This window comes from Numenius arquata, chromosome 4 (genome assembly GCF_964106895.1).
Source record: "Numenius arquata chromosome 4, bNumArq3.hap1.1, whole genome shotgun sequence".
NCBI classification, from domain to species: Eukaryota; Metazoa; Chordata; class Aves; order Charadriiformes; family Scolopacidae; genus Numenius; species Numenius arquata.
The window spans coordinates 10212569-10284657 of NC_133579.1; the positions used below are offsets into that span (position 1 = coordinate 10212569).

The 72089-nt window shown below is 42.7% G+C and overlaps 2 protein-coding genes across 2 annotated transcripts in view; one reads left to right on the top strand and one right to left on the bottom strand.

Moving 5' to 3' along the window:
• Nucleotides 1–36780: 36780 nt before the first annotated feature.
• LOC141463636 (epidermal retinol dehydrogenase 2-like) lies at nt 36781–48987 on the top strand. Its single transcript, XM_074146145.1, has 6 exons — nt 36781–37107; nt 43344–43475; nt 44498–44597; nt 45798–45942; nt 47263–47388; nt 48126–48987. Exons 1-6 carry the CDS (start codon nt 36787–36789, stop codon nt 48217–48219), a joined length of 918 nt encoding a protein of 305 aa, XP_074002246.1. The 5' UTR covers nt 36781–36786; the 3' UTR covers nt 48220–48987.
• A 22583-nt stretch (nt 48988–71570) lies between these two features.
• CHCHD7 (coiled-coil-helix-coiled-coil-helix domain containing 7) overlaps nt 71571–72089 on the bottom strand; it is a 5377-nt gene continuing 4858 nt past the window's right edge. The window contains exon 4 of the mRNA XM_074146146.1: nt 71571–72089. This exon is cut by the window's right edge and continues 189 nt beyond it. The gene's annotated coding sequence lies outside the window, so the exon portion shown is untranslated.

Consider the following 72089-nt stretch of genomic DNA (forward strand, 5'->3'; position numbering starts at 1 on the left):
CATTACAACTTTGAAACCAATTTAGAGGTGAGTAATCAGGCAGGTTGCTGAATACTTTAATTAATGGCAAGCCTGGCAATAAGAAAAGACTAGGCACAAAAGTGGAACTGGGAGGGCAAACTGTTACAAAAGTCCCAAAGTGCAGCCAGATATTTAAAAAGAGATGCCCAGAAGACCGCTAGATCCACAAGATTAGACATGGGACAAAGCCAGATCTGGAAGCCCTTGGTAATGTGAAATAATGGGAGCCGATGAAGTTGCCCAGTGTCTAAAGAGTGAAGAGAAGGATGAACATAGGAAAATGCAGAAGAGCTGGGGATGGAGAGCCACAGCTCCTCAGCATTGGCTGTGCTCCAGGTGATGAAGACACAATTATGAACATATAACAGAAATAGTGTCCTGCAGGGCACGATCAAGAGGCAATCACTGGTCTAAGTTACACTGAAAATTCATGTTCATGTATTTAGGGTCTACTGCAGGAGAGAGTTCCTATCGTTCTCATGCCAGTGCAGGTTTCCTTTAGCTTTACATAGCTGAGATGTCCTGAATGGAGGTTTTCACCTGCTGTAAACATGAGGACATCCAGGATGTACAGCAGTATCAAAAAATAGCAATGTCCCTGTGGTCCAGGTCTAGTGCCCAGGAAGGCTTAGTTCTTCCTTCCCACGAAGCAGATAAAGCTCCCTGTGGAGAATGGCTACTCAGCAAAATATCCTTAGAATCAAATGGAAAAAAAAAAAAAGGTAAAAAAAAGGTATCCTTGTGCAGACATGCAGTGTGAAAATCACAGGTGCTTCTGTGCACCTCCTGAGGGGGTCAGACACTGTGAGACAGCTGCAGTCACCCATGGGTCACTCCCTGGCTCAGCAAAGCCCTCACAGCGTGTGGATATAGTTTACTGGCACATCCAAACCAGACCGGCCGTACAGACAGCCTGGAACTAAGGTGTCTCTGGGGCAGAGACACCCACTGTGCGGCTACATACGTTTGTAATACAATCTTTGCACACTCCCTATGTGCTTCAGTCTTGAAGCATAAGTATTTTCTCCCCATCAAATTTAGATTCAGTTTGAACACCCCGTCAAGTGGCGTTGCAGTTCTTCATGCTTTTACTTCAGTTTCCATTGGAAGGCACAAGCATTTCACAGCGCGCTACAGCTCCTGATGTATAACCTAGCACAAGAATGAAAAGGGTCTTTCCCAGGAACTCTGGCATCCTTTTCAGTTATGGAGGCAGATGATACTCCAGGTAATGTTGATTGGTCCAGATGTCACCGGGCTGTCCCAGCGGTGCTGCTCATCAGCCACGAGTTTCAGCTTTTAACATACTGTATGTAATGAATACACTCAGAACTCTCCATCGTTACTGCAGAATCACAGAATCTTCATGGCTGGAAGGGACCTTTGAGATCATCGAGTCCAACCACAAAAAAAACCAAACAAACAAACAAACAAAAAAAGACACAAACAGACACAAACCAACAATCTCAGGCACTAGACCGTGCCCTGAAGTGCCATGTCTACACACTTCTTAAATACCTCCAGGGATGGCGACTCCACCACCTCCCTGGGCAGGCTGTTCCAGTGCCTGACCACTCTCTCAGTAAAGTCATTCTTCCTAATACCTAATCTAAACCTCCCCTGCCGCAGCTTCAGACCATTTCCTCTGGTCCTGTCATTATTCCCTTGGGAGAAGAGGCCAACACCCACCTCTCTACACCCTCCTTTCAGGTAGTTGTAGAGGGCAATGAGGTCTCCCCTCAGCCTCCTCTTCTCCAAAGGAGAAGGCTTAGTTCTTACATGCAGGCATGTATTCCCCATGCAGCCAGCAGAAAGACCAAAGAAAAGGAGACAGAAGGAAGGTAACTAGTCTGAGATTTTGAGCCCTCTTTGTGCGTGAATTAAGTCTGCCTTCTCCAAAAATTGTCCGTATCACTGTAAAAAACTGAACACGGAGTCGCCTTCAGCTGGCCCAGATTAGGCATGCATTTAGGGAAGTAGAAGCCTGAATATTTATACATAGCACAAGTTAGTAAATATTTGAACAAGTCAGTTACTGTGGGAAAAAGTCCTATAAATTTCATCAGGCTCTGGAAGGAGGGCTGCAGAAGTGTTATTTATTCATTGTTAAAATCTCACAGTGTCTGCAGCTGTTCTTATAGATTATATTGTCAGGGAACAATGTGAGGCTGGAGAATCCATACCAAAATAACGTGTATTAAAGTACGGAAACTTGAATGTGAAACTTTACACTTTTTTTTGAAATCCACATTTCTTATTTTATCAGGTGCACATTTTCATTTGCTACTTCAGAGTACGCCATCAGAAAGATCACGCTTGAAGTTCAAGTGGAAAAACGCAGGCATATTTTTACTTAAGCACTTAAGAATGTGTCTTTTCTCTTCACAGTCTCTTTTTTTTCTGCCAAATATCGATTAGCAAATATTGATTACCACAAACCTGGTAAAAATGTGCAATAAGATAGACTGTCAAGCTCACGGTCATTTTCAATCTGGTTCACAAAGAAAAAGTGTTTTCAAATCTTGTTATGTTTTAAGTGAATAGGATTCCTATAGAAACACATGCTTCATATATATTTTTCCAGTCCCATGCATGCATATATTTAGTCCAAGAATTTCCACGAGTCTCGAGCAGAATTCTCTGGCAAAACGCCCTCGGAGGGAGGGAATCAACAATTCCGAGTTTCTGAAGCCTCTGTTACTGACTGTTCTCTCAACTACAGGGCTCGACTGAGTGAGGGTCCTGCTTCATCTGCGGCCAGAGAAGGTGGGATACATCATGAAGAACGGTGTCGGAAATGTAAACGCAAGATCGTTAAATGTATTACTAAAGAAGATAGTATAATAGTAATCTCTAAATGGCATATTGCAGTAACTGTATATTAATGTAGGTATTGTGAATTTAAAAAGGGGGTTTAGATACAATTAGGGAGTTTTTAGATACCATTAGTGAGGGGAACATCCAATATTTTTAGGGCTAACTAATAACTTCTCCTCAGTTTAGCACCTTCAAAAGCGATGCTAAACTCTTTCACTTACCTTGCAATCATTCACTGAGTGAAATTACTCCGTTTGTTGAAGACTCAGTCAATGAAAGAGAAAAGACTGAAAGCAAACGGCTCTGAAGATCTTAAATACCAGCAATTTAGCAATTTCTATAATTGCATCTAGCCTGTATTCTTGGTCACGCGGATTCATCTACTTCTGTTGCCTCCTGTGCAACATCGCGAACATAAAATGAAATCGAAACTGAGACATAAAGAAATACTGTGAAGTATAACTTAACCATTTCAATGTTAGATTGAATTACTGAGGATGAGGAAGGAGACGGTGACCTCTACAGTTTTATGGGCTAACAGAAATTCTGGATTTATTTGCCACCTCAGTTTTGCACCAAGGGAAACAATAATGCTTGTTTTTAATTACTTTGGGATTTTCAACCACCTGGAAAACATCATTGTTCAGAAAAGGAAGGACTGAAACTAGACAGCTTTAAAACATTAGTAGTAATAATTTAAACTTCTTCTCTAGTCATCAGGAGAATTAATGAGTTATTTAGATTCGGTCCTTGTTTAGGTAATATTTTCTGTATGATACTGAAGATTTTTCAGAATGTTATTCTTAATGTCTGTTAAACAAAATGATGTGAAAATTGCTCTTTATTCTTTCACAAATACAGTTCTATTCATTATTTTTTTAAAAAGCACATAACACATTGAGTCTCACACTAAATCTAGCTGGACTCTTAGCTCTTTCTTCTTAAACAATAAAAGTAATTAAGTTATTTTAGTACATATTTACCCACTGCATGTAAAACAGTAAAAGAAATACTTTCACACAAGGTTATTTTTAACTAATCTCTGTGTAAACTCTGTAAAGTGTGTACTCGATTTGTCAGGAAATAGTTGACAATTTCTGCTGCTTGTAATGTCTTGCCTTCTCTTTGATAATGCATGGGGCTGTGGAGGTTGTTAGATAACTGCCTTCAAACAAATACTTGAATGCAAATAAACATATAATTAAATAAAGAATCCAATAAGAAAGACAAAATATGCTATCATGGAGCGGGCGTAATTTCTTTCCTGTCTAGAAATAGTTTGCTCACCTGATTTAAGTATTAAACAAATAAAAACCCGCATCTTCAAAAATAAACTATTGCCTTGAAGTTTCCCCTCTTTAACCATATTTATCTTTCTTTTTAGTAAGTATTCTAAATTTCTTTGCTTTTATAATTGCTTGTAATTTCTCAAATTAGAGTGTGATTGATAGAAAGAAATCAGAAAAACAATTCCCCAGGTTATGGCTGCAGATTCAGCTGCAAATTCCACCTCCGTGTGCCTGGAGAAAAAGCTTCTTGCAAAAGTGAGATCTCGCCTCTGGGAAGGGCAGTGGACATCTGACCAGCTGGATCTGCCTTCTGCCAACATACCTCTCGGCTCCACCATCCCAAACTCAGTCCCACACCTGAAGGAGTTGGGAAATCAAGACGGCATGCAAAGGTGGTGGAGTGGGTCGGTATGGGATAGCAGCTCCTGCAGGCTTCATACTGAGACCCGCTGGGAAAGGGTAAGAGCACACAAACAACAAGAAAAGTGCCAGGAAAGATTCTGTGGTGACTTTGGAATTTACTTAGAGTCTAATAGAAAATAAGCTCAAATTAACAGTGGCCAGACTTGATACCTTTGTTATTATCCAAGGTACCAGGAGTGTAATCTCCAGCCTGGCTTTCAGTATTTAGTAAATCTCCGTATGAGTTAGGTAACTGCAAATTAAGTTGTGAAGCTATCAGTTAAACTATGAATGTTTAGATGTTTTAAATGTGTGTTTTAAAGGTTTTCAACTGTGAATGCATGACTGCTTGCTCGTTGCATGCTGTTTGTTCTCTCATCTTCTTCCCAAGGGAAGATGCTTGGGCAGTGAAGTGCCCTCTTTCGGTAGAGCTCGTTTCATTATAAACATGTATGGTGCCTCAGTGTTTTTGCTAGAGAAGGTCAAATAAACATCTCTTGTGCTTTGAATGGAAGGTCAGGTTTGTGACTGTCCTTATATCCCAGGATATTTATTTCACAATCCCAGAGTGGTCTCCAAGAACATTTTGTCTCCTTTTTATGACAGCATTTACCCCTACTGAGGTGGAGATAGGGAGCAAAGGGAATGGTCTGCAGGGACAGACGAGTGTAGTTGTCAACGCTAAACTGTAGATGCTTTTTGGCCATTGTGGGAAACCCCGCTGTGATGAGAAGGACCAAATCTTGCTCTTGACTTCATTGTGGGAAGAGATTGTAGACAGCTGAGGACAGGTCTGATGATACAGTCAAAATAAACAGCGTGGCTGAGGGCCTTTTATTCTAGGTGAACGGTTCTAAGTGCTGAAAAGCCTAGTGACCAAATACATCAGACTCTTGTAGTCCAGCCAGGAAGCAAGTGAAGCATGAATAACTGAGTAACGCGTCATTGTCTGCCAGCATGGGATGGGGTCGTCTAGCCAATCAAAGCTCATAGAAAGCATTACTCATGGGTAATGCTATGTCCGAACTTAGCACAATCAAGGAATGCAAAAGGACTTCTAAATTATAGATTCGGTTGATCAATTACAGATGTGGATTGACTGACTCCAAAGTAGACTGCATTTTGCACTCCTCAGAAAGGCTTTCCTCACATCATGACTCTTGCATGGGTTCTGTTTCACACAGCTGTTTCTCATCCTTGGGCTGACTTTGTCCAAGTGCAGAGCCAACAAGACAGAAACAGCAGCATGGCTGTACGGAGTAACTATCAGAGCGAGTGGTGTATCATCTACCTTTTTCTAGCGCTTGAGTTTATGCCACCTGATCAGTTTAGCCTGATGATAACAAAAGATCCAACAGAGATTGTTCTTGAACTCCACGTGTGAGCAGTCCGATAGCATCTAGCAATTATTCCTCACTGCAAGCCTGCAGAAAGGGCTCAAAGCAACTCAGTTCATTCTCCAGCATCCTTCCCTTTCAGAGGAAACCACTTATTGTCATGGCTGACCATCTCAAGCGCTGTGGGAGGATATGGGAGCGTGTGAACGTGCTAGTTCTCTATAAGTAGTCGTTTCTATTAATTTTAGTGACATTTAACCACTCAGGCTAAATGGCTCTGTAGGTCAATGGCCAGCCCTGAGGTCACGTAATTCTATTTCTTCTGCAGAGTAAGTGCTTGCTTGTTGGAACCCACAGAGGGCTGACATGTTGTCCACACCTGAGCTCTGTAATATCTGCCATTTCATTTTCTTCAATTAACTGATCATAATGAAGACTGAAGATTTAGTGACTGCAACAGTTAAATACAATGAACCCGTCAGGATTCTTTTTTTCCCAATTCTTTTTCAGCCATGAGAGTCCTTTACTTTCTTATTCACAGCAAAGAACAAACTAGTGTTTTGTCAAAACAGACATTCTGTAGCACTGCTTTATATTTTATACATCTTCATTGCAATGGAATAGGAAAAAGTAATAATATCTGTTTACTAGTGGGTAGTTGCCTCTGCATAACTACTCAGGAATTTCTGATGGGAAAATATAACTTGCATCAGCAATATTTCTTGACTGAGGAAACTGTGAATGGTAGATATGCAGTGTATACATTGTTGTAATTCTGCCAGAAGATTATTAAAGCAGTGCAAGCAAAACAAACAAATTCTATATTCCAGAAATATTTTTATGCATGATTTCAGGTGTCCATTTCCACTCATATCATTCAATATATCTCTACCTATATTATGCAGAGGCAATATCTGTTTCCTGCAAATGACTGACACCAGCAATACAGAATATAGACATAATTTCGTATACTTTATGAAAGCTACTACATTGCCTCACAGATATATTGTTCTTCTTTGAAGGAATCAAGAAGACTACAAGGGATACAAAGAGAGGAAAAACTACCATAGTCTATACAGATTCAAAAAAGACATTTGACGATTAAAAAAATATACACCAACAAGGGCTTGCGGTGAAAGCCCTTGTGTCATTATGATTGTTCAAAAAAATAGGAGACCCAGTAGTAAATGCCAACTGTCACAGGCTATATGGAGCATCTCCAGGACCTGTGCTCAGATTCAAAGTGTTCATCATATCCGAAATGACCACAGAAAGGTGTGACTCAGAAAGAGACATGGCGTGCTGCTGATGCCGTTATACAGCATCGTGAGGGCTGAAAATGAACCACAGAAGAGTCTCAGGAGATTTGAGTGACTAAGTATGAAAACAGCAGAGGCAATTTACATTTATGTAAACAAACGTAAAACAATACATGAAAACACAATCCTAACTTTGCATACAAATCCAATGATGGCCGCAAATTGGCTGTTACTACTAGGGAGTGAGATTTTAAAGATATAATAGGTAGTTACACAAAAATATCAACACACATCAAATACGAGTGTTAAATAATAATTAAAAAAAATAAGGGAAATGCTATGAACTATTAGGAAGTTACTAGTGAACAAGACAAAAAATGTCATTATGGCACTGGGTAAAATCAATTATGTGTATTATGAATACCAAGAGCATGACTGAAGGGGCGTAGCAGAAATGAAAAGGCAGAGACAAACCTAGCAAGGATAATTTTGAATCACAGAGTGGCCTTTCTATAAAGAAGAGGTAGAATAGATTAGGATTAATAAACCTGGTCAGGAGACATCTGGGAATATGATAAGAGGTCTAGAAATCAAGGGTGGCATGAAGAAGGTGAATAGATAATTTGTTTTAAAATATCTGGGAGACATCAAACGATACTAGTAACAAAATGCACTGTAGATACAAAGGTGTATATCATTATGGCTTCTTTTTCACCAGAAGAGCAGCTGCAAGCTCTTAAATAGTCTTAAACAATAGATAAGCAGTTTTTATGGTACCTGAATCTACCAGCAACACTTCAATGTTTGCCACTGACTGAATCTTCTTTCTGTCTGTTGAGACACCTGAGACACCACGTTCTCTGACTTGACTCCTTGCAGAAACAGACAATGTCGGACATTTTTGTGTTGCAACAAGCACGCAAATAATAAGTTGGATGTCAAGTCACTGAGGTCTACAAACTTAAATTCTCTTCCCCTCAAAAATGGGGTGGCCTCAGGGAACAGTCTCTAGCCTGTACTGTCCTCAAAACCGTGGTCACGTGTTGTTAGGGAGGGTGCTGACTGGTGAGGACAAAACCCCCATCAGGCAGGACACTGATAATGCCACAGTACAGATGACCATGGAAGAGTGCTCAGGCTCTGATGCTGCTTCCTTTACCAGTACAGATGCAGACACTGAGAGATGAAGAGGAACACCAAGGGTATGATGCATCTCTGCACAGTCCCAGGGGAGCCAGGGATGGCTGTGGTGACTGATCACTTCCTTCTTGTGATTCATGGGCTCCTTGTTGTAGAACCATTTAACAAACTCGCAGTGTGGAGGTGTTTTCTATTCTTGTTTATGGAGCACATATCAGTTAAGTACCCTGGGACAAGGACTGTAGGGGTTTCATAGATATTTCTGTTTTAAATTTGTGCCATGTAGACATCTATCAACAGCCAAAGAATGATAGCAGTGATTCTTTGTAACCATTGTACGGCCCAGAGCTGTGTGAATGATGTCACTGTGTTTGGAATAATTTCTAGATCACATGAAAAATACTCACGGGCTGTAGTAAGCGCAGCTGAGCATTGCCAGCTTTGATTTCAGGCAGGCAGAATTATCTTTTCTTTTTCACAGGTCTTATCACAGAATCACAGACACGTTGACTGGAAGGTATCTGCGGAGGTTTCTAACCCAACTCCCCACTCATCACAACACGGTCAGCCAGGGCTTTGGCTATTTGAGTCTTGAAAATTGGAAGGAGATTCCTCCATCTCCCTGGACTCACCCTCTAGTGCTGCACTATCAGTCTAATAAAGAAGCTTTTCCCTAATGTCCATCCTGAACATCCCGGGCCGGAGTCTGTGGTTATTGCACCTTATTATTAGATGATTAGATGCGGACAAGAACTTCCTGCAACCTGCTGGCCATGTTCCTCTCAGTGTAGCCCACTTACTGTCTGCCAGCACAGTCTTGGCTCAAATGGGGCTCCTAATTGTCCCTTGTAACACCCAGGTCTTTTCCAGCAGTGCTGCTATTCAGGCTGTGGGTAAGTATCCCTCTGCTGATAGAGGAGCATGTCTTTGTGTCCGTAAAAATTGACAGGTTGCATTTTCCACCACATATTCAAACACTGAATGGGATTCAGCTCCTTTGCGACACAGTTAGTGACAAAGTTCAGATGAAAGGAATGTGAATTAACCAATGGGTCAGCAATTATGATTTCATTTCACTAGGACATGCATCAGGAACCCAAACTGTGGTGACTTATTGTAGACCTCATCTGTCCTTGCTTTCAAGCGACGACTGAGCACAGAAAATGGCTCAGAATAAGAAGAGTAATTCTGCTCTCTTAACATGTCCTGTGCAAAAAAACCCACCTGTAGCTTTCTGACGATAAGGTTCCTAACAAGTTGAACATATTCATACAGCCGTACTACCATCTTTTTAAACAGAGAATGCATTTACCCCATAAGATGTGTGAAGTGGGGTATCCTCCAGTGCCCAAGCACTGTAGAAATTGCCAGTCTCATGACAAGGTCTCAGATAGTTGTTCACTGCCCTTAGAATCTGTTTTGTACCTGATTCAGAATGATAAAAGCCTCTCGTTGAGATTGTGAGTATATTTGTTTATACTGCATGAGGCTGTCACTACATAATCACTTTGATAGTTGGCTTCAGTGAATACCAATTAGCACATATGTTGAAAGCTAGATTTGCTCTTGCAGACCAGTCGAAGACCAGCATATTACTTTCAGCAGGGAAGAAAACAGAAGAACTTAAATCTACAATCCATTCCCTAGGAACTGGAAACTTTTCTGAAGAAAAAATTGCGCACACAAGATCAGCAACATACTGAAGCCAGCAAAAAAAATTGAATACATCCCTATAATTCAGAAGCCAAGTTTACCGACGATAAATCTGCAGTGAAACTCCTGGAAAACCACAGAGCAGACTTTCCACCTCGACAGAGCTTTTCCCCACTTCTGATATTTTAGCATTAGGAGCACGGGACACTGCTCAGATGCTGTGAGTGAAAAATGGTGCCTCTTCCCTATCATTTGTCCAGACAGTATGTGTTTCACTCAGACTTCACCCCATCGCTGTAGCCATGTCTACATGTCCATGTCTATCATTCCCATGTTGTTCTTTTTTAATTGTGGAATAAGCTCTTGAGCTCTGCATTCTCCACTTCTACGTACTTACAAAACAACCAGAAGCAGAAATCATGACAGCTAAGGCCAAAACTGTCCCAAGTTTTTGCTGGATAACCAGGTGGTCTGTTGTCCTATACTACTGGATGGAAAGCTCTCCCAGTGATTTGAGGTTTTTTGGCATCTGACAGAGCTGCGCATACAGACGGAGAGGTGGGGATGCACCATGCTCACTCCAACACCATTGCCTTGGGCAACCACACCAGTAGGTTTCGACCATCCCTGTCAGGAAGATTGAAATTTCTCCTTTCCCACTCAGTTCAGTTTGATTTCTTCTCTAAATTTCATAGCCTGCTTTGTTTTAACGCATCCAGCAATGACTAAAACAGAGTTCTTCCTACATTTCCTACGAGGGCCAGCCTGGAAGCTAACCTTCTTTTCATCCCATTCACAAAACATTTCTCTCAGATGAGCCAAACCCCATACAGCATCACCTGCTCCTACTTCACCCTCTGACACACCAGAGCCCATCTCTCATGCATTTACAGCAGAGCACCACAGCATCTTTCCTATGCCATGATCTCCCACAGCACGCAAAGTCCTCGTCCTACCTGATCTCCCACAGCACACAAAGTCCTCATCCTACCTGATCTCCCACAGCACACAAAGTCCTCGCAGAGCAGGACTGGGGTGGCAGCACTGCTCTTCCCACCAGTGGGGGACCATTAGCAGGACGTCATGTGGAGCCTGCTTCCACCTGCAGCCTAGACACAATAGTGTCTAAATTAGCTTAATGCCACCTTCCATGCTAAAATGAAGGAGAATCTTCTTCTGCCAAATCCTTGATATTTTGCTCCTGATTCCTTTAAAATCTGGTGTTACCGTAAGACATTTACAATAATTCATTGCTACAGATTGAATTGATACAGGAGATAGAATAAGAGTGTTCTGTTTAGACTATGTTTCACTGTGGATTTTGCACTGAAATTAGCCACCAAAATTCTGCACATTCTTTAGCCTATTCGCACTTTTCCATATCAACAGAGGAAAGGTCTGTGGAGAGGAAAAGGAACGGAGAAGAGCCCAAAAGGCAGGTATCTTCTGGTGATGGCATTCCATCTTCCCAAAATACTCTACTTCTTAGACAGGTTCTCACAGGTCAACTGGTAGAAAAGTTCAGACATCAAGACCATTCAGCTCTTGTAAATCTTTCAGTTTTACAGTCTGGCTCCACTCATATGAATATCTCCTCCAGACAGTGCTGAAAGTGTGTTACACTCAGTCATACTCCCCTGACTCCCCACCCCCATTTATAAGGTCTGAAGACTTTCCTGGATTGATGAATTTGCTCAGGAATGGTGGTATTTGAAAGCTGAGAAATATACACTAAACTTGACAGCTTGAAAAAAAACCCTGAATTTTAACAGAACTAAGTAAGACCAATGCCATTACGCCGAATTTACTGCTATGTTCTTCTTGGAGCAACTTTAACTTAAATTGCCATTAGCAAATCCAGATACTGAATGTATTTTAATGATTAAGCTAAAAGGAATCACTCAGTTATACAATGATTAGTCATCATTTCTAATATCTTGACCATGCTTCAAGAGATAAAAATGCCCTTTTCCTGCCATACCATCTTGGAAGAACTCTACTATTTGGTTTGAATGGGAGTAGTTTAAAGCACCCGAATTAACTGTTTTACAAATTATCTTCAAGACTCCTTTAGGACAACCTACTTTGATTTTACAAAGGAGAAAGATGAAGATAAGCTTTCCAGCTAGGACAGCAGAATCCAGATCCAAGGAGTTGCACTACTCTGAGCATCAGCTCGGTCATGTCACTTTTATTAGAGCACAAGGGACCATGTTATCATTGGAAAAAAATGATAACATCCCTTCGGAGGGCTGATAGCCACAAAAAAAAAATAAAAGAAGCCCTATAACAAGTTCAGTTTCTTTTTCTGAAACTTCTTAAAGAGTAAAAAAAAATCGGAGTTTCCAGAACATAGATTTTATAACTTTTTTTCACCTTTTTTTTTTTTTTTTGGGGGGGGGGTGGAGGGGGGGGGGGTTCTTTGGGTTTGTTTCTTGTTGGTTTTTGGGGGGGGGGGGTTAAGAGCATGATAGCTCTCTTACTTTGTTTTGGACTCCTGCCAACTAACTCTTTCCAGTTTTTCTACCATTTGCTCTGCTAATTCAACAATACCCAGTAGGTGGCCTCAGTGTATAATGTATTTCTTTACTCTTTTTTTAGTAATTCTGCCTTGCTTTTTTCAGCGCAACAATTGTATTTGAGTTGGAATCTCGTGCTTTCAATCACTTATTTTCAATATTTCAGCATCAGCCATTTGTTAAGTACTAATTATTTGAAATAGTACTGTGTTGGTGAAAAAAAAATCTTTCAATTTCTAGAGCGCTGGTAATGATTTGGAAAAAGAACAAACAAAATCCATAGAGTTCTGCTCTGGTTTGGTGGTATCACCCATATACTTCTTGTTTCTCCCTTTACCTGTCATTTTACATTCCTCAGAGCTTAGAGAAACATTTTCTTTAGAGAATGTGACATATTACCCAGGTCCAGACAGAAATACTCATATGGGCTGACAAACACAGTAGATCCTTGGAGTCATCAGCTCTGGATCTTTCAAAGAGCTATTGCTAACTCTCACACATCTGAGATGTGGTTCTCCCACATTATAGCTACTGCTAACATCTCACACATGGAGATGTGGTTCTCCCACATCTCCATCTTCAGAACTCAACTAACTTTCAGGATACAGTCAGCTCCCATTTATGAACAAGGACGACTGTAGGTGTTACCTACAATCGTCATCCTGTGGGAATACCCTTTCAGACAAAGAGATCGAGGCTCTTTTGATATGAAAACTGTGAAACGCATTCTTAACTGATTGAAGATGTTAACTATCCTATTTCTTGTTCCTGTGGGAAACACGTCTTAGCTTCTGGGTAAGCAAGACTACCTATAGCTGGGATCACTGACACAACAGATTGGCCACTTTTTGTATTTTCAAAGACCAGAATGAATTAAATGCAAGCATCTAAGGCATATTCAAAGTCATGTATCTACCCATTATCACAAAATAGGAAATTCTGAGCTCCGTCAGTTAGTGGAGTCATTTCTACCATATTTTGTCTTGATAAGACTCCATATTCATTCTACCTTGTCAAACTTCATGCAATAAATCCCGTAACACCAGATCAGTTGTCATTTTCACCGTGACCTTCTACGCTGAAAGAAGTGCCTGTGTATTTGTGAAACACATTTGCCAATGAGGTATATTTGTCTACCATGGATGTCCTCAAACTTCCTGACCCTATTTTTTGTAGGTAATTGATATGTAAACTCAGTCTTTGGCTAATAAGACAGACAGTCTTAAAGTTTCCCTACCATAATGAGGCCTGAAACCAATTTGGCTGGGATCAAGGAAATATGAAGCCTCCAAATATTTCTGGAATTGCCTCACTATAAACTTTTTCAAAAAGGCAGATTGAAACGTCCTATAATAGATGTGACTGTTTGCATCAAGACACAGATATTTTTAGATTTGTATTAACAAGGGCTTCCTAAGGAGAAGTGAGTGTCTGGTCCTATCGTACCCTAACACCACTCTCAGCTAAGCTTGGGATCTTCATTGCCCAACAATGTGGCCCCAGTACTGTCTTCACTTCAGGCTCCGTTTACACGGGGATGCTAAGGAAAATGTCTATTCAAGACAAATTAACTAGTTGATGTATGTAAGTGAGGCTTTATTACATTTTCATTCAGAAGAGAGGTGGTTTTATCTCACAGTAGGCTACGATATGGTGACCTAAGTGACAATGAATGAGAGCATCCACATAGAGATTTAGTGCAACTTAGTGTACATGCATTAGTTTATTTAATTTTAACATTCCTGAGTGTCCCAGTGCTGGCAAGTCCTAAGAAAACAGCATTAGCCGAAATGAAAACTTGGGCTTGCATTTGTCCCCTCCATAGTCTGCTCTGCTACCATGGAGACAGACAGCTCTGTCAGAATCTCGTAATCTCATCTTCAAAGAAACAAAAACATTCTTGGTTGAAAGAGCCGGCAAAGCTATATTTGCCCTAAATGTGATCTTGCGCCCTTCTTTGAAGTCCCGCTTCATCACAAAAGGAAACAAAATTATTCTCCGCCACCCTTGTTTTCTGCTCATATCTTTCTCTGAATGGTAATCATGGCTCCTAAATTATAAATTGTTCCATGGGCAACACAAGTAATCAGCCCTGCACAATGCCCTACATTTCCCCAGCAGCACCATCATACCACCCCCATCCTCTCTCCTGCATCCTCCTGGCCTGTATCAGGAACAGCGTGGTGAGTAGGACTCGGGATGTGATCATCCCGCTGTACTCAGAACTGGTGAGGCCCCACCTTGAGTACTGTGTCCAGTTTTGGGCCCCTTACCACAAAAAAGACATTGAGGTGCTGGAGCGGGTCCAGAGAAGGGCAACGAAGCTGGTGAGGGGTCTGGAGAGCCACTTTTATGAGGAGAGGCTGAGGGAGCTGGGGTTGTTCAGCCTGGAGACAAGGAGGCTGAGGGGAGACCTTCTTGCTCTCTACAACTACCTGAAAGGAAGTCGCAGAGAGGTGGGGGTTGGTCTCTTCTCCCAAGTCACAGGCGATAGGACAAGAGGAAATGGCCTCAAGTTGTGCCAGGGGAGGTTCAGATTGGATATTAGGAAAAATTTTTACACTGAAAGCGTTCTTAAGCATTGGAATGGGCTGCCCAGGGAAGTGGTTGGAACCATCCCTGGAGGCATTTAAAAGACGGCTTGACATAGTGCTTAGTGACATGGTTTAGTGATGTTGTTTTCTTATCAGTTAGGTTGATGGTTGGACTAGATGATCTTAAAGGCTCCTTCCAACCTGGATAATTCTATGATTCCATGATTCTGTTCCTCAGTCCAACTCTTCCAACTCCTCCTCACCAAGGGAGGACCCTGCAATCCTTTCGGTTCTCCCTTGCAGGCCTAGTTAGGGCTACTTAGTTCACACCCTTGTTGTCTCCTTTCCATAGCTCCTGCTGGTTTGACAGCACCCTCTCCAGATAGCACTGGATTACTGGCCAAGTCTTGGTTGCCTCTTGGAGCAGGCAGTGACTCAATTCTTCCTGCATTTGACTCTCTTTTCTCCTACAGCTCTTGCCAAAAAGCATGGAAATGTAACTTCTATGTCCTTCTGCCAAAAATTCCCGATTGGAATACCAGCAGGGCAGCCAAAAGACATCCTGGTCAGTAATGTGTCGTCATGGTCAGAAACCAGGCCTGTGAGATGAGAGCCCTGGGGTCCTAACCCAAACTGGGAACCAGCTTTCCCTGTGCTCCCCACGAAGGGACTTCACCTCACTCCTCATTTCTTCATTGATGTAACAGAAATGTGAAATAACTTATCAAAACTGATGTTCAGAAAGGTGTTGGGAGTTTAAGACACTGGTTGAATATTGGAAGGCTGCTGTTCTTTAGCACTGAAGAAAGAAATGAATAGGTCTTCTAACCCTCAAGAACATATTGAAATGAAGAAAACACAACTATATTCAAGTACTCGGGGATATTTGTATTTTGGGGGTATATTCTGAATATTGAATATAATTTAGAAGGAACTCCAACTATTTTTATAGAGAAAAGAAGTGACACATGGAAGTTATTTTCATGTTAGCTGGAGAGACATCGAAGGAAATGCAGATTTAACCCTCAGACTGGGAAGAACAGAACTATAGCACATTCCAGTTTCATGAGATTTAAATAAGCCTCCTCTTCACCACAGAGCAGACAGAGCTCTCACAAACCATCGCAGATCTCTGTTCCGCTTCTTCCAGAAGCTGCTGCCAGAAAACCTTGAGCTCTTATTTCTTATTTTCCTGGAGCACTTTATACCCATATGGTTATACATGATTTGGGTGGCTACAGTGATCACAAGCTCTTCGTTAACATACCTGTGCTGTGCATAAACTACTGAGGAGTCACTGGCCTGGGCTCATCTTCCACCCAACCCACCGATCTACCCCAATCAACATAGTGATTTAACTACTGCAATGCATTCCCTGTTTCAGTCAGATCTTGGTACAAATTCCCTAGGCTGAACACGAGAAGAGTCTCACCCTTTCCTTTCCAAAGAAAAACAATCAAGCTAATCACCCTGTTATAAAGAGGCCTCTGCAGATGCAGACATCAGGTAGCTCAGGTAACCCAGAACTACTGAACCCCAAACTAAACTGATGCCTATGGTGTGTCCAGCAACAGAAAATGTGAGATGGAAAGCACCTTTTTACACACTTAGAACTTTGCCACTTGCAACAGTTCAATGGGAATTAAAGGGTGAGGCGGGAACACTGCCTGGCATAAGGATGAAGTATTTGGGGGAAAGGTGAGCAGGAGAGGGATGCCCCCAATACGCTGTCAGGATTTGGCAGAGTTAGACCAAATATTTTGTTTCTCTCACTGGTCCTAACATATTTTAGCTATTTCAAAGTGTGACCACTAGCCCTGTTCCGCTGTAGAGAGGTGTATGAGGAGAGGAAGGATCAGACTAGCATCACATACCAACCATGCACTGCGTTCAGTGTCACTCAAACTTCAGAAGTCGAGCAATAATGAGTTAAGACACATGCCCAAAACACCTAATTTCTGCTCTCTTTGAGCAACTGTAGTTTTATTCACATAAATATATTTTTGCCTGTGAAGTTTATAGATACTGTTCTGGAATTGAGGTTCTGACACTGTTTCCATCTCGTTGATAAATCTAACCGTATGTTTACATGAGACCTATTAAACCAAAGCATCCCACACAGCTGTGAACTCAGACTTTTAGTCTGATACTCAGAATTAACTCTGTTAAATTTTACAACTGTTTATTTTATTCTCAGCCAGATAACGCTTACACAAAACTATCCTTTCACAGGTCCACACCATGGATACCCACAATCCCCTCCCCTGGGTACGTCAGCAGCCCTTACACTGACACATGCTATAAGACTTGGCTGTGGCCAGCCTGGATTCCTTAGGGAATCCTTCTTGTCATCTTCTGATCATATAAATGGGGTGAATCACTTCATGCCCCAACAACAGCTCTCTCAAGATGCTCCAGCTAATCTCCTAATCCCTCAATTCAGCATCACCTAAAGATGAGGACACAGCTGCATACCAGCAGACAACTCCAAGTGATCACTGCCCGTTCCAGGAGGCAGAGGTAAGGTACCATTAGGGTGTACCTTGATTCCTCGCTCTGGTTCTCAGAGACCAGAGTGTTATTGAACCGCACGTCCTGAAAGAGCGTGAGACATTACAGAGCAATTCCGACAATGTGTTTCAGCAATGAAACCAGCAGGATTATTGAGCTAATGACCCAGCTTTTTAAATCAGAAGCTCACCCACTTCCCCCTCACCCTTCTGCATGCAATCCTCTCTTCCCTCCTGTGACCATCCCATTCAGAAAAATCGAGACAGTTTGTCTCTCCTGAGTCTTTAATGCACCACTGGCCCTGTTTTTCTGGTTTAAGAGCTTGTGCATGGTGTTCTTGTTTGCTGTAAACTTAGTCACAAGCCAAACAAGCTTGTACTTTACCTCTGCAAACTAATCCGCGGAGTACAAAATACATACTTTTTTTTTCCTTAAAGAGAAATATGGTTGCATTTGAAACTGATGTGGAATACTGGAAAATAACATCCTGTAAAGACTGTGGCCACTTTCCGTTTTGACCTGTGCTTCTAAGCGTTGCAAGATAGACAAAGTGAAACCTGAACAGACCGTGGAGAAATGGGAGAAGTTTTAATCAATACCTTTGTTATTCAGTTTGTGAAGCTGTAATGTGCTTTTGCGCAGGACTTGTTAAAGGGTGCCTAATTTTCGGAAGAAATACCTAGTACTGTGCTCTTGCCTGTATCAGAAAAATAAAAGCCCCTAAAAGTTGCCTTTTCACAGTCAGTAAACAAAGAACAAGACTGTACAGAAAAGACAAGAAGTTCAAGCATTACAATAATACGGAGTGTAGGACATGTACGACTGTGCATAACAAAGAAAGAAAAGAAATGTAAAAGAAAAGAAACATGTATTTAAATTAAAAGTTAATATTTTACTTCAAGCACCAACAGAAAGATAACCCATAAGGGAAGAAAATCTTCCCTTCCTAGCACACCTAAGTCTCAGAGAAGGTGTGCAATGCCAGTAGACGTGAACACAAGCTTAGGACTAGAGGAGCATTGCCCTTGGAAAAGAACCCTTCTTTTCTCCCTTTAACAACAGTCTAAAGTTATTTTACAAGTGTTATCTGTACAAGGTGATTGGATAAGTTTTATTACTAAACTATACTGACCTATATGAGGTAAATAAATCTATCTACTGCTGATACAAAGTTATCTTAGTCTGTATGAGGCAACAAATATATACTGAGTGATAGGGGCCAGCCTTTTTTCAGTGGTGCCCAGTGACAGGACAAGAGGAAATGGGCACAAACTTGAATATAAGAAGTTCCACCTAAACATGAGGAGGAACTTCTTTACTTTGAGGGTGACAGAGCCCTGGAACAGGCTGCCCAGGGAGGTGGTGGAGTCTCCTTCTCTGGAGACATTCCAAACCCGCCTGGACACATTCCTGTGCAACCTGCTCTGGGTGGACCTGCTTTGGCAGGGGGGGTGGACTAGATCATCTCCAGAGGTCCCTTCCAACCCCATATCATTCTGTGATTCTGTGACTGTTTGAAATCTAAGGTGGCATTTTGACTTCTGCCTATCGTGAGCTCCAGTACATATTATACCTCTGAGTCTTCTCATCTCTGATGTCTTCCATTCATCTCCAGTTCTGTCAGGCCTTGAGAGACAGTCACGAGGAACTGGAACAATGGTGAGGTTAGGTAAGGCTGAACACAGCATGATGACAATCTTGCCAGCTCCATTCCGCACACGTTTAATTGCACAAATACGAAAGCCCGGAAGCTCCTCATTACATTTGTCCCATTTGTCTTGGCAATAAATCAAATTAAGGTGTCATTTTATTATATGTTAAATATCTTGGTGTGTACCTTTTGCTGTGGTTGCTACAGATCCTAAACAAATGAAGAAATGCACTATTACATCTATGCAGGAGGTGGCAGAACACAGGAGACGAAGTTCACAGGATACATTCATCAACAAGAAACAGGAGAAACCAAATGAAAGTGGAAATTTGACACAGTGACTTTCTACAAAGGGACAACACAGGCGATGCTGAGAACATATAGGCAAGTAATAGCTCCACTGGAAGGACTGATTCGTCTGGGCATTGGATCTGAAAAGCAGACAGCACTGGCTCAGCTGTTCAGGATAGACAACATGCCCTTCACTGCGTAGGTTTTTCACGAAGATTTCACAGTCATAGCAGATTTAGCCATAATATTAAAATTACACAGAGAGGAAATTCCTTTATACTAGTACAAATGTATCTTCTTTAAAATTAGATTATTTTGTGAATAATACTAACCTATCAAATCTGAAACCTGTGTACTGCACTGACCTTCATATAAATGGTCCCCAGATTTAGACATTTCATGGGCAGTTAATGTAGCAAGAATATGTCTAAATATATAAGGATGAGATAAAAACTGCATTTTCCAATGCAATTCTTCATTCCTTGAATTTGAATAGAATAGAATAGAATAGAATAGAATAGAATAGAATAGAATAGAATAGAATAATTTCAGTTGGAAGGGACCTACAATGATCATCTAGCCAAACTGCCTGACCAATTTGGGGTTCACCAAAAGTTAAAGCAAATTATTAAGGGCATTGTCCAAATGCCTCTCAAACGCTGACAGGCTTGGGGCATCAATCACCTCTCTAGGAAGCCTGTTCCAGTGTTTGACCACCCTCTTGGTGGTGAAACACTGAAATGTTGTTCTTTTGCACGAAAAGTGATTAATTTGTGGCTTTCTGTGGCTCCGTCCAGTGTATGCTGTTAAAGGATAGACATAGGTAATATCCAGCAACACCTAATGACCATCACCTCATCAAGCAGCCACTATCTCCGAGTTATGGGACTCAGAAAGCTTTTAATTACTTTTTTTTAATTATAGAATCATCAGGAAATAATATTCGCTATTATAAACTTTGGTAGGGAATGTGTTAAATGCTTCAGAGGAAAAGTTAAAACTACATGCTAGTTTCAAAGTGGTTACAGATCAATTTTCCACATGGCAAAGCAAATTTGTCAAACACGAAGGAGGTTTACAGGGAAGTACATGAAATAATGTTTCCCTTCCTATCACACCTGAACACAGTGATGGCAGGATAAATATTTGGCAGATGAAGAAACACAGACCTGTTTCTCAAAAAAAAAACCAACAACAAACCAACAAAAATCCATCCTTAAAAAGGTGTGCAGGAGATTAACAGCCAAATGACGAAGAGGTGATGCTTGGGAGGCTGCTAGAATTACAACATGTAGTAAATATGGATTGGCTAACAATCTCTAAACCATTACTGGAAGCAGAAAGGATTCCCCTAAAGGAGGAGGGACTGTGATCGTGAAAGAGTTGAGGAAAGCACGACACCACTGAATTATTTACGCCTTAAACATCACAGATGTGGGAACAGATACCGGCCCGGGCAACATGGAGAAGCAGGTCTGGTTGTAATGTGGCCTGTAACACTGAACCCCAGCGGTGTGAAATCGCAGGGGTGTGAACCTGTTTACATGTAAGCATCCAGGTGCTTTTCCCACTGATGGAAATGCCACCACAGGGGCACACCTAAGCTCTAGGCTCAGAGAAAACATTTCGGGACCCACGCTACTGTATCAGATGCCAGTTGCTTCATCGGGGCTCACTGCCCAACTGCCATCATTGACACAGGGAAGTTCGTCTGCCCTCAGGTATGTTACAGAGCTCCGCGCCCAGACCGAAGCCCCGGCGCCAGGGCCTGCTCGCCCGCTGCGCTGCAACCACCAGGTGCCATTTTGTACCACAAGCGGCCCCAACACCTCACGCAGACCTCCGCAGCGGCGACCCCGGCCTCCCGCCGCGCAGGCCGGCCGACCGCCCCAGGGGGGGCTGCGAGCGATTGGGGATAGGGGGGGAGGGGGGAGAGAGACGACAGTAGCGGCAGCCATGCCTAGACCCACACCCGCCCTCGGCCCGCAGCCACCCCACGAAACCACCGGCGCCACGCCCGCCTCCCCACAGCCGGCACTACATTTCCCAGCAGCCCGCGGGACGAAGGGAGGAAATGACAGCGCCGCGCCCGGCGCGGGGGCTGCTGGGAGAGCCGTTAGCGGGGCGTGGCCCAAGGGCCGCCGCTGAGGGGGGAAGCGGGGGCAGGCGGCGGTTGTCGTTAACCGGTACCGGTGGGCACCTGCAGCCCCCGGTAAAGCTCGTAAGTGATTATTGCGTAAGGGATGACGTGGGGGTTGAGAGGGGCCGATAGGGGACAGCGAGACACGGCCGAGGCTTCGGCCCCCTTCCTCCGCCTTCTGGATATTCGGAGGCTCAGCGGCTTGGTGCACCGTAGGAAGGAAAGGTTGGGGTTTGTTTCTTTGTGGTAGAAGCAAAGCTAAAGAGGAAAGCCCAACAGCCTGGAAAAAAAAAAAAAAAGGGAAGTTTGCTGACTCAGCCCCCGTCGCGACTGGGACCAGGAACGGTAGCACCAGTCAGTAGGTGTTCAGGAGGAGGTGTTCAGCCGGCTCCTGGCGGTTACATACATGGGGGAAGCAGCTCCTTCCTCTTGAGGGCTGTGGTGCTTCAGAGACCGATTCCAAAAAAAAAACATTTATTAAATTTATGGTCTCTCTAATCGCTTCACAGACATCCTGGGGAGGAACGGCTGTTAGCGGGTTGTGGTGCCTATGGGCTGGAACTGCACTTAGGAGCTTCAGTTCCAAAGTTCAGGCCCTGTGAGGCCGATGCTACAGATTGCTGCAGGACTTGCAGCACACCCTTCCTCACTTCTTACCTGACCTGAGATGAGCAGAAACATCACACATCACAGAATGATACGGGGTTGGAAGGGACCTCTGGAGATGATCTAGTCCAACCCCCCTGCCAAAGCAGGTCCACCCAGAGCAGGTTGCACAGGAATGTGTCCAGGCGCGTTTTGAATGTCTCCAGAGAAGGAGACTCCACCACCTCCCTGGGCAGCCTGTTCCAGGGCTCTGCCACCCTCAAAGTAACGAAGTTCCTCCTCATGTTTAGGAGGAACTTCTTATATATCCTTTTGTCCTATCCCTGGGCACTGCTGAAAAAAGACCGGCCACATCCTCTTGACACCATCCCTTTAAGTATTTATAAGCATTGACTACTCAAGCATCGTTTTGTTTCTTGTGGCATTTTGGTCTTCTCTAGGAAGACCGGGAATGTGAGATTGGCAGCTGGGCCATCTCTTTGGCAATACCTTCTTGACCCCTGTTTTCTCACCCAATGTTAGGCCAAACACAAAAAGGCAATCTATCAAATCACCGTAAACAAGCGAAACAAAACTGTACCCTCAAGTATTTGGGAGTGCAAATAAAAATGCAAACATCATTAAAATGAGAACAGAATTTTCAAAGCTAAGGTTTAGGTTTGGCTGCTTCCCAGTGAAAAACTTTGGGATGATACTGCACAATCTGGCCCGTGGATCTTCTTTGCTCAGAAAGTAGATCACTGTTTTTCTTCAAGAAGTTTTGAGTGGCCTGTCAATTACAAAAAAAAATAAAAAGGATGGAGATCTCTGTTGAGCATGTTGGGAAGCTTTTTTCCACCTTCCTTGCTGATCTTCTTTTCTTCATATATTTTTCCATCTCATTTTGTGGATGCCTAGAAATTTTCTAATGCAGCTCCATGGCAAATTTAAGCCCAGTGAGAAGAGGTTTACTTTTTTAGTTTCCGTTGTCATTATGTTACGTGTGATCCACAGATGACACAATCCATGGATCACAGTTTAAAATGCAGCAGATAGGCTAATATACATTGTTTTCCAATTCAGTGGTGCCTTCAATAATTAATCAGTTTCCCTAATTGCAGAGTATAAATATTATGTGCCTATTCTCTAATGCCTACAAAGACAGGTCAGATAAAACCCTGAGACTTTAATTGTACATGGCTGACATGTTGACAAACTGAAAACATGCACTTTACAGACAAAAGGTCTTTCTTGGGGGAAATTCACACATATTATCCAGAGATCAAAAGACAGAAAAGCAACATTTCCATAGTTATTCAGAAGCTGGTGTGACGTGTGAGCACATCAACTGCATTTGCTCCGTTTATCCTCCGGGACCATTAAACACAAAACTATTTTCTGTGGCTTCAGAAGTCCGTGAGCTGAATGTGTCTGTCCCCACTGGGGAAATAGCACTTGCATGCTGTCCCTGTTCTTACACTTGTTTTCCTAAGTACGTGCTGCTGATTACTCGAGAAGTAAAATACTAGGTTAAATAGATGTTTTGTCTAACACAGCATGGCTGTTCTGTGGAGAACTATGTGGCAGCCAGTACTGTATAGGTACAAGAATCAGTGGCGTCAGATCAGCTAGGTAATTTAGCTTTCTGAAATGAAATGCTTTTTTCTTTAAACTGCTGCACTGAACAATAGGAACATTCTCCACTACCACTTTTAAAATGCCCAATACATAACTTAACTGACTACTGAATCTCTGAAAAGGGGTTCCTAGTAGGCAATTACTAGAAACACTGGTTCATAAGTACACTTTTATGAGTATGTATTTGTTTTACAAACAACCTGCACAAAAGGGTTACAATTTGCAGCAGGAAAATCAGCCTGATTTCCAGTGTGAGGGCAATTTCTTCTATTTATAACTTGAGGATGGCATTCACTTATTATCATCTACTTATTTATTGCAAGAAACTGAATAATCATGCACTTCACCCACACCCTTAGGATTTTGTATTCCTCTATCACACCCCTCCCCTCTCAACTCTCTTCCAAGCTGTTGAAACCTCTCTTAAGCAAAAGCTATTGCCTACTGTAACCAGCCTTATCCCTCTTCTGCATACCTTTCATGTTCTACTAGATCCTACAGTGGGGGGAAGATGCAGGGGAATTAGTCTTCACTCAGGATTGAAGATGTGATTAAATCATGGCGTGATTATTGCTTTCTATTTTCTTATCCATTTCTTCCCTGAAAAACTATTACTTCACACGTTACTCTAACATTCTTCTTAATGCTCCCACAGCTCTTTCCCTAATTCAGAGACAATTATTTTGGGTTTAAAAAACAAGTGATTGTCAACCTGACAGATTCTGAAACAAAGTCCAGCCTAAAACCAGGGTCAGAGGTCGCATTTTGTCCAACCGTAATTTTCAGGGAATGGGAAGGAGGCTGAGGAAAATAACGTTAGTGGAACTATCCTTCAGCTACAGGGAGTTAAATGGGCAGCAGTGAAGCTTTTTAAAAACAGTTTTGTTTGGCTTTGAGCTATGGAATTAACACATTATAGATTTCGAGTCTAGAACAGAAAAATATTTCAGAAATTAAATGAGCACTATGAAATACAGACATTTTAGAAAATATAAGGAACCTACTTCATATTCAGGTAAATGAGAAATGCCACAGTGAGTGCTAAGTTCATATCCTGCATTCGAAAGCAAACAAAAGAAAAACGGGAAAATAATTCTGCCTCTGTAATATGGAGCTGATTTCATAGGATTCTCCATGGGTGAGGTTTCACACGGAGCTAGGTGGTATCTGAAAAAAAAACATATATCACAGAAGTCAAAATCTCCTATGGCTATTGAAAGTCAGTTCTGGAAAAAAGTTTTAATTGAGCGCTGTTTTTCTAGGTTTTCTAGTATAAAATACACTGAAAGATAAAGGGCTACCAAAGCAGCAATAAGCTTTTTCCTTAGGGTTAGCCGATTAGTAAAGATCTCCTGGACAGGTTTCCTTTCTTCACAAACTTCATTGGTGTTGATGTATTTTAGAAAGTGAGATTTTTTTTTATCATACCACTTTGTGTTGCTGTGGTACCACGGTCATCAGTCCTTTGTCACCTGACAACATGATGCCTCAAAAGCCAGGTATAGGCATTAAAATCAGAGCTGAAGTGTGACAACAGTGACATTTTAAAATACAAATCTTGTAGATAATACACAAAGATACAGCAGCTTATTGTAGGAAAAATATTAGAAATGCAGTGGATGCATTTCAAACAAATGTAACAAACTTAATAAAATCATCAAAATGTTAAATATAGTAATTAATATACACCAAAATGTTGTGCAACTTACAAAAGGGTTGGGAAATGTGTCTAAAAGAGCTGGACAGGATTTTTTTTCCCTTCCTTTTATATTTGAAATGTCTTTTTACTTAGAGTCTGTAACTTTCTAACCACAGAGCACTACATAGGCCAATGGCCTCATTCGTACTCAAGACCTCTAAGTCCTGAATGCAAATGATCTCCCTGATTTAGATCAGAATTTTACATCATGAAATACTACATCCTTGCACTGTGCTTGGTACCGTGTGTACCACGCAGCATAAGCATGTACCAGCAAGGCACATCCAGAACCACCTGGTGGAAATCAGACCTCATCTTCTTTCGGGGAGCTGTTCAACTACATAAACTATTAGGTGGACCATAGAAATCCAAATCTGTAGATGTGGGAGAATGACATTTAAGTTTGAACCAAAACTGGCAAAGCAAATGTGATGTAACCCCTGGTTCCTCAGATACCAGCTCAGAAAGTAGCAGGTTTGGGGCTCTTCTGAAGTAACCAGGGCAATGCAGTGGAAGTCCAAGCCAGTACACTCCTGTAAATACCACATGATCAATGGTCATGGACTTACACGTGCTCTGAAAAAATGGTTTCACCAGGTTTTTTCTGTGTTGATTTTCTGTGCAGCTGAAGATCCTAACAATTTAGAAATTATAGAGGAAAAAGCAAGTTAAAATCCAAAAGCACCGATGCTGGGATTCTGGAAACAGCAGAGACTCGAGGGTGAATGTCATTGCAGCTCGCAACCGAGTATGATATCACGGACATAAAAAGTTAATATAAAAGTATCTGCAGTTTTTCTCTTCATAGCATTTTTCTTCAATCTACAGACCAACAATTAAAGCAAAGAAATGTTGCAGCCTTTACTCCTCTCACAGCCATTTGCAGCACTATCTCAACTTCTGAGAAATACACCAGCCAAAATGGACCTTCACAAGACACGCAAGTATGCTCTGGCTTTCTTCAGAATAGCCAAAAAATGCGATGCTTAATAATCACATCAGCTGATGCAGAAGAGACCACTGTGCACAGAGCTAGAAAATCATCTCCTTGGGGCCTGTAAAACACATGGTAATGAAAGGACGGGGGAAAAAAGGATGTTTCCTTTTTTTACAGTAGTTTACAGTGATACAAGTATGGAAAGGGGCCAAACACTCAGAATTAGTGGCCACATGTTACAAAGTACATTAGAATACTCTGGAAGTTCTGCACCTCACTGCCTCCAGACTATCTGCCATCTACAACAAGACAAATAGCTACAGGATTTGAAAAGAAGGAAAAGCAGAGAAATGAAGATCAGTTCTGGCACAGAATCACTATCTGTTTCCTTCTCCCCCTGTCATTTATCTCCACGTGCAGCCCCCGCCTGCAAGGCTGCCCTGACTTTCCATCTGGGCACAGATCTGCAAGCCCAGATGAGGTATTCATCACGGCCTCACCTGGAGCCCCTCCTCCACTGCACGGAGGTTTAAATTAGTTCTCTGGTTTGTCATACCCTGCTGTTTCCATCCCATGTTCTCCTCCAGTCCCTGCTTATTCCCGTATTAGAACACACTCTCCCACCCACTGCTTTCATATACTCTCAATTAATTAAAACCTTGCTAACTTTTCTTTCTGTTAGCTATCAGCCTTGCTGCCTCATTTCCCAAACACCACTGCAGACCTTAGATCTCTTTTGCTAGATTTGCTTCCCTGCTGTGTCTCTAATTTTTCCATGTCAGAAACCTTGCATTACTCTTTATTAGGAAGAAATTTTTCCAAGTCCCAAATGGTATGAAGCTGCCTCACTGTTTACTATTCAGTGAGGACATTGTTTACTATTGTATACTGTTTACTATTTATAGTCTGTTTACTATTCTGTGAGGATTATATTATTGTACATAATGTTTTAGCCCAAACTCCCCAAGTAACCGCTCACAAGTATATTTTTTTCACGGAGAAAGGAGATAAATCTCTTGTGGGCCACTTCTTCCTGCAGTACAGGCAGGTAATCTTAAAAGCAGGGATACTATGAGGAATATACAGCACAGGCGCATAGGGGAGCACACAGAAAGAGTGAGCAGAGCTCTACACGGCAGCAATCTCTTTGCAGCCAACAGTGGCAAGCTACTGATTATCTGTATTCGTTGTGCATCAAAGTTATAGCTTGTGAATGTGCAAATAAAATCTTAGCGGAGGAATCAGAAAACACGACGCTGCTAGACGAGGCCCTGATTTGAGCAATATCTAAGCGAATGCTGTAACACTTCGCACTAGAATTACTTGCACCTTTCCTTTCATCCATCTTGCTGTTGTGAATAAAGTGGGTCAGCTCTAGGGGCAGAGGCGAACTCAGCCAATGCTCCTGCTCACCCGAGACAGCCCTCGGCTGCCACTCCCAGCCAGGTCATGCCAAAGCACATTTGGGATCAACAGACCCAACACTTCTGCACCCAGAGGGGATCAGAGTGTACCAATCCCATCCCCATAGCAGGGAGTTCAATACAGTTGAGCACTCTCAGTAAATATGACTTCAAAGAGCTGATGCTGGTGCTGCCACCCACTTTTATACTGCAGGGCGAGGGGAGGTATAGAATCATAGAGTTGTCTAGGTTGGAATGGACCTTTAAGATCATCTAGTCCAACCATCAACCTAACTTTGATAAAAACCATCACTAAACCATGTTGCTAAGCACTATGTCAACCTGTCTTTTAAATACCTCCAGGGATGGTGGTGCCTCAACCGCTTCCCTGGGCAGCCTGTTCAATGCTTAATAACGCTTTCAGTGTAAAAATTTTTCCTAACATCCAATCTGAACCTCCCCTGGCGCAACTTGAGGCCATTTTCTCTTCTCCTATTGCCTGTGACTTGGGAGAAGAGACCAACCCCCACCTCTCTACACCCTCCTTTCAGGTAGTTGTAGAGAGCAAGGTCTCCCCTCAGCCTCCTTGTCTCCAGGCTGAACAACCTCAGCTCCCTCAGCCTCTCCTCATAAGACTTACTCTCCAGACCCCTCACCAGCTTCATTGCCCTTCTCTGGACCCGCTCCAGCACTTTAATGTCTTTTTTGTGGTAAGGGGCCCAGATACCTACACTCCACTCGCTTGTCCAGCATGACTCAAAGGTCAGCAGATCCGATAAAGAAATTACAAACAGCTATCTGACATGTCCTCCGGCAAGGTGGAAAATGTGGTTTTAAGTCCTTCACAACCCTACTGTAACAGAGACTGGCACATGTTTCCATGGCTGAGGGGCATGCACTAGTTTTCGCATAAGCAAACACCAGTTAATCCTAAGAGCTGATGTAGCCACCTACATCTACAAGGAGCAATTGGAATTGGGCATTAGAGGACTAACGTAACAGGCACCCCTGTCAGGGTAAAGAACTTAATTTTGGACACACCCCTGTCTATAATGGTACCTATTGGCAAGGTCAGAGGCTTCTGCCCATGCCACACTTTCATGTCCCATGGGAACTCCGATTAAGTTAGTCTTGTTTTGCACGCTCTTCCCACACAATCCTCTATGCTGTGTGGGCACATGGTAAATTTGATCACAGAGAGCTGAAAAAGCAAACCCCAAGCATTTTCTTGGCAGGGTTTTACTCATGGGTTCTGGTGAGGTTCACCACGCGGCAACAAAATGCTCAGGGAATGAAAGACAAAGCGTCAGGTCCTGACACCAACCATCACGCTGTAAACACAGTTGCATAACAGGCCGTGAGCTCTGGGATCTGGGCATCCAATGGATACGTCATGATGATAACTTAGTGCTGTCATGTCCCTCTTCCAATGAGGATTTGTTCCCTTCTTAATTTGATTTACAAGTGATAGAAGCGTGCTATTCAGTGCACCAAGCTGCTAATTATATTTGCTGTGTAGGTAGCAAATACCTTGAGCAGATGTTAGTGCAGCACATCTCACCACTAAACTGGACTTGGCACTCTTCCCACATGTAGCGAATGGGGAAACACTGGGTAATAGTTTGTCCCTTCTACAATTCCTGTATTTTCGATCTGCTTATAGAAGGAACTAGAATTCAATAAATTCCTGTTAGAGGGTAAATATGACTCAAAGGAAACTCATATGGCAAATGAAAATTTAGAATGTAACTCAGTGTTCAGGATGATGATCCTTCCTTTTGACTGGAGCCTCCTTTGCCTCAGCTGTTTTTCTTCTGCTGGAATAAGAAGAAAAAGTAAAGAATTCTGGCTTTGTGGTGTTTACCCTACTTCCTTCATAGGCAACACGGGAGACATCTGACTTCTATTAGCAAAGCACTAGCCCATTCTTCTCTGGGCAGTTGCAACAGGTGAGTAAGGACAAGGTTGCATAGGCTGTGATTGCCATAAGGTTCCTGAAATTGCTAAAGCAGCTGACACTGCCACTGGGAAATTATTGGGATTCTACCAGTTTCACAGCACACATATAGAATAAATCACATTATATAGGCACCAGTGGTATCGCCTGTACTTCCTTTCCTACTTCTTGCCAGTTAAAAGAAAACAGATCAAAGTGTTTACAAGCATATTTGTTGAGGGATGTGAATTGTTAAGCGTAAATAAGTAAGTTGTAATTAGAATAATTTACTTAGGATTATAATACGGTATGATTTGTGCTGTTTGCCTACCTTTACTTAGCATGAGTAGTTGATTTGCTGAAGCCTTTAGACTGCGACAGTTATTTTTCTTAATTTTCCTAGCAGCTGGTACAGTGCTGTGTTTTAGTCTTTTAGTATGGAAAAGATGTTGATATTACACTGATGTTTTGGTAGTGTTTTTCCCAAGTCTGGGACTCTTCAGTTCTCCATGTTCTGCCAGCAAGCACAGGTGCACAAGGAGGGTAAACTTAAGGAGGCTCCGACCCTCAGCTGAAACTGCAAATCAACAAGGTAAGAGCCTGCCAGGACAAAGAAAAAGAATCCAGTAAGATCTTAGAAGACCCCAGACCAAAAAATCACCAAAAGATGCATGGACAGTGCATGAAGGGCGGGTGTAGAGATCACAAGGGTATAATTGCCCAGGGATTTCTTTGTCTCTTTGGAGGTACCCAGCCCGGGCTGTCCTTGCTGCTGTAACTTTTCAATGAAATTACTTATTTTATATAATCTGATGCTTGAGACTCTGCTGCAGAAAACCTAGGGTTGAGCCTGAAGAAGCAGGAAGCGTGTCCGAGCGGAAGTGTGCGTGTGTGCAACACCATTAATGGCGTGTGAATGCTCGGGCAGTGGCTTCTCCTTTAACAGATTACACTATTCCGCTTCAGCAGCTGGGGTAGGTGGGGGGTTATTAATGCTTTAATATCAAACATATCCATACTTGGAGTGCTCTGATAAGAAGAAAAAAAAAAGATGTGAGTGCTTTTAGGAGAATATGGCTCCAACAAGAAGCCAGGCTCTTGTTCTTTTTTATTAGTCTGAGGATGAGTATCCTGGTAACCATGCAGTTGCACGTATCCAGCTTAGACCAACCCTTACTATTTGTTTTATCCTCATTTGTTGTGACACATCCATAATCAAGATTAAATGGCAGTGAAGTCAGGTCCATGTAGTAAAGAAACTACCACAGATTCACATGAAGCATAAATAGCAATTTAGTGTGCTATTATTAGTTACGCTCTTTCACTAGAGGTGCCCATATCTACCCAACAACAAATGCCAAGAGCTCTCTGGAAATTAAAATAGGCCAAAATACAGTGCAGCCCTTAGTAAAAAATGGCTACAGAATAGCAGCACATTTCTGTAGCACAAGTACTACAGACAAGCAAAAGTGAGAGCACTTAGGAAGTTCCTCAAACTTGTTGATATGACTTGAATGACCCTGGGTTCCATTGAAAATGTCCAACATGATCTTACACAAAAACGCACAAATAACACCAGTCCCAGTTCTGCACTCCTGGGGTTTTGCCAACGCTCACAAATTGGTCCAAAAATAACACGTGGCAAAAGGGAGACGTCTTCATCTAACACAAAATAGGGTAGTTCCATATCTGGATTTGAATCAAGAGTAACGACTCCACTTGGGTCTTCTCCTGACCCCAGACTGTGGAAGACACTAATTTGACAACCTTAAAAAGGGTTTCTTAAGGCTAATTTTAGCGTTTCATCATCCAGACAAGTAAACTCAAGATATTTGGTGAGTTTTACTTCAGCTAGTTTCATTCAGTGAGTTTATAACTTGCAGGAAATCTTTGTACAAGCTGGGGAAAAGAGCCAGGTCTCCCACCTTCTAGCCTCCAACTCTGATCACAAGGTCAGTCTCAATGTTAAACGTTATTAATTGCCAAGCATGACTACAAAGCACATATTTTATTTAAACCTTTTTGAAAATTAAATGAATGTGGGGTTTTTTTACACTTCCTTGTTTTAAGCGAGCCACTGTAAACGATACAATCCACAAAAAGAAAGCAGCAGCCAATCTCAAATTTCATCAGTGTCACTGGCTATCATCAGCCTCCTGAATTTACTGTGTTAATACATTAGCTCTCACTAAAATAGGCTAATCCAGCAGTTCATTTCTCTTCTGTGCATAGCTCTTGAAGGTGCAGCAGTCTATAGCCAAGAGCCTAGACTCTGACCCAAAACTCCATACCTGAAAGACCTTTTGACCTCTTTCAACAACACTTTAAATAGAATGTGCAGGGGAAGCAAGAGAAGTATTTATTTAAACAGCACAGCACCTTTCAAACCCCTGCCCTTTTTGACTATGGGGAGCCATTTCTTCCAAGGCAAGCAAGCAAGCAAAGCGACCTGCTCTCTCACCAGCGTGTATCGTCAGCCACGTTCTCCCTCCATCCCTTCTCCCAGAAAATGTTTGTGCACAGGGAGTTTTCAAGATTTCTTTGGAGACAACCGGATCAAACGGCAGATTTTTAAAGCTGCCTAAAGAATCTTAGATTATGAATTGCCATTTCATACCTTTTATTGTGCAGTATATTAAATCTAGTGTTTCCTAAGCAAGTGTTTGTTTAATTCATCAGATGAAAGTAACATTCAGAAAGCTGTGTTCTCAAACTTCTACCCCAGTGTAACAGCAACACAAACACGCCAAGCTGGAAAGGAGGCACATTGATGATCTTAGTGCCAAGAAAATAACGTTCATTTATTTTTTTTCTGGTGGTACTAAGCATTCTCTCCTCATATGGACTTTCCTTGAAGCTGTGAATACTCAGCACCTTAGAGTTCTGCTACCTCAGGATGAGCAGAAGGTTAAAAAAACCTTCCAAAACACTGCTGCTCTAAGGGACAAAGGTATCTATAGCGGTAAATACTGAGCACTTCACTGAATTTGCAAACTCAAGACTCTATTCTGACTACAGCTGGAACACATTTCGCAAGCTCAGGTCTTGTTCATTCCCTTGAGAGGACACCACCCTGAAAGGGCCACATTTGCCTGGTGAAACCCTTTCCATGGCTCCACGCAGGGCTTGGCCTTACAGGATCTCCTCACACCCAAGCGTGCCCTGAGGTGCCGCTCTCTACACGGAGTGACAACCACCCCAAGCGCAGTGACTTCTTCACACAGGCTTCCCTAAATCCTGCATGTCCCCCAAGCCCAAGAGGTTTCTCCAAACTTCCTCCCAGGCCAAACTGGGAACCCTCCTCTCCCTCAGCACTGCCCTTCCTCCAGCTTCCCCCCTCCCTCGCCGAAGCCCCCCCAGGCCGGTTCCTGCACCAGCCCCACCACACAGCCCAGCCCCACCACATTCACCTTCTCCCACTCCACCGCCTCTCCAACAGAAGTTACTGCTTCCCTCACAAAAATTAAAAAGACGTAATAAATATTGCTTTTTTTTTTTTTTTAATAAGTAAACTAGGCAGTGGGGAGCGTGGGGCTGACGGGGAGATGCCCCCAGAGCTGCTCCGTCCCTAAGGCCCCTCTCCCTACCCCCAGCCTCAGCGAGGCCCTGAGGGGACCGAGCGCCCTCAACCGGCCCCGGGCCGCGGCTCCCCTTCCCGGGGCCGGCCCCGCGGCTCCCCGCCGCCTGCCCAGGCCGGGCACGGATGGCAGCCGTCCCTCTACCCTACGAAAGCCCCAGCAGCCCAGCGACTGTCCCCGGCCCAGCCTCCCGCCACCGCCGAGTCCTCCCGCTCCGCCCCTGGGCATCCGGTCGCCCCCGCGGCGGAGGCGGTCTGCCGGCATAAAGGCCAGGCCGCCCCGCCTTACCGCGCTGCCGGCTCCCTTCGGCCTGCTCTCTGCTCTTGGTCGCCCCGGAGCCCCCGGACCACGCCACGCCGGGTAGGCGGAGGTGCCCTCGCTGTCCTTCATCCTGTCAGGCGGAGGTACCCGTGGCCGCGGGGGTCCCGGGGCTGGGGGTCGGGACCGGGTGCGCTCGGCGGGGGGACCCGGTTCCCAGGTCCTGTGGCCCCTGCTAGGGCAAGTCCCGCTGCCGGGGAGGGGGTCCGGGCGGTGGGGGCAGCGGTAGGTCGCCGGGAGGCGGCCCTGAGGTACAGCGGGGCCACCTTGGCTGAAAACTTCCCGTGGATTGTTTAGGTTTTGGCTTTGTTTTTTTTAATGATGCTAATTGGGGTGGCAGATGAGGCGTGCCAAGTGCGGCTAAGGCAGTCCAGCGCCTTCCAGGTGGTGACAAAGTATTGCTGCACCTCAGCCCTCCGACACCCGTGGTGGCTACAGGACCGCTGTGGGGTGTTTGGGGGCGGTGGTGGTGTCGCACTCCCCGCAGATGGAGCGAGCCCACTCACGCTGGCCAGGCTCCCCTCGGGTTACTGCATGGCCACCCTTTCATCCCCTTGGCTAGCCGGCTTTTGGGTGGCAGCCTCAGTTCTGCCCTTGTGCTCGGGGAGCGCTGACAGCCCCTGAGAGCCACCGGGCTACCGGCATTGGCACGTCTGCCAGCCCCTGCGTGCTGGCAAAGCCCTCCGTGCTCAGGAAGAAATCTGTCTGCTGAGCCATTGTAAAACCTTTGATACATCACTACAGTATAAAAGCTCTCCATTCTGATGTCTGTGTGGATGTAGGCATATTAAAAAAACAAAAAACAAAACAAAAAACAAAAAAACCCAAAACAATACATGGCATGAGATGTGAGATCTTCTGTGTGCCAAGGGTAACCCCAGCTAATTCACCTGTAAGTATATCCCTGCTCGCTTTAGTTGAGGAGCCAAAATCAGCCAAGTGTGTTGGCTGATTTAATTATCTGTGTGAGTATGTGTGGTTACAGTAGGTGGTGTAATTAGCAGTACTAATGCTGTGAACCAGTGAGGACGGAGTATGCTTGGCCCGGTCAAAGCTGCGTTAGGTGAGAGAATGTGTCAGTGGAAATTAAGGGTCTTGCTGAAGGATGTGCAGTTGGTGTTCTAACAGAGTCTCCTGTGGTCTGTATGCCTCAACAGCTCTACTTCTCTAAGAGAAAATCAGTACTTCTCTAAAATCTAGTGTGTCTCTGTCCTAGGTAAGCCTAATACACGATTAGTTTACTTAATAAATTACTGACATAAATTCTAAACGGGGTTTAGGTCAAATTATGTATTATACTTTGAAGACAATTGCCACTTTTGGTTTTTTCCATAGGGGCTATGGAAAGGCTGTAACATCCTTCTCTATTCCAGAGATACCCATCTTCTTTACATGAAGGATGTTTAGTGCATGAAGTTAGTGTAATCAAGTTAAATTCAGCAGCTGCCTTTATTTTAAAGTTTTGTTGCTTCTGTTTTAGACTTAGCAAAGAACTTGTCTTTCAAAAAACTTACTGGGCTTTTGATGTACATGAAAATGCATAACACTCTTTCTGTATAACCCTGGTTTTGCTTATATCTGTAGTAGCTCTATAGCTATGAGAGCCTGCCACAGGAAATGTCAGTGTTGGCTCTAGAAAGATGTTCCTGTGCCTTTTTAACATTTCTTCCACTTCTTGCTGGTGTTACTGCCTTTCATCTATGCCAGAACCTCTACACGCATTTTGTCCCATTTCAAAGGGAATGAAGAACAGAAGACAATCACCCTATGACTCTTCTTCTTCAGAAGGAAGAACTTGTCTCCCTACCAATTGTGATTTTTGACAAATGCTATCAGAATAGTTTTGCCACGTCCTAATGTTTCTCCCTGCAATCTCTGAAATAACTTGCTCTGTTCTAGCAGTAGCCTATCCCTTTTCAGTACTGGCCTTGTTTCCCATGTGCAAAACCTGAGACTCATGAACTTTGCTCAGAGTAGCAGAGATCTAAGTAACTTATCTCTTGGCACTTGTCAGACATGATTGCCTATACACATAGATAGCAATGTTAACTAATAGATGTGATCAAACTGGGCATGTAGTGCTAAAGGTTGAAGTGTAAGTGCCACTGTGCTCTACCTTTTGCCGAGAAGGAACATGTTAATCCTTCTTGTTGTAGTTAGTCAAAGATTAAAATCCGCTTTGACCAAGGGTGCATTTATTGCATAGCATTTATATACTGGGAAATAATTGCTATTCTTTCAAGGATTTAAATGCCTGCTTGGTGTCAGCGTTACGGTGGTGAGTACAGACAGTGAAGCGCATACCTGAAATGGCATGATTCAAGCCCGTGGCGTTTGCTTAATGCAGGGAGGTGAAGAGAAGAAAGTCAACAGCTTTGCAATGCTTTCTGAAACAAAACACCATTCCATTGCAAAAGCAGGCTCTCCTCAGTAATTGTAGTACTGGTAGTTGAAAAGCTAGTAGCGGTAGCCAGTAATTTACCTGTTGTGTTTTGGAGATTTATAAGCTTATTATATTCTGAAGCTCCCTATGCTGGCAGCGTTTCAGCTGGGTTGAGACTGTGCCTTGGTTTGCATGTGATTTCTTGATGACAAAGAGTACCTACAAAGCCAGAAAGTTGTGGTCCTAGAAGGAGAATTTTTCCTGACCTAAAATACTAGCTTGTTAGCACTGGAGTTGTTTGATCAAGCCATAAACTCTGATTTGTAATTGCCATGCATTTCTACTTAAGATGCTCGAGAGAGAACCGTCACTTTTTTGATTTTTAGTTTTTGGGTCCACATTCTGTCAGAGCCAAGATAGAAACTCATGATGTGAGGCGTGAGGAATTTCTAAAGCAGATGAGGGCAGGTGTTTCCTGGCTCTGCCCAATGGTAAATCAATTGTGTGCTGCGTTCTGGAGGGGATTAAGCACAACCTGGAGAAACATGATGAGTCAGATGTGCTGATGAAAGCCTATATATTTTTTTTGAAATGTCACTCAGAAGCAGGCTAGAGAAAATATTTAGAATGGATCTGAAAATGCTTTTCAATGTTGAAATATTACTGTTTGCATTTTATCTCTTTATGATTTATTCTACCTGGTAAACACTTTATTTTAACAGGTATCTGAAGAAATAGCCTCAAGATGAACTTCTTCCTGGAAACATTAAAAGTCATCGGACTTTCTTTTTATTACATGCTGGAGTCACTAGTGTTCTTGGTTGTGCCTAGACGGAAGAAGAACGTTAGTGGTGAAATAGTATTAATAACAGGGGCAGGAAGCGGCATTGGAAGACTCTTATCGTTGAAGTTTGCCAGCCTTGGAGCCACAGTGGTTCTGTGGGACATTAATCAAGAGGGGCTCAAGGAGACAAGCAGACTGGCCAGAGAAAATGGAGCAGTCAGAGTGCACTGTTACATCTGTGACTGCAGCAAAAGGCAGGACGTCTACAGAGTAGCTGATCAGGTAAAGTATCTTACTTTACTTAGTGTCTTTGACACTAATCTGAGTGTGTAATAAGTTTTAGTGACTTCAAAGCAAGAGATTAAAGTTAATTAATTCAGAATGTATTGCGCATCCTACCTATTCTAAGAATGTTTTTTTTAGAGTTGAATTGTGTACCTCTGTTCTTTTAAAAACAAAAAGAGCTGGTTCTCTTTTTCAATAGCTGATTTCAACTGCGTAGCTTCTCATTCATTCAGTTACGGAGCACGTGCTTCCTGGTAAGGTGCAGAAAATCATTTTATTGAAGCTAAAGCAGTATTTCAGGTTCTGGCATCCTTTTACCAGAGGTAAATCCTAAAGACCATGCACTATAAAAGTATTAACTACTTAGGCAATTTTCAAATAATTCCATGACTGTGAATAGATTTTTGCAGACTTGCTTTATCAGAATTAATAAACGTATCTTGAAGTCTTAAGTATTTCTTACTTTCCTTTCTGGAGAGCATTGTAAACATAGCATGTGGTTAGATATTTTGGGCAAAGTAGTAGAATTGCCAAAAGCTAAAATTACTTAACAGTTTCCATTATAAAATACTTTTCTCATTTGCTTAAAATATTTCTAAACTTAACTGTTGGACTACAAAGTTTCCACAGTGAATGTTTGCCTGGGGATGAATTATTCATAATAATAGTAAAAAGCTCAGCGGTCTCAGGAACATGCTGACTGAAATAATGTTCCTCTTTTGGTGGTGTTGGAGAATCGCAGAATGATATGGGGTTGGAAGGGATCTCTGGAGATCGTCTCATCTGTCCCCCTGCCAGAGATGCTCTACCCTTCTGCTTTTTTCTATGCAAAAAAGACTAGGACAAACTTCCTGATGGCTGAAGGTTGTGCATTACTTGCAGCTTGTAAGAGGCTGGTGCCATTGGTTCTGCGTTCTGGTAATGGTGGTCACCATTGGTCCCCCTTGTAGTTCTGTTGCGCCAGCTGAGTTGTACATCAGCCTTCCCCGCAGAGCAGTTGTGTGTGTCTCACTGCAGGCCTGTAACTCTGCTTCCCACTGAAGTGGGAGGAGTGGAGGAGGAGGAGGGAGTATTGCAGCGTGAAGGACACTGGAATGAAGAAGATGGAAACTAACCTTCAGTTTTGAGGACTCAAGGGCTAGCATTTCAGTCCCATGGAGAAAAGCAGAGCCTTTCTGGACAAATATAAAAAGGAGAAGAGGGTGTAGATATGTGTGTGACACAAGTTGGGGATGATAAAAACGAAGGTAGACAGGAGTAAAGAAGTGGTAAGAGGGTCTCAGTGTGTGATTCCTCACTTAAAATCTGTCAGCAGCTCACGAACAGCTGATCTGCTAATAATCCTTCTGCTGATCCACATAGAAGAAAATACCCTGGTACTGTTATTTCAGAAATGTCGTGTCCTGCTGACAACTTCCCCATCTTATCAGTGACAAGAAGGCTGGTATTAGTTGGTGCGTGGTGCCACTGTTTACTTAACACGCTGTAGTAGACTTTGGCTCCTCGTAGTGTGCAGCGTCAGCCTTTGCAAGATGAGGCAGCACAGTTCTAGGTTTTGGCTTGGTTTTTTTTTTCCCCCCCACCTGGTGATTCAGCTTCATGCAATGACTTGGGAGTTTTGCAAGACTATAACAAACTAAATGCACACAGGCAGGGCAGGATATGGTTGAAAACTTTGTGCCTAGTAAAACAATCTCAAAGCCAAAATAAAATGTATGTGAACCTTAAATACCTGCTTCTGGTACTTCATCAGCCACGCAGAGAGAACAGGGAAAAGTCACTTCAGTAGGAAGAAAGCCAAAAAGCCCTGCACATGTGGTGTCCTTGTTCCTTTCCTGTACCAACAGGATGAAGGACAGCTTTTGGCTATCAAGAGCCATAGCTTAAAATTTATTTCTTGTGTCCCTGTTCCAGAAGTACCCAACCCCTAAAGGAATGTGGCCTTCTCTGACCTTCCCCTCCCTCCCCCGAGTTCAGCTAAACTTTGAGAATCTAGGACTTTGAAAGAGGGAAGTAACTCTGTTATTTGATCCTTCTACTTGTGAGGAAACAGAAGCTTTTTCCTCGTTATCATGTTGTAAAACTGCATCTGGGCTTGCATTTACTTCCAGGATCTCCCTTGCATGGTACTTTTTTTTGCTTATCCATGATTTTTTTCTTGCTTGTTAGTCCAGATGACAGTCTGCAGCCAGTTCTCCACTTTTCTGAGAATCCTCTCTCCTGTGCAGAGGAGCAACAGTAGAGGCACGTTTCCTGGAGGTATCTCATGCTGCCTGTAAAACATCAAATGCTTGCTTCCACCTCTCATAGGCTGTTATGGAGGGTTGTTCTTCTTAGACAGTAGACACTTTGGATGCTTTTTGGGAATCATGGGAATTGCTCACTACTAAGCTTCAATGTAAAATCATAAATATAAATGCAGAAACAAGCAGGAAATAGTTTGGGTTTTTTATATACCTGGAAAAAAAAAAGGTGTTTAGCCAGATGAGCTGTTTGCATAATGCTTGCCTTACCTGGGCCTAAAACAAACACCTGGAATATGCTTTCCTGTCCTGCACAAATGGAGACCTTTAGAGCTCTGGAAAGCTGATGTTACCCTCAACCCCCCCCTTAATAGCTGGGGAAGAAGCTTGGTAAAGGTCTTCTGTACTTGGCCTCAGAGCAGAGTGTGGAAGCCTGGGCTGAGTGTCTTGGCTCTGTCACGCACCGGGGAGAGCTGAGAGGAGAAAGGAATTAAAACAGCCAATTTGCCGAGGAAAAGAGCTGCCACACCTAGTTAGTTGGGAAGCAGCATGAAGAGAGGTTGCAGGAAGGCCCTGGAGTCCGCTTTGAATTCCATCCAAAGCGTGCATATATTTCAGAAGACTGAGTAGTGATAGATGGTAAAGGAAGAGATCGTTCAGGTTTTCGCCACTAGTTAGAAATGGGATGGTCAAGGTTCTGTTCTTATTTCCCTTCTCCCATCTAACCTGAGTGCCCCAATCACCAAGTTATTAACTGTATGTGCCACATCCCCTCACCTCTGTTCCTCTTCTGTTTGCGCAAAAGAAACGTGACCACCTATTAAGGTATTTGTTACTTACCCCGAAGGGTAGATTTAGGGTACTGGACCAGGCTTCCAGAATTGCTAGATCATCTGACATAATGCAGCAATTAAAGCAGCATTTACTAATGATTACATTTATGTCTCTGAATGCATGCTATTTTTAACTTGTGGCGAGGGGTACATATTCAGGTTGGTGAGTAGGACAACTTGTCTAAGACTACCTGTGGAGATCATGTGGCGCTGCTTCAGAAATACTTAAATTGTGTCATAACTTTTTGAGAAGTGAGTAGAGAGAGAGGAATGGGTGAGCAATGACTGAGGTGGAGAGGGGCTCTGGCTGATGAATTTATTATAAAAGCTGTTCTGTATAATCCTACAAAGACTGCTTTCTGTTTTTTAAACCCTTGGTTAACAAACATGGACAGGATTGGAACGAGTTTAAGGAAGACAAGGAAGTTAAGCTAGAATAAAGAATAGGTGGTAAATTAAAACTTAATTCTCTGCTTTTATACAGGCTAATCTACATGTGCTTGTGCTTTCTTCAGTCACTGTAGGCTACTTACAAAGGAAATGCCATTAAGAAATGAAGTTCTCTGATCTTCAACTGTATAAAAACATAAACCAGCATGGTTTCCCAAAGCTACTGATCAGCACACGTTTAGCGCTTGATCTGGAAATCGCAGATTAAATGGCATATAGAGCACTAATTTTCTTTTTCCCAGAAAGCTCAGGTTAATGAATTGTACTTCAAATATGGCATTAAATATTTTCATTCCCCTTTTCAGAACTGACACAGTATCAGCTTGATATCAGCTGCCCTATGGTTGTTCTCTCAAGTGAGTTGGTTCATGGAAGTCCTCAGTCTGGAGCTAAAATGAGAACTATACTTAGAATCATCGAATAGTTTGGGTTGAAAGGGATCTTTAAAGGTCATCAAGTCTGCCTCCCTTGCAATGAGCAGGGACATCTTCAACTAGATCAGGTTGCTCAGAGCTCCATCCAACCTGACCTTGAGTGTTGACAGGGATGAGGAATCTACCACCTCTCTGGGCAACCTGTGCCAGTGTTTCACCACCCTCATAGTAAAGATTTTCTTCCTAATATCTAGTCTAAATCTTCCCTCTTTTAGTTTAAAACCATTGCCCCTTGTCCTATCACAAGAGGTCCTGCTAAAAAGTTTGTCCCTGTCTTTCTCATAAGCCCCCTTAGGTACTGGAAGGCTGCAATAAGCTCTCTCCAGAGCCTTTTCCAGGTTGAACGACCGCAACTCTCTCAGCCTGTCCTCATAGGAGAGGTGCTCCAGCCCTCTGATCATCCTTGTGGCTGCCTTCTGGACCTGCTCCAACAGGTCCATGTCCTTCCTGTGTTGAGGGCTCCAGAGCTGGATGCAGTATTCCAGGTGGGGTCTCACCAGAGCAAGGGCAGAATCCTCTGCCTTGACCTGCTGGCCACGCTTCTCTTGATGCAGCCCAGGGTGCGGCTGGCTTCCTGCAGTGGCAACTGCACACTCCTGGCTCAAATCCAGTTTTTCATCCACCAGTACCCCCAAGTCCTTCTCAGCAGGGCTGCTCTCAATCCCTCCGTCCCCCAGCCTGTATTGATAATGGGGGTTGCCCTGACCCAGGTGCAGGTCCCTGCGCTTGGCCTTGTTGAATCTCATGAGGTTCATGCGGGGCTGCTTCTTGAGCTTGTCCAGGTCCCTCTGGATGACATCCCATCCCTCAGGCGCGTCAACTGCACCACTCATCTCGGTGTTATCTGCAGACTTGCTGAAGGTGCACTTGATCCCACTATGTTATTAATGAAGATATTAAACAGCACAAGTCCCAGTACAGACCCATGAGAGACACCACTTGTCACCAGTCTCCATCTGGACATTGAGCCGTTGACTACTATTCTCTGGCTGTGACCATCCAACCAATTCCTCATCCACCAAACAGCCCACCCATCAAATCTGTATTTAGAGAGAAGGATGTTGTGAGGGACCACATTTTCCTCTTACTGAACTAAATGTGTCAATATTACTCTTTACCCAACTTACTTCCTGGGAACCATCTTACAAGGATTCTTGGTACAGTGTTAGAATTGAAGCAAATACACTAGAAACAAGCTTCTGCACCATGAGCCCCAGAAGCTCATAAGGCTTTTGCCTTCTGTGAATGCACGTGTTCTAAAATCTTCCTTTATTCAGTACCCTCCAGCTTTTGTTTAATTTTCATGACAAAATACTACCCTTCCTACAGGTTTTGCATTTCTTGTGTTGTTCTGAGAGCTAATATCAATGGAAACATGGTGTCCTTTCAGGCTGCCTTCATGAGAAATAAACTTGTAAAAAAAACCTTTCTGTTTGGTAAGATGAGCTCCTAAGTTTCTGTCCTGTAAAGTTGCTTGAAGTAATCAAGATACTTGAATAAATAAAAAGGTTGTAAGGAGGAAATGAATTTTACAGGTGGTCTTTCTTACTGCCTATGCACATGAGGAATACTTCTTATCGATTATATACTATTTATTTTTATTTGCCCATTCTAATTCCAACACACTGAGGGCAGAAAACTCCATCTGCTCCCCTAGAAAGCTGTAAGGAATTCTGGTTTAATGTGTGAACTGTGGAATGCAAGTAAAGTTACTGCTAGTGAAGAACTCCTGTGTAATACGTGTCAGTGTTTAACAATCACAGTCAGGAGGAGTGGAACACGTGGAAAGCAGCATGGAGAATCTTTAAATAGCTGAAATACTAAGATTCTATTAAGTAGCTGCTGCCCTGAGCAGTAGGAGAGATGAATCCATGGACTGTTGGGATGCAGGTAATTAACGCTACTGACAGGGAATCCAGTTTTCCTTCTGCTCATCAAAAGATTCAAGTACTGTGCAAGCTGCCTTCAGCCTTCAAGCCATGTGGCAGCGTAGCTTCTGTGCTCAGTTTGCTCCCTGGAAAACACAAAAGGATTTGAGTATAATGCAAGGAACCTTGCAAGCGAAAGTTTAGGTATTGCAGTCCAGTTGTAAGCTCAGCTCTAAAAAGCCATCAGGTGAGAACGTACAAGAACCTGAGGTGTTTGGATCCGTAACAAGCATAATAAGATCAACTTATGTTGAAATGTGCAATATTTCTATTTCTTGTGTTTTCACATAGAAAACTTGGAAAGCATGTATGTATTGCATAATATCTTGAGGCTCTTTGTTATAGGTTAAAAAAGAAGTTGGCGACGTTAGCATCCTAATCAACAATGCTGGTATTGTTACTGGGAAGTGGTTTATGGATTCTCCGGATTCACTTGTGGAAAAAAGCATGGAAGTGAACATAATGGCACACTTCTGGGTAATACCTGTACTTTGCGTATACCTACAACATCATAACAATGAAAACATGTTAAAAAGATGTTTTAATTTTGTCCTCTGGAATTGAGAGAAATATGCAAGGATGCTCCTTGTAAATTCAGTCAGAAATGATGCAAGAAATTACTTTCTATGCCTGGGAGTCTGTAAAATAAAAAAAAAAAAGGGTGGAAGAATGGATCCTTTGGGAACTTCTGGGGTAGGTTGATGTAAGCAAAACTGCTTCGTATTTAGAAGTGCTCTTAAGAGCTGAAGTTTACCATCTGATAAATTCTGAAGCCAGCCGAGTGTTATAATCCCTCAATATTAATTGACACAAAGCAGACCCAGCCTAAAAGTTGCTACTTCTGTAGTAACAGAGAAGTGTTCAATTCTGTTACTGTTCCAGTTGCTTTGTGGTTATGATGGTTTCAGTAAGAAATACCACATGTTTGGACAATGCTCTTAATAATAAGTGGAGCTTTTGTCCAAAGTGAGTAACTTAATTTGCTTTTTCTTCCTTCCGGGGAAGGCAGGTCATCTATATGGTGTTCCTATCATCAAGAATTGGAAAGGGGATATTGAAACGTGCTCCAGTTTCTTCATAAATCAAGTTAATCACAGAGATTAAATGAATTTAATGGAAGGAAGACATGAAATTCAAATTTTTGCCATTTTAAAGAATTTGCAGTGAACACTTAATTCTCCTTTGAAACGCTGCAGTGCTGAGCTTTAGGCTGAAAGAAGCTTAACAATTAGCTGAGGCTGTATCTTTAGCTTTCAGCAAGTTACCATCTGTCTTTGGTGTTGAGGAGAAAGTGGTACTGGTGGGGCCTGGAATGTCCCAGCTTAGTAGCTGAAGGTTACAATTCAAACAACAAACTCATTCCCCGCCCCCCCCCCCCCCCTCCTCCTTCCTTCCATAATGGAAGCCTGGGAAGCTGTGGGGACACTTTAAATTCAAAATATTATAGCACGTAGTTTACATAGTGAAATGTTTCATTGCTACTCTGACGTACATTGCAGACTTACAAAGCCTTCCTCCCAGCAATGATGGCCTCTAACCATGGACACTTGGTTAGCATTGCAAGCGCAGCGGGATTAATTGGAGTCAACCGTCTTTCAGGTAGTGTATTACATCTAACACTCATTTAGACAACTTTACTTAAGCTACAATCAATACTCATAAAAAAAAAAAAATTCTAATTTTGAATTTCTGGGTCTTTGCCTATAGGTAAAGCAAATGTTCATAATTTCAAACCAGCTGACCTTAAACCAACCATTCCTTTCAAAAGAGTTTTCCAGCTGCTCAGCAGTGCTGTGAAACAGGTTTCTCTGCCAAGGCAGTTAGAGGATCCAGGAGCCATACAGAACTTTGGAAACTGAGAACTTCAACGTTGTTAAAGTTAACTTGCAGATATTTGGTGGGGAATAAGCCACTTGGGTTTTGTTGGCTGGTTGGTTTTTTCCCCCAAGGATGTTCTCAAGCTAAGCAGAGTCCTCTACAGGTTTCCCTAACTCAAAGAACTACTAAAGTCCAGATGTGGTGCAGAGGTAGAGGTGCGATATCTCATTTTGTATTCTCTGTCTCTCGGCGATTCATTCAAGAGGACCCATATGGTTATGGAGAGAAAGTGCTGAGATCAGGGCAAACTCGGGAAATGTACGCAAAGGGGGAGGAAAATGAAATAAGGTGACATAGCAGTAAAAGAAATCTAGCTTCAAGGCAGTGATAATGAAGACAAATTGAGCTTCAAGTTGAAACCACATTAGAGAATCTTAGAAGCTTGAGTTTGATGCATAAGAAGCTGGTGCTTGGATTCAAAGATAAGGTCTGGTATGAAAAGGTAATTTCATTTGATATTGTTCAGTAGAGATTGGAAAGGTGATAGCGGGGATACAATGAGAAACCCTCCCTGCCATTCTGGAACAACAGTTAAATTAGGAGAGGGAAATTAAAAGGAGTGAATCTCATCAAAGGCAAATTTTATTAGTAACCTAATCCTGAAAAGTTCCTACTCTGTTGTTAAGTATTTTATTATCAGACAGTAATTTCCTGCAGATACTGTGTATATATCATGCTATCATGCTATGTATATAATTTCTATACTATTTCTATACTATAGCGCTGCTGTTGTATACTGTAAAAAAATGCTGTGGCTGGTTAGTTTACTTAGCAGAGCATAGCTTTGTACCTGTTCTCTGTCAAAAGCTGTTACTGCTCATGCGTACGCATTCAGTGGCAGGACTCGCTGAACCTGTTTAGTAAAATCTAATTAGTAAATTAAAATGTTTAACTGCAATTAATGTTTTATTTATTTTACAGATTACTGTGCAAGTAAATTTGCAGCAGTTGGTTTTGCGGAGTCAGTTGATTTAGAGATGAGAGTTCTGGGAAAGACTGGCATTAAAACCACAGTCGTGTGTCCTTTCTTCATAAAGACAGGAATGTTTGATGGCTGTAAAACCAAGTGAGTAAACTCCTGTGAGGTTTTTATGCACCACACTCGTTTAGCATGCTGACGATACAAAACTGGGAGGGGTTGTTGACACACCGGAGGGCTGTGCTGCCATACAGCGAGACCTGGACAGGCTGGAGAGTTGCGAAGAGAGGAACTTGATGTACCTGATGATAAAGGCAAGTGTAGGGTGCTGCACCTGGGGAGAAATAACCCCATGCACCAGTACAGGCTGACTTGCTGGAGAGCACCTCTGAGGAGAAAGACCTACAAGTCCTGGTGGACAATAGGATGACCATGAGCTGACAATGTGCCCTTGTGGCCAAGAAGGCCAATGGCATCCTGGAGTGCATCAGGAAGAGTGTGACCAGCAGGTCAAGGGAGGTTATCCTCCCCCTCTACTCTGTCCTGGTGAGGCCCCATCTGGAGTACCGTGTCCAGTTCTGGGCTCCCCAGTTCAAGAAGGACAGGGAACTGCTGGAGAGGGTACAGCAGAGGGCTACAAAGATGATTAGGGGCCTGGAGCATCTCCCTTAGGAGAAGAGGCTGAGGGACTTGGGTCTTTTGAGTCTGGAGAAGACTGAGGGGGGGGCTCTGATCAATGCTTATAAATACTTAAAGGGTGGGTGTCAAGAGGACGGGGCTGGTCTTTTTTCAGTGGTGCCCAGGGATAGAACAAGAGGAAATGGGCACAAACTTGCACATAAGAAGTTCCACCTAAACATGAGGAGGAACTTCTTTACTTTGAGGGTGGCAGAGCACTGAAATAGGCTGCCCAGGGAGGTGGTGGAGTCTCCTTCTCTGGAGACATTCCTGTGCAACCTGCTCTAGGTGGACCTGCTTTGGCAGGGGGGTTGAACTAGATCATCTCCAGAGGTTCCTTCCAACTCCATGTGATTCTGTGATTCTGTTACGTACTCCGGTTTCCTTTATGAAAATCATGAGCAGGGCTTTTCTCTGCTTGTGTTATTTTTAGGGCCCCTGCTGAAGCCAAATGCCCCTTTTGTCCTCTCTGGCTTCTAAACCCCCTGTTCACCTCCTGAAAGCAGTGGCATAGCTTTGCTCAGTATGCTTGTATAATGACAAATTTAGGAGCTGAATAAAAGCCTAGTGTGTCATAATACGAGGACTACGTGGATTTGTCTTAGGAGAGATCATAGAGATCAAGGGAACGACCACTCACTCTCTAGCATAATGAAGGTTCTGTTGTTCATAGGATTTGTGGTATTTATTTCTTCTTTTAGTTGAATAAGTGCAAAATGGAGACTTACTTTGAGTAAAATGTGAATCCAAAGCTATTTGTATCACAGTAAGAAATGTCTTCTCTTCCAGGTGGCCAAGGCTGCTTCCCGCTCTGGAGCCAGAGTTTGTGGCTGAGAAGATAATGACTGCTATTCGTCGGGACCAAGAAATATTGATGGTACCACGCAGTCTCTATTTCTTACTCTTTTTGAAACAGTAAGTATTTCCTTCTTTACCTCTCTCTCTTTTCTGTCCAGGATTGTTTCAGTTATATTTTTGACTAAAAGTGCAGATCAGGCTTCTGCTTGTTGGTTCTAAATTTCATAAAGTTCTGCACATTTCTGGAATTTCCTTTTTTTAAGTTTCTTGGGGTTCAGTCCACCCTTGGACCACAGAACAATGACAGAAATGTCTAACTGTGACTTGCTGACTCCATTGGGGTGCAGTTTTACCGTGGGCTGTAGAGATGGGGCCTGCTTCTCAGTAGCTGTGTATCTGGTGTCCTGCCCCAGCATTAGGACACTTCTGACTCTGTTGCAAGCCAGGCTGGGAAATCTAATAACTCAGGTTGCCAAGTGAGTGTAATAGGTATTTTGAGAGGAGCAGTGGAACTATATTCTAGAGAGTACACTGTCTTTGCCAGTATTAGCCAGGTAAAGCTAATTCTGTGATAAAACCGTACAACTCCAGGCACTGGAACAGGTTGCCCAGGGAAGTTGTGGATGCCCCATCCCTGGAGGTGTTCAAGGCCAGGCTGGATGGGGCTTTGAGCAACCTGCTCTAGTGGGAGGTGTCCCTGCCCGTGGGAGGGGGTTAGAACTCAATGATCTTTAAGGTCCCTTCCAACTCTAACCATTCTGTGATTCTATGAACTCTTCTGATGTCTGTTTTGTTTTCTTTTTTTTGTTTTGTTTTGTTTTTTTGTTCTCTTCTTCAACTCTCCTACCTTACAGCCTCCTACCGGTGAAACTAACTGTTCTCTTTTCGGACTATTTTGGAAGCCTCCATGTTATGGATAGCTTCAAAGGTCGAGGGAAGAAGGACTGAAAAAGCACAAAATTCAGAGACCAGCAACCCTTAAGTGGACCTTGTTAAAGGTGGTGGTGGTAAAGGTCTGCTTCTCTAGCAGCTGTGAACTTAAGGTGCCTCACTACTCATTAGTAACAACTTTTAAGGAAATTGCTTTTTACTTGGCTTTTAATCAACAGCTTTCACTCAAACTATTTTTTTTAATCCAGTGAACTGATTTCTTTTCACCTCATTCTGGAAATGCATTAATTGAAATTAGTTCCTTTGGTTATGTCTGTTATAATGCCTTAAATATGATCCTGTGTCACAAACTAATAATTGGCAGCTGTGGGGGGAGGAGGGACCAAGAAACCACATGTATTTGGCCAGGAGCCAGGAAAGCCTCTAGTGGTCTTGACTTCTCGCTGCCATTCTTTGACCTATGAGGAGGGGCTGCTCCGCTGGTGCCATTACCATTCACGGGTAAGCTGAGGAGTTCAAGAGTTTCCTGAAACAACAGATTCAAATTTATACAAATGGAAGTTTTCTGAAATGAAAATATGTGCTGTGTTGGTTAGTGCAAAACCAGTGAAATACCTTAATTTTTGAAGGTGGTGATCTTGGGACTCACAGATAACTATGGATGTCAGGGCGGGGAGGGAGAAGGATGTAAATGATGCATTTGTGCTGCTAATCTACTTCATCTCATTTATTTTAAAAGCTAATACTATGACTGCAACTTTGTAGTAAAAGTTTTTGTATCTTCTAAGTGCAATATTTTAAGAATAAATTTGCAGTTAGAAAGCATAAGACTGCCAGTGTGAAGTGGGCTATCAAACATCTTGCCAGGTAAGTCACTGAGCTACTAGAAACAAAGATATTACACTGTATAATCAGGACTTCTTTTGGGATTATTTCAGAAAGGAATGATGCTGGTAGAACTGGTGTGAATGGGATCCTTACAGCCATTATGTTTTGTTTCTCTGAATCGGGTGACAGGTTGCCCTGTGTCTACAGAGATTTGTTTTACTTGCCCTTTATCTTAGGACTATCCATTTATTTTGGACGTAGGCTGAGGAGGCCTTGCCCTTCTTGACAATGGCCGCTTAGAAAACTGAAAGCCCCCGTGATTTCTGGTAAATCCAAAATGAGAAAAAAAGGAAGATTATACCTGAAATGCCATTTATGCACATGCTGGCTAAGCCCACCTCATGTCACGGTGCTCTACTGGCAATTGGTAACACCTGCAAACTAAGACTAAAATGCATTAGTGTGCAATTAATTGAAGGACAGTTGGGAGAAAAGGGTGATTTTTTTAATGTTGGGGTTTTTTTCCTCATCGTGGCCTACAAACTACCTTTATTTCTCTTGTCTGTACAATTAGTGAGGTTTACCAGCAGACAGAAGTTTACATAGAACTACTTTACTACTGATGAACAAGAAACGCTGAGTAAAACAAGTGTATTAAAATGGCCTTATCTTTATGATGGATTGATGAGAGTCAGAATTCAGACTGATGAAGAAAGGATTTGTCTTACTATCCTTTTGGATTTGCAGATTTTTCTGCCTCAGAAATTGTGTTCGTTTTATAGTATACTTCGGGAAATGGAAGTTACTACTTAGAAAACAGGTATTACCTAAATGTGCTGTCCATATGTACGTTGCGCTGTTCCCTGGTAATAAAGTCAGTCCCTAATAACTGTGTGGTGTATCTGCGTCTTGCAAACTTTTCACCTTTTTATGCTAAAAGAGGACATTTTTCCTCCTGACTACGAAATACTGGGCGTGCAGGATTCTGGAGCAAAGGAGGAGAGAAATGGGTTCATACATATGGACGGTATGTATCAAACTCCAGCTCTTGTGAGGGCGAGTAGCTTTTCATTCTGAGTGTCTCTGCAAACGTGTTCTGCGGAGGGACGTGGAAAGCAAAATCACTGGGTCCTACATTTGACTGGGATGGCTGCATTGGCTTGACAATCACCGATACAAATACAGTCCAGAACATGGTATTTTGTTGCCTGTTGTGTTTCTTTTCCATGTGAGTTCATATTCCTGTGGTAGCAGAAATCTTACTGTCCTATAATGTTTCTAAGTACAGAGAATATGATTTTGCTTGGCGCTAACTTGATCCTCTGAACGAGACCAAGAAAAAACAACAACAACAACAACAAAAAGCAGCTGAGATACAGGCTCTACTGTTACTTATTTTATAAATTTGGAAATCATACACAAGAGCGATATGCAGGTGCTTGGAAGCTGGTCTTCGTGGTGGTCTGATCTCATTTCAGGAAGGAACCAAGCAGATACCTCTTTTTCTGGTAACTTTCTTGGGGGCACTTGATCTTCTGAAGAAACCGATGTGGACTGCTTTGCTAAGCAGCTAGCCAAAACCATAGGCTTTGTGAAATAAATTTTTTTAACAAAATAACTTGGCTTATCTGCCTGAGTTTTTCTTTGCTGTTATAGTCAGAAGACACAGGTTTGGATCCACAGCTATTAGATATTCCAGGAGAATGCAGAACTACTGTCTCTCCAGTGAGACTTAGCGGGGTCATTGATGCTTCAGTAGGTGATGCTTCAGTAGGTGGGGGAGGGTTATAGGCAGTGGCTTTTGTCCACTCAGTATATGACACACTTTCTCTGTGGTCCTTGACAGATGGAATCATAGAATGGTTTGGATTGGAAGGAACCTTAAAGATCATAAAGTTCGACCCCCCCTGCCATGGGCAGGGACACCTCCCACTAGACCAGGTTGCTCAAAGCCCCATCCAGCCTGGCCTTAAACACTTCCAGGGATGGGGCATCCACAACTTCCCTGGGCAACCTGTTCCAGTGTCTCACCACCCTCACAATAAAGACTTTATTCCTGATATCTAAATCTCCCCTCTTTAAATTTAAAACCATTGCCCCTCATCCTATGGCTCCACTTCCTGATAAAGAGTCCCTTCCCATCTCTCTTGTAGCCCCTTTTAGGTACTGGAAGCTGCTATGAGGTCTCCCCAGAGCCTTCCCTCCTCCAGGCTGAACAACCCCAACTGTCTCAGCCTGTCCTCATAGGAGAGGTGCTCCATGCCTCTGATCATTTTTGTGGTCCTCCTCTGGACCTGTTCCAACAGGTCCATGTCCTTCCTGTGTTGAGGACTCCAAAGCTGGATGCAGTACTCCAGGTAGGGTCTCACCAGAGCAGAGTAGAGGGGCAGAATTGCCTCCCTCAACCAGAATCCCTCCTGGCCACGCTGCTTTTGAAGAGATCTTTTCTCTGCTTGCCGAAGCCACCAAGCTCACAGCCTGAAGTTGTGCAGGTACCGTGTGTACCTGAGGAAAACAGAGCTTTGTCTAGGGAAGAGGGATGGAAAAAAACCCTTCACGCCCTCTTCCCTTGCCCTCAGCAATATTGGCAATAGGAATAAGAGTATCCTTGTGGCCTGGACACAGACGTCCAAGAAAAGGGTCTGACACAGGCATAGGCTATATGGCAGAGTGCCTTGCAGTGTTGGGTCTGCTGGGTAATTACTGCTTGGTCAAAACAAACCATGATTATTGGTATAGCTGTGCTGAGAGATGTCACCCTTATCCAGGGTGGTGAATCTACCTAAGGAAACGTGGTTCTGCAGGACTTGGGATCCTCTTCCAAATTCCCTGCCCAGGAGGGAAGAACTACAGGAAAGACCCAGGAGAGGCAGAGACCTAAGGCAGGGTCTGGCACATTCTGAGACTTCCTCCTCTCTGTCTTGAGGTCCAGAGGCAGCATCGCTGGCTGTGGCATGCAATCCTCAATGATTATTGGCAAGAAGGAAGAATTCTTGATGGAAAGGCTATCATGGAGGGTCTTCTCTGTATTAATTTTAGAAAGTACACCTTTATATTACTTATTGGTCTGTCCGCATATTTCTGGCATGGTAATTGTTGACCCTGGAGCACGCTCGTACAAGGCACCCAGCACGGTTAATTAAGTTCTAAAACTGATTCAAGTCACGGCACAGTTATTGCAAAATAGCATACTTGGGTTTCAGGAAGATTCTAACAATTTGAGAAAGAGCTGCCAGTTCTAAGTAATCACACCTGTAAGGGACGTGTATCCAGACGGAACAAATCTCACCGGAATAGCCAGGTGAGATGCTTGTTTGAAGCATCTTCAGGATGTTTCCTTCAGGAAGTTCATAATTTCCATGCTTTGGTATTGGGTCGGTCTCTAACAGAGGATGGGAGTAAAATGACAAGGTATCTAGTCAAAATCTGTGTTACAACTCCCTAAAAAAGTGAATACTGAGTTAATTTCACCAAAAAAAAAAAAAAATACTTGAAGCAGGTAGAGCTTGCTTGTAGAAATTATCTCCACCTGCAGCAACAGGTGGAAATCTGTTTCCTACCCTGCTTCTGAGCCGAGGGCTTGGAAGAAAGCTGTGAAGCTTGTTTCTTCAACTGCTTTTTCTTCACATTATCAATGAAATGGCTGACTGCTTCACTCATGCTTTTAGATACATACAATTTTATCTGTGATAATAGTTATATTAACAGTAAAGATTATGGATTGGTCCTTAGCATTCAGATAATTAAAACCAACAAAGTATGTTTGCTTTTAATTTTTGTGTGGCTGTAACTCCGCCTGTCTAAAGCGCATCAGGTTTTCAGATTCTCTTCAAAGGGGAGAGAGCACTTACTTAAACAATCACTTCACGTTCAAGAAATAATGATGTCCTTTCATCTGCCTCTTCCTAGGTTTGGAGAGAGGCGGCTAGGACTGAGAGGAGAGAGCTACAGTTTCCAAAGCGGGAAACCACCTTGGAGAAGGCGGCTGGAGGATGGATGAAAAAGCAGTGAGAAAATTTAATTCACCAGTTCAAATGGGAGTGCACTGAATATGTGGAAGGATGCAAGAAAAGAGGGAAGGGTGATATGGGTGATGCTGTTGATGAGTAATTAGTTGGTACGTGGTCTCCTTACGGGAAGTACCAGAAAACTTCCTTTTGGTCAGCGGAATTCTTGAAGGCTGGACCCATTTCTACCATTTCAGAGAATTTCCTGAGCTGAGAAAGGGGTAGGTTAGCGTTGTGTCTGATAGTCTCAGACAAGGATAAGGAGGATAAGCAGAGGGTTAGGCACTTTGGAGAAAGGAGGCGGGGGTGGGTGTCATACATACATACATATATATACTTCAATTATACCTATATGAAGTATAATTTTGGGGTTTTGTTTGGACTCTGCCTGTACAGAGGTAAAAAGAGGTGGGTCAGAGCTGTTGTGAGTGAAGGAGCAGCATGGCCCCCCCTTCCTGAGGCAGACAGGAAGGCTTCCAAATCCACCCCCTTTCCAAAGTCTTTTTAACTCATTTTTGCTATTTGGTATGCCATAGCAGGCTCCAGCTTTACATCTGAGTCTGTGTAGTGACTTGTCTGTGCAATGCTTTCCCTCTTGGATTAAATAATCTCTTTAAAAACAGCAGGCATTTTATGGGGTAGCATCCTGACTGCTAAGAACCCACACTAAGGAGATACTGGGATGGTCACATCTCATTTCATTCACCCAGCCACAAGGCTAGCCTTTTTGCCATTATTTTTTTAGAACACGACATAGAAATAATGAATTTTTCACATCCAAAGGAAGAGCTGTTGCATTATTTCCACTGCCTGTCCTCTGTTCTCTCGTATACGCATGCTTTTTGTCTTATTGTATTACAGCAGACAAAGCCACAAAGATGTACCATGAATATCCATCCATGTTCCCCATCTGAGTTATAAGATAGTTTGTTGTTGTTTTTTTTTTTTTTATTATTTTTAATACTGTTCACTTAATATCCAAACAGGAGCACTAAAAGTACACATAGATCAAGGGAGAGATGTTCGGGGATCACGCCATTCCTTGGCTGAGGATTTTGAAGGAGATATAATAGAACTACCCATATTTTTCTTCTTCTTCTTGTTTCCCCACTGTTTAAGCAAGAAAGCAGCTTTGACTTTTGTTGGGACACATTGATAATATCTGCTAATCCGGGGCAGAATGATCCTGCATCTAACTTTCATCAACCAAATATTCATGGCACTGTGTCAGTAACGACTTACTAGCGCTTCAAGATCTCTGGAAATTCCTTGGCTCTCATACTATTACCACTCCCAATCTGAACTGTAAGGAGACCGGGATGGAAAATATTAACAACCTTTGTATTTTGTCTGCGTACAGAAAGGACTGCTATAAATTGACTGCTGTTATCTTAGAGCTTTTTAAAGAAGACTAGCAAAATGTAAGTGGCGTATAATTCCTTAAGAAATAAGACCCCTCTTAACAAAAGTAATTATTTTATGAGAAAAAAAATAATACCTGTAAACTTACATACACATACATTACGCTTAACTTTAGAATAAAGTTAATTGAATGGTAAATAGTTAGCTTCACTAGTCTGGAGACGTCCAACACTAAAATGACAGGTGGTTTGAAAATGAATTGAGGTAGAAAGACAAAAAAAGAAGTCAAATCAGTCAGTACAATGCAGATAATCCTTGTTGGGCTCTGAGATTTGTGCGTGCTGTCATGCCACTGAGTACACAGCTCAGCAGTGGCTTTCCACTGAGGCTGGAAGGGTACTGGAGTACACAGCATCACATGCCACTCAGAGATGGCTGTGTACCCTTGCACTTGTTTTTCTGCAGATATTTGGATATCTGGATATCTGCATTCTGCATGTGGTGAAGTTTTGGAACATTAACTCTGCGTGTAAGAACCTCAGTTAGCATCAAGTCCAATGTCTGCTATCCCAGACAATGGAGTATTGTTTAATATTAAAGACGTCGGATGTTCATGGAAAAATATATGAAGGAATGCCTTTGAGCAGATCTCATATCTGTTTCTCAAACAACATGCTCATCATGAGACTAATTTGAAGGCTTACTGAGGGACAGTAAGCATGATTATATGAGCAAACCTGGCTCATATTGGGATTCTGCCACATCCTTGGACCTTCCTCCAAAAAAATGTTAATAACAATCAGACTTGTTCCAAAAGTAAGAATTGATAGAATTACACTTGTTCATTTAGCTGCCAGGTGATGAACCCTCTGGCTTTGCTACAATGAGGAGTTACACAGATATATAAATTTGAATAGTCCATTTTGGCACCGTTTTCTCTACCCTGCATGGTTGAGAATTTAACCATCATTGTGCAACCACTGGTTTGCAGGAGGATTTTGGTTCAGAGGACCCTGACAAAGATGATAGGAAATATCTGTTGGGAAAGAGTGATCTGGCTAACCAGGGACCATGAGACTGCTGCTCTCCACAGGGGAGGGAGGAGAGCTGAAGATGTGCTTTTCTTGAGGATGGAGCCAATCCCCCAAAATATATTAAGCTGTACAACAAAAAGGCCAAAGTAAACCACATCCAGCAAAATAACTGCCCTTGTAGATAAAGCTTAGCTTTTTCCTTTGCACTTACTAAATTCTATCCTCTTGATGGTGGGCAGCCAAAAATAACTCGCTGTGACTCTATTTTCTTCAAACTTCAGCCACTCAAGGAACTGTTGCTGGTTAGATTAAGTAGGACAAATCTGCTCTACCACAGCAGGTAGAGAACAAAATGCATGCTGGTTCTTGCCAAGGTTCACAGCAGAGACTTGGAGATGATCTTCTCACAATGTCTACTTGCTTGTCAGCAGGGGTGGTGTCTCTGAGAACAGGCATCCGGCTGATACGCTTCTTTGACTGTTAGGAAAAAGAAGGTACCGACACTGAAATAGTCCAAAAGGCCCATTGACCGCATTAGTTAAAAAATATTGTGGTAAACTATCATTATTTCATATCTCTCAAAAGAGCTTCTGTTTGTAAAGGACATTTAGATTCACCACATAGTGACAACAGGTCCTCCATGTTTTAATTCCTAGGAGCTGGTTGGACATGAGCAGTCCCGTGGGGATGTAGAGCCTGGCAAAGTTTTCCATGCGGTTTTTAGTTTTTCCCCCGTCTTTCTCCACCATCACCAATTCAGAAAACAGTCATTTGAAACAGCAAGGTTTCAGAAGGCTTTTCTAGATCTCATCTCTTTTGGGGAACAATGTCTCTGGTTGGAAATATTCCATTACTTTCCATGTCGCCAGCAGGAAAACAGTGAGACATCCCCGACCAGTATTTCTCCAGTTACGTTGTACATGCGCTATTCACCGATTGCTTTTCTGCTAAAGAAAGCTTTACAGCAATGCCTGTGAAAAGCCCTACCATGAACGAGCAGTTGCACAAGGAAGCTTTTATTAGACAAGATCTCAACAGGGATTGTTGAAGTCACAGTAAAATCTGTGCAACCACCTCTAATTGCAGCCAATCTAGATGTATGAGCAGGAAAATTCTGCCAGCTGCAGAAGACAATTTTCTTGCTAGTCTGCCTCGACAGCTCACTCTTGCTTGAGGAAACGGAGCCAAACGATCACTTTCAGCACTTCAGCAGGTGATTCACCAGCAGCTGACTCATCCCCATCCAAGGCTAGCACATCCAAAACCCAGGGAGGGGTGGATGGCTGGGGAAAGGAAGCACAACAAACCCTCCTCTGCTAATTCATGCCATCTGGGAGCGACAGTCCACAGGCCCGCAACTTTACTTGCAAGATACTGTTTGCAAGTTTTATTACCAATTCCATAGGGAAAAGGACTTAATTTTATTGAACAATCCATCATCATCACACAGACTGTTGTTCTGGATTCGGCTTCAGAAAACAGGAAGCAGTACTCATAAGATAGGTTTGTCAGGGGTTTTTTTTGCGGGCTTTTGTTGTTAAGAAGTGAAACAATTAGATGGGGAAATTGGAACAACCCACTGTCATGCAGTTGGAGTGTTTTGGTGCTAGAGGTCTCTCTGGTGAGCCACAGAGGATATGAGCTGTTGCAGGATCTTGACTCATCCCTTTGGTTGGTGCTAACCCAAGCTTACACGGGAGGTCTCTGGGACTAAGTGTTCACAACTGAGCAGAAGGGCAGCAATCACAAACGATTATCTGTGAGCAGATGCCGGGTGATGCTCACGTGTCCCAGTCCTTGCACAATCACTTTGCTTAAGTGTGAAACGACCTAAAACCAGTCATTAACCCCACAGAAGGTGTTCCCTTTAACCTGCTGAGTTAGCAAATTTGATCTGCATAATGAAGGATCCAGCAAGGGGGAGAACCAGCAGAAGGTTGAAGAGGAGACTCCCTAGACAAGGGGATGGGGTAAAAGGAGCAGGGACTCCCCATTTGGCAATGGTGAGCTGTTACATAGCTCAGCCCTACAATTTAACTCACCTTACAACATTTTGTTTACTGATCGCAGATACCACTTTAAAAAAAATATAAAATCGGTAATAAATTGTTGCTTTCCGTCTGCTGCAACCAACAATTAAACACCAAACTTTGCAAGATAAAGGTACATGGACAATTATTCATTAACCCACGGTGCAAGAAAAGCAAATTCACAGACTGCGTAATGCTTTAAAACACTTGGCTACAGTCAAAATATGTCTTGAACATCACTTTGATCTTTAGTTTCCACTGAGAAGGAGCATCCACAGCACTTCCACTCTGACCATGCAGCCTGGGTTGAAAACAGAGTTTCTACCATCAGCAGTGTGGGCAAATGGACCAGACACACTTGTCTTCTCAAAGGAAAGACTTTGGCTTTACCTCAGGACAAGAAAATTGGACTAGAACTTAGGCTCCAGGTTCCCAAATCAGCTCAGTTTCTGTAAGGGAGCATAAGTGAAGGCAAAATATTCCCAAATCCTCTCTCCCTTTTGGCCCCCACTTCACCAGACACAAGGAAGAGATAGAAATTTAGCATGTGGTACAGGTTCCTGAGGAACTTAAATGAAGGTGTAAAAATATCAGGAGTGTGATATGAAAAGTTAAAGGTCAGGATTTGAGATGTATCAAGTGGCTGGGCATTTCCATACTGAGTATAGCCAGAGACGTGCCCAAAGAGCCAACAGTCACAGGGAAGAAGCACTGCCTAAAATCACAGCTTTCCATTCTGAAAACCTTGTCTGGAACTCATAATGTTTGGGCTTGGCTCTATGGATACAAGAGTCCTGTGGGGTTGCCACAGGTCTACAACACCCAGGGCACAGACTGCAGTGTTCCCCATCCCTGTGCTTTAATGGAACATATCATCAGTGATTGAGGCTCCAGACTTTGCTATTTGCTGACTCGGGAACGTTGATATTACAGGTGCATATGAACTTCTAAAAATTATTTGAAAGAGTGAAGTATCTATGGCCTAGGTCTGCTTTTAAAAAAAAAAAATAGTCAGATTTTACATTAGTGCACACACACACATACCCTGTTCTAGAGGATTTTTCTTTCTTTAGATAAAAACACAGTTCTGTTACTGAATACCAAGACAAGTCTGCAAATACTCTCAAATATTCCTTTTTTTCCATTCTGTTTCCCCTTGCTTGAATTACCCTCACAAACGATACTTAGCTTAGTAATATCCAAATAGTTTAAACAGATCTCAAAGAAGAGGGGGGAAATACGCTCCCAGTTTTGAGAGCTAAAATGTGATTGCTTCACCAGAGAGAAAACACGCACATGATCATACACACGCAGTGAACACCGACATGCAAACGCCTGCTTAGATGTGTGGTGGTCTCTCTGGTTTTGCTGTGGGGTTTTTTGTTTGGTGTTTTGGTTTTGGGTTCTTTTATGGGAACGAGGTCTAGAAGTTTGAACAACAAAACCAGTGGAATAGGTTTACCTGGGAAACTACCTGTCTTCATAACAGGGTTAGAGATGGCCTCTGCAGAGGTGCCATTAGCTGCTATTTTGCACCATTTTTTTAAGCACAGCTGGTGGGATGTGAGGGGAATATGGAGGTCATTTTTCTGCTCTTGGTTAATAAAATCTTAGCTGTCCTTGATAGCAGCACAAAAAACAGGACAGACATAAGGAACACAGAGCTACTGCCAGATGTCTGGTTTTTTTTCTCTCAAGAGTTAGGTTTTTGTAGTACCTGAGGAGGAAAAGTACCAGTTATATGATCTGGCTTCTTGGGAGTAGAAAAAAATTCTTTGGTTTCCTACTGCTGTCTTTACTGAATCAAAACGCAGTTTAACTCTGTTGGGTGGCCAGTGGTTGTGGATGCTTTCTTTCAGTGTCTACAGGTGAAGCTGATGTTCAGCAATGCTGTTTGCTACACCCCGAGATAAGTTGTTAGGAGCAGATGACACACCTGCTAACAAGCAGGATGTCATTCTTGCATCTCCCTCAAACAGCTTTGCTTCTGTTTAGCAGAGAGAGAACATTTCAAAAGGCTACCATCGTCATTTACAGAAACTTGTGACATTCTGAGGTTCATTTGGAGGAAGAATAATCACAGAATCTTCATGGTTGGAAGGGACCTTTGAGATCGAGTCCAACCATACACACACAAAAAACCAACCAACCAAACAAAAAAACCCCAACCCAAACAAAAACACCACACACCAAAAAAACCCACAAAACAAAACACTCAACCGAACAGTCTCAGACACTAGAGCATGCCCTGAAGTGCCATGTCTACACGTTTCTTAAATACCTCCAGGGATGGCGACTCCACCACCTCCCTGGGCAGGCTGTTCCAGTGCCTGACCACTCTCTCAGTAAAGTCATTCTTCCTAATATCTAATCTAAACCTCCCCTGCCTCAACTTCAGACCATTTCCTCTGGTCCTGTCATTATTCCCTTGGGAGAAGAGGCCAACACCCACCTCTCTACACCCTCCTTTCAGGTAGTTGTAGAGGGCAATGAGGTCTCCCCTCAGCCTCCTCTTCTCCAAACTAAACATGCCCAGTTCCCTCAGCCTCTCCTCATATGACTTGTTCTCTAGACCCCTCACCAGCTTGGTGGCTCTCCTCTGGACACGCTCCAGCACTTCAATGGCCTTCTTGCAGTGAGGGGCCCAAAACTGAACACAGTACTTAAGGTGAGGCCTCACCAGTGCCGAGTACAGAGGCACAATCATGTCTAATGTCTAAACTCCCTGACATTTTCTTACATGTAACTATTATATGGTAGTTTAAGCATTTCTCATCCATCTCAGAAGTAAACTTACTCCTACCAGTCACCCAGAAGGGTTCAACACTGCAGCTCAGTCCTTACACACTGCTCCAACAGCTTCCCTCAGATCCATCCCTGAAGTTAACGAGCATTCACATGCGTGTAAGTTGCTGGCTCAGATCTTTAGGATAGATATTCATAGATTGGTCCAGGCCAGAAGGAACCTCCAAAGGTCATCTAGTCCGACCTCCCCGCAGTCAGCAGGGACACCCCCAACTAGACCAGGTTGCCCAGGGCCTCGTCGAGCTTCACCTTGAATATCTCAAGGGAAGGGGCCTCAACCACCTCCCTGGGCAACCTGTTCCAGTGTTCTACCACCCTCATGGTAAAGAACTTTTTCCTAATATCCAATCTAAATCTCCCCTTCTCCAATTTAAAGCCATTGCCCCTCGTCCTGTCACTGCAGGCCTTTGTAAACAGACTCTCCCCAGCCTTCCTGTAGGCCCCCCTCAGGTACTGGAAGGCCGCTATCAGGTCTTCCCGGAGCCTCCTCTTCTCCAGGCTGAACAACCCCAGCTCCCTCAGCCTGTCCTCGTAGCAGAGGTGCTCCAACCCCCTGATCATTTTAGTGGCCCTCCTAAAATGATATTGTGAATGTGGATGCTCCTGAATCAATCAAGACCATTTTATGGACCCAGTGACAGACACCTCTTTATGGGGATATATTAGTGGTTAATACTGTTAAAAGAAACAGAAGAGAAATTAAAATACAATGAGGTTATTGAAGGACAACTGGTTGGTGTTGTTTCATTTACTTTGAAGTGTCCAGTTTTTTTAAAAGAAATTGCTTCTTATTTTTTTCTGTTGTCAGAGTTGCTGAACTTTAAAAATAACCAAATTGAATCAAAATATGCTTTTAATTTTAAAAGAACCAAATCAAAAGTCCTTTTTAACAAAAAACAGGTGACTAGGAAGAAAACCAATATTGTTTCAGTTTCAGAAACCAGGAAATGATGGTACAGTCTAAGGAATACGTATATTAAGAAACATAAAATTAACTTGGCAAACAGATACCCTCACAACCAAATGCTAATATTTCAAAATAATATTAATTTCTAACAAAACTTTTATTCCAGTGGCTGAAGTAGTGACATCTAATATTGCTTTGCTCAATTATTTTCCATAACATCAAGACAGACGACAGAAACCCTACCTAACAAAAAAAGAGTAGCCAGAATATGCTGGGGGATGATGAAGGTAGAAGTGACCATGGAAGGCAGAAGTGGGATCAGGGGCAGTAAAACAAAGGGCTTGTGGATGCCTTACTCTAAGAAAAGCCACGCTAAGGACCTGCCTTCATAATGCAGTGTGAAATTGTCATTCCTGCCGTCTAGTAAGCTGTGTTTCGCACTGGGAGAGTGCTACCTACCCAGAAACAGCAGGACACATTAAAACAAATTGCTGTAACATAAATAAGGGGAATACAAACAAGGTCTTCTTCCTATATCTCTGAAAGAAATTGGATCTTTATGCAGCTCTTCAGGGGTTTGATGTGGGGAGGGGAAGGCTATAACCTGTTTGTTTTTTTTTTTTTTCTTGGACTACATAATTTTAAGGTCATTTGGATAAATGCTGTGGGAGCCAACGTTATCTGTGAGCTGCCTGACAGGCTCTGTGTGGGACAAAATCCAAAGCACATGATCTGTGAAGTCTCATCCAAGACCCACTGTGATGATACAGCATATCCCAAATCCCACACACATCTTTCAGGATAGAAAGTGATATAGGGAGGCAGTTTCTGGCAAGAAGAAGATAAAACAATTCCTTTCTGATAGTACAATCTCTTTGGAGAAGTCACACTTAATTACAAAAAGCGCCCAACTTTCACAGTTCTTAGCCTTTGTGGATACAGAGATGACTTGCTGTCCATAGATGTTGAAATCTGTATTGAATCTGGGCTTTTGGAAGAACTCCTCTGCGTACGCCAGAGCATTCACTACCCACGAAAGGGTTTCTGCACGTGAATTTAACACGGTCAATGGCTCCCCTTATCAGAAACCCCAAAAATTACTGTGAGACTGGACACTTTCTGCTGCGATGACAACTTCCTACTCCAGCCCACCTTGCGTTTTTATCCCCAGGGAAATGGAAAGCAGTGAGCTGGGCACCTTTCTTTGGATTTCCTGTCAAATTATGATCTTATTATTTTCTTTTATTTTTTTTAAGTTTCAGGGATGGGCTGTGTAGTGCAGTATCTATCCTTCCCTTTAAAGCCCCGGAGGAGGAGCAGCTCTGCAGCAGGTTCCCGGCAGAGCCGCCCTCTTTCGGCGAGAAACCTCCCAACGTCACAGGCTCCGCTCCTTCCCCTCCCAAAGACAGCGTGCACCGGAGAGCTTAGTGAGCACCAAATTATACTGCACTAATAAAAATAAACTTCTTGGCAAAGTGCTTGATTTGGCTCCATCCAGTTCGATGAAAAGCCGTTTATTAAATTAAGTCAATTTGCTTACCTAAAATTTGCTGATTATGTTCTTGCAACGCCACATGTCGAATGTCCTTTTAAAGGCTTGTGCAAGAACATCTGCGAACCTCCTGTGGCAGAAACATCTCAAAAAAATATTAATCCCTTACTGAACAGAAAATGTTGTTTCTCTTGGTGCAGAATCTAGCAATGTGAAAGCTGAACTGAAATAAATCACGAGGGGAACCTTGCACATAAACCCGTTCTCTACAGGTGAGCAGCAATTCTAGACCTGATAGAGGATGCAAAGGAAAACCTAAACTAATCCCTTAACATTTTAAATTAGCAAATTACTCAGATTTTAGGAACACTGTCAGCTTCTTGCTGTTTTACAGAGGCCAATTCATGGCAATAATCAGCAACAAATGATCTCACCAGCACTTTCCAGAACGACCAGCACAAAATCTGTACCCATTGAGGTCCAAGCGAGAATGAGGTTTCCCCGACCCTGTTTGCAAACATCCAGCTCGACAGCAGCTTCCCCGGCAGGCCCATCTCCCGCAGCTGCCGACCGGAGCAGACCGGGAGAGATACTGATGCGCTCTGCCAACTCCCACCTGGCCATTTTTCTGCACAGCAGGAAAGCAAAGCGTTTTGTGGAACTCTTCTTATGTCCCACAGCCACACTAAAAGAGCCGAGGTGTTAACATAATCGATTCTCAGGGTTTCGAACATTAAAATTTAAAGGGCAGAAACCTGAAAATTGCTTTTAACGCACAGGTAGGTAGAACCTACCAACGAGCCTTTTCAGTGCTCTTCTACTCCTCATACCCATGTTCTCGCGGCACTTAATTGCAATGAGATCACATGCAGGACTGAAAAGGCTGGCACGCTGTCAAGACGACTATTTAGACTGCCCAGCTGGAGATGCGAGGGAATCGCAGCTCCTTCTAGGTTTTATCTGCTTTTAGCTGCCTGGCACCTTGAGAATCACAGCCCTTGTGTACTCATTGAATTCCTAAGCCTCTTTTCCAAGCACAGAAAGCCTTGCCTGCCCTGTGACAGCAGCTGTGCCTTCAGCATTTGCTCCCCATCTTTGCAGACACCCTGCATTGTCCCTTCCAGCCCAGGGGCATGAGTGGGGCTGCAGCTGCACAGCGAGGTGCCCAGGGGTCCAGCTGGGCTGGAAAAGCAATGGTCCTCCCTTTCTCCCTTCGCTATTTTGCAGCTGGACACATTCCCCAGGCTTGAGCCCTGCACCAGCGTTGATAGTGGGGATCACACAGGGGCACCAGCTGGAGGGCAGGAACAAGGGACACGGAATGGCAATTGCTGAAGGAACTCACTAAAGATACAACCGTCAACTGACACCCTGCAGAAAAATAAATTTCCTTCTGCTCGCCCACACCCTAGCAGACTTCACGATCGCTCCCCAGGGCTGACGGAGTGAAATGTTTATCCCGTAAATCCCAGCAGCGCTGAGGTGGGGACAGACACCCAGCACATCAGCAGCACCAAAGGGCAAAGCAGAACATGAACCACCAGGGACTTCAGGCATCAAAGCGTTTGGCACCCACAGGCTCTAGATGTTTGAACACAGAGACAGCCAACAAGGGAACAGGCCCCTAGGGATCTACATTTGAAATCTGAGAGTCAAAGTGGTTCTTCCACCCTGTACCGGACCAGCCCAGGACTTTAAACCATCATCTTTAACTTATTTAGGAACTGCTTTTGATTATCTGTCAAGTAGAAGAATACTAAACACAGCATTTCTTAGACCATCAGTAACATCTGTTTGAATCCATTCACCATGGGGGAACCTAGAGCCAAAGTACCGAAGGCTGATACTGCAGGATGCGGCAAATTCATAGCACACCACCCTACTTTAGGATCTGCCCCTTTATCTTCACTCCATCCTCTTGGTACTTATGCACTGAAGCCAGCACTGTATTGCCAACATATTCCAGTGCAGCAATTTCATTCAATTCCACAATTTAACAAAAATTGGGAGAAAATACCACAAAACTCCCATCACCCTACTTTTCACATGCAACCACATTCACTGAGCACTTCAGCAGTTGCATTCAACTCAAGAGCCAAGGACTGCTCAGGAGCCCACATTTCAAGGCAAGAAAAATTTTGAGATTCACATGAGGCACAATAAAAAAAAAATTACCACCAGGCTTTTTTCTGTGAAAACAGTGCAAAATCTGTTTTGACAAAACAATTGCCATCTTTTACCATCAATGAAAAACATTTAGATTCTTCACAGGCTGATGAGTGTTCACAAGCTTGAGCCGATGCCCCCTATTTCTGTTACCAGTCTAACTTTGCCTTACACCTGTGAATGGCTTATAGTATATTCAGCAGGTACCTCTTTTCTACCTTGAGCATAATCTTTTTTTTTGTCACTGTACATCTACTTATTCTTCTTACAATTATTTTCCATTTTGACAGACGCCAAGTCAATTTTGTTGAGTGCACAGACAACAAAAATCTGACCCATACAGTTCCCAAACTGTATAATATGCAACTATACATCCAGCATTCATATTCAGCTGCTTTTACTGAAAAGCAGTTAAAAAAAAAAATCTTTTATTTTCATCCCTTCCAGTAATTTTAAAAAGGTTGCTATTTTAAAAACTATTTTGTTGATTTGTTACTTTATTTTATTTCTACTGATCCATAACACACATGAGATGGCATTTTGCTGAGGGCGATTATTCTTATTTTACAGGGCAACGGATGACATTGTGTCCTGGCACAAAACCTGTCCTTTGTGCCAGAGGATATCAGTCACATGAATTGTTAAAAAAAACAAAACATGAACACGGTTTAGTCGAGGTGCTGAAGTACACAAATTTAACAGCACCTTTCCAAAAGCAAAGGTTGAATTTAAAAACCTTTAAGAGAAAAAAGCCACAACAGAGTCCATTGGAAAAGGTGTAAATTTAAAATACTGAGCAGTGAGAGAGAAAGAACAGTAATCAAAGATGCACGGATTTCTGTTCCACTGAGGATGTTGGAGACAAGACAACCTCTTTGCTAAAAGAGAACAAAACATGTAGTACAGAGAAAAAGCTAAACCAGATATTTGTGGTGATGTTTACCGTAAAAGGGTAAAAATGTTTTCCAGGTAAAATAAGAGTTTGGCATTAAAAGAAAATGTGTTGTTACGTAGCAGCTTCAAAAGGTGGCTCATGGCTTGTATCTACTGATGTGACCCAGAAGAAATATGAAATAGGAAGAGGCAGCAAGATGTTTTTGAAACTGCTTGAAAATGAAAACAATGTTAAAGAAAATAGCAGGGATTGAGCAATTTTCATTTTTGTTTCAAGTCTGTGTTCTGCCAAAGTCACTTAAATATCAGGAAGTGTCTGCAGCGCACAGCTGTTTATCAAAGTAAAATAGGTAAAGAGGTAGCCCAAGGGTTGTGGGACATTTAAAAGACAGCAATGATTGGAAGAATAGTGCAATGCAAAACCTAATTTGACAACAACCAATGTTTGAATTTAAAATAAAAACAAAACCACCACCAACAGCAGGTTCTGGAATGGCTCCAGATAGATTTAGATAGATTAAGGTTGGGGCTCCAGACAGAATCTGCTCAAATTGACTGTTGCAAAAAAAACCCATGCAGCCCCTGAAATGGGGAGGCTGTGAATGCGAATAATCCTTTGGGGTGTAAGGACCTAGAAGTTAATGGAAATACCACAGTTTACTTGGCAATAGGGGGAAAAAACCCTACATACAGAAAACAATTCTCAAAAATAATTTTAAAAGAACGTTCTTAGAAAAAAAATAGATGTATGCCTACCTTCATTAACAATGAAGATTTTATTAGCTTTAAAAATACCACCACCAAAAGAAACCTCTCTACTATTGATGGAAGAGCCATGCCACCCAACATGTCCAATTTTGTTAGCTATTATGCAATAAATTAAGGAATTACTCCTACAGACAGCATCAGGAGAAAGCACTTAATATTAAATGGTCCTCATGCCTCTCCTCAGAAGAGATTTCCTAAGGAAGGAGCTGCTAATAATAATTAGACCATCTGCCACATTACTTCGTTAACAAAAAGACATGAAAATCTGTTGGAGTTCTCAGTCCAGGCAAGTTCAGTATTATTTTTACTGGTTCTCCAGTGCCCAGCTGCGTACAGCACTCCACAGACCAGTAAGAAATGGCAGGTTGCTGCTCAAGGAGCTGACAGCCCGATTTAAACACGATGCACCACCATACAACAAATGGGACCAGAAAGCTTTTTTGAAAAAGGGCTACCAGAACCTTAAAAAAAAAAAAAAAAGATAAATACTTTCACTAGCTACCTAATTACATCTTACATAGATACACATGTAGTCTGAAGAATCTGCTGCTACAGTTGCCTTTTTTTTTATCACAGGGAATTAGCTACAGAAATGCATTTTGGGGTTGAAGGTGAAGATAGTGGTGTAAAAAAAAAGACATTTAGGAAAAAAAATACCTGTTGTCTAATGCATATATGAGCTGGGAAGATATTCCAGCCAGAGCTAATGGAAATTAGCTTGTGAAAGAGATGACTAGGCAGAAGGCAATTAGGGAGGATAAAGCTGTAGAACGGAACCTCCAGGATAAACTTTGAACCTCAGGCGTGGATGGTGATCCCAGTGCTACACAACAGGGTGGGAAGCTGTGTAATTGATAAAAGCAAGAAGGTAATAAATAAATCAAGAGATGAAACAGTATTGTACCTGAGGGAAAAAAACCCCAATGTAGTAGGAGAACAATGTCCACAGGGCAGAATATAACACCAGTGTGAGGAAGACAAGAGGCTGAGCTTATTGAAGTGATGCTGAAGGGAGAGACAGGCAAGTTGCAGAGGAATTTCAAATTAGCTGCATTTAGCAGCTCAGTTGTCAGAAGGGAAGTAATCATGTGCGATTTCCCATCCCTGGAGGTGTTTAAGGCCAGGCTGGATGGGGCTTTGAGCAACCCACTCTAGTGGGAGGTGTCCCTACGCATGGCAGGGGGGCTGGAACTCGATCTTTAAGGTCCCTTCCAACCTGAACCATTCTATGATTCTGTACTTTGAGGATAATTATGTTAAAGGCCTTAAAACTGAAAATCCTTAGAAAAGAATTTTGAAGTAGGAGGCATCAGGACAGAAACCTAAAGGATGGAGATAATTACTCAAAATCTGATGAGTATTAGTTACTACATACATGATATCACATGTATAAGAAACATGCTAAGGTTTTATTTTAATGAGCCACTGCGTTTAGTCAGTATAAATACAGTACTCCCCTCTTCCTTTTTCCTACCAAATAGGCTGCAACAAAAAATGAAAAAAAAAAATCTGTAGTATGCTTGGTTTACTTTTTACTGCTTCAATACCTTTCCTCCAGTTGCCTCAAATTCTTGCAAGAGAATAAAAGCTTGCAACAGCATACTATTTTTCCAAACTTTTTTCACACTCTGATTAGTTTTTTCACAGCTGTTTTGGAAGACTGACTTTAAAGATGCAGATACCTTTAGCATGAGTTAAGGGCTGCCTCCAAAGGCACCAGAGCAGATTAACACTGTATACTATAAATGCCTGTCATCTGTTCTGCAGCAGTTTTAGGGAAACCTCCCCTATATGTATATCCTCAATGCCACAAGTGAAGAAGTTTTATTAGAAGACCATGAAAAAGACTGAGCTGCAGCACGTGCAACTCCTTGCCTTTCAAACCTTCAGCTTTAAACCCAAAGAAGTTTTCAGGACTCTAGAGGTAGACAACTTTCTTCTAATGCCTTCAAAAGCACAGACTCATCCCAACTGTGGCAGCAGAAAGCTTCCAGAGCCAAACACACAAAGGCCTTGCCCTGTAGGGTAGTGAGACAGGTAAGACGGTAAAACGTACAGGTGGGAGCCTGGACATTCACCTGGGCCTGGCAGAGAGCCTGTAGCTGCTGCTCAGTCCTCAGATGCGATCAAATGACCACAGTGAAAAATACTCTTTCAAGGATCATATTCCAAAGCTTCTCAGGCTGCACAGAAACCTCCTATTTTTCAGCAGTGATTTAGACTCATCCTCCTCTCTTGTTTATAGTGTAGAGACAGGAAGAATATCCCTTTTCTCCTGCATGGGTTCTGCTATCTCGGTGTGAAGAGGCCAAAAAAAGCTCAAAAAAGCCAGCAGTGGGTGGAGTGATTCTGTTTTCATACCGTCTGTTGTGCAACAGCACCATCCAGCTGTCAAACAAAAAAAATAATGAAACGTTAATGCCACTATCCAGATTCGGTCCTTGTACCACAATCAAAATGAAGTAGTACATCTATTAACAGAAAGAAAACCCACAGGTCTTCTCCCTGCTTCTGAATTAATTATATTGGTCCACTGTGTTATGTTTTCTGGTTTCTGTGCTTTAGCACAACTAAGAATTCAACCCAGTTTGTTTGTGCCCAGTAAGACTGGCAAGCTACGACTTACCTCTGTGCTTCAGTGAAGAGTGGAACATAAGCTCCCAGGTATGAGGAAAAGACCATTATCTTTGGCTCCCAACCAAAGACAGTTAATCATACTACAAAAATTAATGGAAAAACCTCAACCATTTCATATACATAAGAGCCTGTGTTTTAGCTATCAACTAACCACTCTTCAGCTTCAGTAGCGAAAGCAAGAACAGCAAACTCCAGTGGGGGGGGGGGGGGGGGAAACGATGAAAACTCAGACTTAACTAATGGATTACTCTTGGGAGGCATTATGACCTGAAGAAGAAAACTTCTTGCTTTCCAAGATTTTCATAAAGTCGTGCTCTTTAACAGTAACTAAGGCATATGCAATGGAAATGAATAAATATCATTCCCCAGAAGAGATGACTGATTATCTGAATTAAATCCACAAGTTCAACGTTTAAATTGCCCTCAGCTCTTCACAAAACTCAGTTTTGTTGTAACACTCACCGGGAGCTTACCATGTGTGTCCACCGATGATCAGGAAGTCTAATATTAGAATACTGTTCTTGCATTACATATGCTTTAGCCTGTCCTGTGATCCCACATTCTTACATTGTTTGACACTTGAAAGCAGGGAATGCATCTCCTTTTCTGACTTCCTGAAGTCCAGTACTGGTTCTTTACAGACAATTTACAAAGCTGTACAAGCTATCTATTAACGTCTACAGATAACTCAGTCATCCTTTAAAAGAAAAGCAGTCACAGCTTTCCAAGTACATATTGGCAGGGAAAAAAAGACACAAATGCAACAATTAACCTAGCAGAAAGGGCATTTCAACACTCAAAACTTGAAAGGAAAACCTAGGATAAATGAGATGACTTTAAGGAACTTAAGCTTATGCAAGGAAGAATCAACATAATCACATCAAGAGGAGATGCTGCTTTTCTTGCACAGAACTAAAACATACAGCAGATTTTAACGTAAACCCAGAATATAAGAGCACAGCAAGAGGAAAACAAGCGCTAGAATAGTAGCCAAAGCCATAGGAGCAAAGAACATGCCCAAAGATACAGCAAAGGTGCCAAATGACAAACCTGTGCCAAGTGGGAGAGAAGGTGCCCTTAGACAAGCAAGACAACAAAACCAGAAGAGTCCAGAGAGACATAGCCCTGACGAAAAGGGGACAATCAGGTCCCCAAAAACTGCAGATGAACAAGAAGATCAAACAGAGGCATGGCCAATGAGGAAGCAGTACAGCTAAGTTTGACTAGTGACAGCAAGTTCTCCCCTCACTAAGACAAGGAGAACAGAGAACACAAGACCTTCAAGAGGAGTTGAAGTAGAACATCATTGGAGGACTTCATTAGATCAGAGACAGAACAAAGTTACTAAGAAAAAAAAAAATGTTGGAATGAACAGACCAAAATGAGTAAAAGAGAATTGGTGCCAAATGATGAGTTTGAATGCCAAAAAAAAAAAAAGAGACTGGTATTTAGGGTACTGGAAGAAGGTGGTGGGCAAGAAAAGAGCCTTTGAATCTAAAACATAAGTTTCTTCTCTGTTTCACAAAAAAAAAAAAAAGTCAGCAAAGCTTAAATTTAAAGTGCAGAGAAAGTAATTTAAAATAAAGAATGTGATGATCTTGATTGAAGAAAGCTTATTTCCCTTGCCAGGAACTGACTAGAGAACTTGTGACATGGCTTGGAGGCTGCACAGCTACGCTTAGAGAACTGCATACTCAAAAGGCAGGGTTACACACTCATTCCCGTAACAGAAAGGGTATGATCAATCCATTCCAAAACGCAGATGTATAAGTAGAACAGACAGAAAGAAGAGGAGGAGGAAACGCAGACCTCCATTAGTTACTAGTCAGGTCAAATAACAAGGGGAAAGGTGGAAACAGCATAAAAATCTCACTAAGCGTAGAAATAGGCCTCCAGTGGAAAGAAAGAAGGCAAGCCAGACAGAAGGAGAAACAGGAAGCCATGAAGTCTTTCCAAAACAGTCTAAATAGAGAGACAACACTTTTACACCATCCTCCATGAGGTCAGCCAGAGTTCTGCCAACTTGATCGCAGCAAGTCCTAAAGGATTTCACATGGAACTTGAGCTCATGACAGTGTGTTTTCTGTTTCACCACTGGGTGCAGGCTTTTAAGCCAGGACACCTGAAGGTACTAAAGGTAAGAAAACAGTGTTTCTACTAGACAGCAACCCATTTACACTTAATAGTTGTTCATTTTAGTTAAGGAATCAATCTTACTTAAGATTAGAGTAGCTGGTCAAACTGAGCTTTGTAGTCTTCTATGAGTAAGCATTTCCAAACCCAGGGCTTCAGCTGTCCAGAGAGTCTTAGCTAGATGTACTATAGTTAAACCTGCCATGTCACTCAGAGTATATGTTTACATGTCTACAAGTCCCTCTGCCTCCCCGCCAGCAAAGTATCTATTTACTATCCACAGAAAGTACTACACAGTGCAGATCCGAGGAGTTCAGTTCTATCTTCATCAACCTCTCTAACTTTGTAACAAGCAAAGCTTGTGGACCTGATTTATTGCAAGCGCCTGCTGTCACTGATGCGTGCAACAGCAGACCTAATGACAAAGCTTGTTGGAACTGGGATTTCAGTTCATGAACAGTCTTACTTAAACCAGGAACAGAGAATACAACTCACATGAAAATAGTGATAAGATCACACATGATAAATCCAGAATATTAGACAGAATACCTGGATACAAGAAACATGTTGGACATACCAGCCTCTCAACCTTCTCCATCCTTAGATCTACCCTGCAACACTCACCAGCCCCCTCTTTTCAAACAAACTTTCTGAGAGAGTCCCATTAATTTTATATTCAGCTTTTCACAGCAAATTAGTTTTTACTTCCCAAGTGTCTAGACACAAGCTGTGTTGATACCCATGTCTTCCAGCGAGAAGCCACGTTCCCAGGACATGGAATATGAATAAAACAAAGAAGTTCTATTCTAGAAAGCTCACACATTTCAAAATTTAAGAACTTATTTTAATCCAAGATATGGCAAC

What these genes read in the sequence shown, in the direction of transcription:
- LOC141463636 (XM_074146145.1), top strand. Translation starts at nt 36,787, where the DNA reads ATGAACTTCTTCCTGGAAACATTAAAAGTCATCGGACTTTCTTTTTAT. An exon ending in TGGAGTCAACCGTCTTTCAG is followed by an intron (nt 44,598 to 45,797) that starts GTAGTGTATTAC and finishes TTTATTTTACAG; the next exon opens with ATTACTGTGCAAGTAAATTT. An exon ending in TTCTTACTCTTTTTGAAACA is followed by an intron (nt 47,389 to 48,125) that starts GTAAGTATTTCC and finishes CCTACCTTACAG; the next exon opens with CCTCCTACCGGTGAAACTAA.